The sequence below is a fragment of the Gymnogyps californianus genome, unplaced genomic scaffold (assembly GCF_018139145.2).
Source record: "Gymnogyps californianus isolate 813 unplaced genomic scaffold, ASM1813914v2 HiC_scaffold_54, whole genome shotgun sequence".
In the NCBI taxonomy this organism is placed as follows: Eukaryota; Metazoa; Chordata; class Aves; order Accipitriformes; family Cathartidae; genus Gymnogyps; species Gymnogyps californianus.
This window is the reverse complement of record NW_026114444.1, coordinates 45450-115436: the sequence shown is the minus strand read 5'-3', so window position 1 is coordinate 115436 and position 69987 is coordinate 45450. Positions and strand designations below refer to the sequence as shown.

Here is a 69987-nt window from a genome sequence, read left to right as displayed (position 1 = left end):
CAGCAGTGACAGGGAGCTCAGTGTGTTGCCCAAGAGTGGGTTAAACATGTATTGTAAGTGAGGAAAGGTCTGTGCCGGAAATCCTGTAAAGCCCATATGCTTAATGCGTGTATAACATCACCCATGCATGTCACATTAAACACCTGCAGAAGTGCTGAGAGGATCAGAGTCAAGTTATTTATGCACAGCTCGTCACTGTGTTATCTGTTCACTTTTGCTATGCCAGGGCTTTGCGTACTCTCTGCAGTCTACTGGAGACATCTTTGATCAAACAATGAGAAACAGTACTGCTCAGCCTGACTTACTGCACACTGACACTTTGGTAGTTGGTTGCTTGACTGCTGAAATTTCAAAGATGACAATTAAACAGATCATGACTACTCACCCTGGATGAGTGGATTGCTCCCTCCTGTGTGCTACTCAAATACACGGGGTTATGATTAATTTGAGTTGTAAACATCATTACAGAAGAGGAAGAGTGCAGAGCAAAAGGAAAACGTCTGAATACGTGGGTGTCTATTTTTGTAATAAAACCTGGTGTTTTGTGTATCACTTCCCATATCTGACAGGATTTTGCTTTTTTTTATTATTTTATTTTTATCATGATGCAGCTGTCAGCAGATTTACAAACCTCATCCTGTCGCCAGGGGTAGACAGTCAAAATCAGGCCGATGTCAAGAGCATCCTGGCAACTGAGGAAGAACCAAGTGCTGGGAAACAAGGAGCAGGTTTGCAAAATGCTGGTGGTGGCTGTGCAGTGGAGAGAACAACACTGCCACCTGATGCCACGAGCAAAGATGTGCAAAGAGGTACCACGAAAAGCAGCCGTGCCGAGGACAGTGCTGCCATCCCTGTCACTGATATTGATGACTTGCTCAGCCAAATGGGTGCTCCAGAGAGCAGGGCTTCGTGCACTCCATCGCGAGCAGAAAGCCTCCTCCAAGATGAGTACACCACGATGTGCTGCTGTGGGACTGACAAAGGCTGTCCCGGTTCTGAGCCACAGCCAGTGAAGGAGGAGCTGCTGGAAAAAACTATGAATTGTGCAGCGAATGCACAGGGGGTTTTGGGGCTGTCTGTGTTGGACTCCATTAACACAGGCAAACTTTTTACTGTGAATAAAAACTCTTTAAATAACTATTCTAGGAATTTTAGCAGTTTAAGTGAGGATTAGTTGCCTGCAGCAAACTCTCTGGAAGGTAAGAGAAGTGACCCGTTTCCAAAGTCTATGTATGGGGCTGCAGAGGATTCTCACTCGGACGCAGAGTCTGTCACGGAAACCTTTGGTAGTGCTAGTGATGTGTTGCTTGGGCTGTGTGATGCTGCTAATGCCCCTGCAGTCTGTACTGTAATGGAGTCAGATGAGGAGCAAATTGAGATCTGTTGCATGAACAATGAGCCACAAAAGCCCGCACATGAGCAGCATCTCACATCTGTGACAAGCTCATCCTCTCTGTCCCCACTGCACCCTTATGGCAGCAAAGTTTTGCAAACTGAGGGCTGTGCAATGTGTGGGTCACTGGAGACGAGCATCAACAAACTAGGCTTGGAAGATCATGGTGGTCCCACTCCATGTCTCTCACAGTGTTCAGATGTGTCCTCTGCATCCTTGTGTTCTCCTTCCTCAGTTTTCCTGCCAGAAAAAGACATCCTAAAGAATTCAGTCAGTATCCCCGAAGTTTACTCTTTCCGTAACAATGGTGCCTTAAGTACAGAAGAACAGATGGATTTGGGGAACAGTAATGGACATATGAAATGCTGTGAATCCATAGAAGAGGAAGGGTTTCTGCACTGCAAAAAGATAAGCTTTTGCTCTGCTAGAAATGTCAATGGCTTGGAGAACAACTTGCTTGAGAAAGAAGGATATCATGATGAAGAGAGATCCAAATCTGAAAGCGAAATGGTGGTTGATGAATGTAATCATGCTGTTAGTTATTGCTTAGTGAAGAAAGAAACCAACAGTTTGTCCAACTTGTCTAAAATAGACAGCAATCATGTGAATGCATTGTCACCAAGAGCAATATCACTCAGGTCTCCCTTTCCCACTAGATCTAAAGATCCAAAGGCTAATACAACTCATGACTTGCCAGGGAAAAATGAGAAAATTAACTCTGTGACTTCAGGAAGGACTTCAAATGGAAAAGTCCAAAGCTCAGGCACAAATCGCTGCAAAGGAGCTGCAGTACCGCACAGCCCATCTTCATAGAAAAAATCCTGTCAGGAGTCTAAGGGAATGGCACAAAAATGTATAATGGAAACTCTTTTAAATAACCAGAAGGCCAAAGCAGGACCAAAGCTAAAAGGCTTCACCATCAAAAGCAAAGCAAAGGCAAATTCAGATTCTTCTGGCATTAATCCTACCAAAGTCAGTGGGGCTGATCAGAAAAGGACTTCTGTTTCCCCGCAGCTGTCCCCCAACCTCCTGGGGAAGAAAACACCATTGTCCTGTAACTCACCTACAAACACAGATCCTGGCAAGAGCATTTCAGCAGCCTCAAGGACTCTGAAGTCAGAGCTAGAAAATAAACCATCTCTGGTCATTTCTGAAGATTCACTTCTGCCTCTCATGAATGGCACCGGCAGCCCGACGAGTGGTGAAATTAAATGTGGTGGTTGTGGGGAGCTAACGGACCTGCAGCAGACATGGGGAAAGCCAAAAGAAAAGCAAGTTTCCATGTAGCCTGCAGTGTGTCAGGGTAAGGGTGTTAAGGTAGATGGTTTCAGAGCCAGAGACAGTCAGTCCAAAGTCACTTCATCTCCTCAGGGGATACAAATAGTTGAATATGTGAAAGGGAGGACTGAGAACCCTGGAGCAGGCCTGAACGTGATCAAGAGCATCTATAGTGCAGATGACCTTAGGCAATTAGATCTGCAAAACGTAGGACCATCTGTTGGAGGCTCCTCTTCGTTGAGAACCCCTGCAATTCAGCAGGAGCAGCCGGAAGGGCAGGAGATTCAGCGCACTTTCATTGAGGTGAAGCTTTCCTCCTCCTCCTCTTCCTCCTCCTCCTCCTCTTCCTCTTCCTCACCAGCATTGTTTTTGCAGTTGCCATTGCTGGAGAAAACAGAAGAGGCGAACGCAGAAGTGCCTCAGCTGACTGAGGAGATGGGGACCACGCAGTATTTCTCGAAAGTGGGTACCGCCAGAGACAAAAATCTCTATGGCTTGTCGAAACCTGTGACGAGGAGTTACTCGATGCCAGCCCAGTTATCAGGTCACTTGAGGGAGGACTGCCATGTTGCAGAGGTTCATCCCGTGCAAGGCCCACAGGGCCATGCTGCAGAGGAGAAATACTCCCAGGCAGCAACGGGGATGTTAAAGATGGTCCATCTCAACCTGCCAAATGGCCAGAGCAGGAAGGAGCAGGCGTATGCCTCCAAAAGCAGCCAGAGGGTGCATGACACATCCCCCTCAGCCAGTGACATCAGCTGCCCCGCTGCCGATAAGCTGAGGAGCTTCAGGAGGAATTACTACTACTACGAGCTGAACTGGTCGCATGAACCTACCTTGTTCTTCTCCGTCAAACAAAGGATCAAATCCTTTGAAAACCTGGCAAATTTTGACTGGCCCATCGTGAAGGCCATTGATATACATTCGGCTGCGAGGTCCCCCCTCACCAGGAGGTCGTGTGGTGGGATGGCTGCCGCAGCCAGCCCTGCCGAGACGCTGCGGGCCTTGCAGCACAGCTTGAGCTCCTATGGCAGCAGCCCAAGCCCAGCTGACGACGTGGCCAAGTCGCCTGCCAGCACGGAGCTAACGCATGTGGCAGAGGGTGGCAAGGGGGAAGGAAAGCCCCAGAGGAGCGAGGAGGATGGTGCTGGGGCAGACCCATCTGCCTTTCCTCCCTCATCCTCGCAGGCACGCTGCAGCTGGGGCTTGGGGTGGCCGCCACTGTTCCGCTCCAGGCTGCGGGAGCTGAGGGTCCTCAGCATGCCCAACCTGGACAAGCTGTGCAGAGACAGCTTCTCAGGGCCGCTGCAGCCCGCGTGTTTCAAAACGGAGCTGGAAATCACACCCTGGAGAGCCCTTGGCTTGCCCTCCCAGAGTGATGTAGCCCCCCTGGCTCGCTGCAGCCCCACTGAGGTGGGTGGGATGGGGATGGATGCTGGCAGCCCTAAGGACAGTGGCTCAGGGACACCAGGGTCCACTTCAGACAATGATGTGCCCCATGGTGGCTCTCCAGATGGGGAGCGCTCAGAAAACAGCTGGTCTGTCAGGTTGGTGTTGGCTTTGCTACCACTGTTTCATTTTCATCCCCACAAGCCTCTCCTGAGGTGAAGCTTCCCCATTGCCCCAGGCCTGCGCCAAAGCGCATTTCAGCTTTGGCCCTGGCCCCCATTCCCCTCGTGATTTGGGGTGCTGTTCTTCGTGCTCTTTTGATCTCTCAGAACTGCTGCGCCACTGTCTGGTGGTGGCCACGCTTCAGTACGGGATGAAACACTTTATCCTGCCAGGACCAGGCTCTTTTTCTGTGTCCCCTCTAGCTGTTTTCAGTTGGGTTTTGGCCATGTTATGGCACAGCAGCTGCTGCCTCCTGTCTGCACCGGATGGGAGGCTGTGCAGTGCTGGCTGCCAGTGCAGCCTGCAGTGACAAACGAGCTTGTTGTCCTGCCAGAAGCAGTCCTCAGAAGTAGTTGTCTCCTTGGTTTTGTTAATGTCTGTTGCTAAAATCATTGGGAAAGGAGGAGGGGAATAGAACAGGGACTGATTTTCAGAGTTATTCTTAAATTGTCTTCTCTGCCCCTTCCCATTCTCCCAGCATATGCCGTTTCTTATCTGTTTTCAAAATTTCTTCTTGTTAATGAGCTGGCCCTTCATCGCTTACCCTAGTACAAATTATACTGTATACCTGAAATGTATCTCTACACAGTCTAGAAAGATAAAGCTGTCTTTTATATTTTTCTATTCATTTTAGCTTGGATCAGCTGCTTGTCTCAAGCCTGGACCAGCAAAAATTGCAATCTGTTTTGTCAGCAGTAGTACCAAAATGTGACGTTGCTGCTATGCTTCAAGAAGTCAAAGCACAAGCAAAAGTAAAACCCAGAAAATAAAACTAAATTATTGGTGGTATTTTTAAGGGTTTTCTTAATGGTGGATAAATTCTCTTCCAGACAATTTCAGAGCTCCTCCAGTAGTCCTGCGGTAGGTTACAGTTGATGGTAGTTTTACTTCTGCTGGTTTTTGAATGCCTGCTATAAACCCATAATATATTTGAGTGGCTTTTGTATAAGAAAGGGTATTGTTTGTCCAGTGCAAAAGCAGTTTTGAGCCACAATAAATAGACCTATTTTAAGTGGAGAAGTATGTCTCCATTTCAGTCATTTTTACAGCCGAGAAACTCCTGGGTTTGCCAATAATTACACATCAGAACTTAACTTTCCACCAACCATCTGGGTCAGATCCACTTTCTCCACCATGCAGGGGAAGCTCTGCTCCTCTCTGTGCCTGGAAGCACTCGCCTTTTGCTAGAAGCTGAGATCACAGAAATTGAATTTATCTTGTTTAATGCTGAACTGGTGGCTTGCAATGCCAGAAAGCAGCTGCTGGAGGGTTTGTAAAAGACTCCTGTGCCCTTTTTGCTCTCTTCTGTGGAAACTGGTTATTGCATTAAGATAACCTGCTGTATTGGGTCTGGCTGAGATGGAGTTAACTTTCCCCACAGCAGCCCTCATAGTGCTGTGCTCTGTATCGGCAGCTAGAACGGTGTGGATAACACACCAGGGTTTTGGCTACTGCTGAGCAGTGCTCCCACAGCATCAAGGCTCTCTCTCCAACATTCCCCCCCCCACCAGCAGGCTGGGGGTGGGCAAGATCTTGGGAGGGGACAGAGCCAGGACAGCTGACCCAAACTGACCAAAGGGGTATTCCATACCATATGACGTCTGCTCAGCAATAAAAGCTAGGGGGAGGAGGAGGAAGGGGGGCATTCGTTATTTATGTTTGTCTTCTGGAGTAACCGCTACACGTACTGAAGCCCTGCTTCCCGGGAAGTGGCCGGACATTGCCTGCTGATGGGAAGCAGAGAATAAAATCTTTTGGTTTCCTTTGCTTTCACGCACGACTTTTGCTTTATTAAACTGCCCTTATCTCGACCCACGAGCCTTTCGTTATATTTTCTCTCCCCTGTCCAGCTGAGGAGGGGAGTGAGGGAGCGGCTTTGGTGGGCACCTGGCAGCCAGCCAGGGTCAACCCACCACACCTGCTTAATTATTTAGGTGTTTAAAGAAGGCCACCAAAGTGAAATGATTGCCAGAACATTACTTCCCTGTTTGCAGTGTTTGTGTTTTTGGGATAAGTCCACACCCTTTTTAAATCAGAACAGAAGTTGGTAAAATAATGACAGCACTGGAGGGGAAACTGCCATCTGGTCTGCATAACTGCTGACTGAGCTGCATTTAGAGCATTCCTGAGTCTTATTCACAAAGGTTGCTATTTCAAATGTAGAATGGGCTGGGGGGAACAGGACCTCCCCAAAATACCCAACTTTACCTCCTTCCAGGGACAGCATAGCTAAAGCTTGCAAGTCCCAAGCTTCATGAGCCAAGAGGGTTTGGTAGGTTTACTGAAAAAATTAGGATTGGATTGTACTTTTGGCTGAAAGTAATTAAGTGTTCTTTAAAGTATTTTGCATGAGGTCTTGGAGAGATTAGTTATTTATGCCACTTTTCAAAGTCTGAGAACTCAAATATTTATAAATAACTCAATGCTTTTTGGAATCCACTCCTTGTCTGCATAGTTTCTTATCCATATTTAAGCCCAGTATGGCACGTAGGATGGAAAATTTTATGCTAGTCAAATGCTGGATTTAAATGTACAATAGGACAGTTCTTCATAGTTATGCAATTGCTGAAAAATGAGATGGACTGCCTGATTTGGATTGAGAGCTTCCCCGGGAAGAATTTGTCATCATCTTTTGCTCTGAACAGTGCTGAATTTAAGTGTTACTAATATAAAAAATAAATATACAGGCATTTTATTGTTTAAATCTCTATGACCAATGATCTTCAGCTAACAGGCTGAAGAGAGGTTAAAGATTTGAGCTCTTTCATGTTGTGTTTCTCATTTCTTCTAGGCAAGTTCCTTAGAAATTTTGAGATAATAACTTGCCTATGCACTGCAAGGAGTTAATTTGTATTAACCTGCCTCAAAGACATGTTATGCAGTTATTGTAGTGACATTTCTCAAAGCCCAGCAGATAGTCGTCATCACTGGAGGCCTTGTGTGTCCACTGTGTGGCCAAGTAAAGCAATAAGCATCCATAGCCAGGTGTCTGTGCTCCATAGTACATGTGCTGGCTGAGGAGAGCATTGAGAGCTGGGAAGGGAGGAAACGCACGACCTCAGCAATGGGAAGCCAGGGTTCAGACTGTGTTGCTGACTGGCCCAGGACGTGTGGTCCTCGCACAACCCTCTAACATCTGAGCCTCTGTTTTTTTTTTTTTTTTCTTCCCCAGTGTAAGAAAATTAAGTTGTGGTAGCAAGGGTTGGAAAGAACCTGACCTCTTAAACAAAAAGGGTTGCTTTAGTACCTAACGGTCAAAGATACAAGTATGTTTCTGTTACCCTCACTGTACTTTGAAGGTGGCTAGCCTAGATATTTAACTGACTTTATTATTTCTAGCCTAACATAAAGCTGTTCTCGCTTGAGTACAGGTGAGAAGGGTCTTGACAGCTACAAAAGACTGTGGCCTAAGATGTTCAACCCTGACTGCTCCTCTCTCCTTGACCACTGATGGATCAGTGATGTGGAGCAGAGTGGCATCAGTTTCTGATATTGGCTCTGTGCTTTGCAGGGATGCCTCGAATGCAAAAAATCTTCTAGGGCCACTATTTGGCAAAAACACACATAGAGAGGCCAAGAATTTGACTGTTTCACCAAACAGTGATAATAATCTGTGGTTCCCTGTGCCTTTTGAAATGAAATTAAAAGGCAAACGCTGAGTTAAAACGTTGAGTTTAGTGAACTAAATATGTTATTTAATGCTAAATAGATTAAGAGGTTGGTTTCTAATGATGTGCCATTAATTTTAGTGTTGGCAGTTTCTGGAAATGACTGATGTTGGATGGGATCCTGGGGAAAAGCTGAGACCTGCTTTCTACTCCCTGCTTCTGATGCTCTGCCCCACAGATGGTTACTATCCCCTTGCTCCACCAGATGCCTGCTTATAGTCCCCCTTACACCACAAAATGCGGTCTCTGTAACTGTGGTTTGTCCTAAGAACCGTTCAGAAGACGGCACCAAGCTTGCTGGACAGGACTGCTTCTCTCTCATGGCAAATTCTGTATTTTGGCAGCAGCACATCACTTCAAAGAAATCGGCTTTACACCTTCATTCTGTTCTGGAGCCAAGTTCAGCCCTGGTGCAGGCCTGTGCCAGTCCCTTTCCTGTGCTGAATGCTCCCATTTCCACAACAACACAGCTTAGTCCCATTTGGATTACTAACAGGCTCATTACTTTCATCTCCCAAGTGAAACAGTTTTTCCTGCTGTCCCATCTAACCTTCCCAAGCTTCAATTTGTAGTCACTGCCCCTTGCAAGATTGTCCAGCACTTCTGAGAAGAGGTTGATGTAACTGCCCTCCATTACATCTTTGTAACTGCCTTTCAAGAGGAAGGAGAAATGGGATAAAAAAAGTGTTAGCAATTCCCTGGAAAGTACAGTGCTTGGTCCAGAAAGGTGTATGGGAAGTATTCAGTTTTGACTGCAAAATGTCCAGCAACGCAAAGTTGATTACAGCCTGTGAAAATTAGGCTGCCCAAGGTTTAATATCCTTCAACTATCCTAATTTTGACTTTGCTTTCTAGCCTTGGACTGACTGAAGAAATCTTTGCTGTCACCTGAGTTCTCCTATACAGCTGCTACTCATCTGTAGCATGAACAGAAATGCATTTTACGTCTCAGTTTTAATTCCTTGAGTTGTGTTTTTTCACCTGCCATAATCTGAGGGTACTGGGAATTTGTCATTTTTGCGGGAACTTGGTCTTGATCTTTGGTTTTGTTTTTCTCCTCCTTCCCCTTCTCTTCCACCCCCATTTTTCTGCTAGAGCAAAGAAGATGCATGCTTTGTAGTCTTGTGCAAAGAAGGAGGAGCTGGCCTGGGATTTAGTGTTGCTGGAGGAATAGATCTGGAACAGAAATCAGTCACAGTAAGTGATGGCTGCAAGTCTTTTTTTTTTTTTTTTTTTTTTTTTTTTTGCAAAGCTCACTTTTAAGCAGGCTGGTGATTAGATCAAGTGCTTGTTTATCAAGACTCACTGCAAGTCATTCACAGTCATAAAACAGTGTCTCTTAGAGGCAACTGCATACCATCTGCCACTGAAATCAAAGGGTGTCTGGGAAGTGTAATTTTTATTGGAGATGGATGCCAATTATGTTTTCAATCTTTAAAAGTCTGTTACTGGATGGGATCAGCTAGGTCTAAATCCATGTGAATAAAATTATGCATGCAGTTGCAGTACATGCAGCCTTTTAGGGGAGATTTTCATTTGCAGCCTTTGAAAGTGAACTCTGTGCAGCAAAAACTCTTCAAGTTTTTGAAGGTTTTTTGCAAATCCTGAGGGACTGTTTCAGACCTCAGCAAACATTCTGGATTTCACTTCACAAATTTGTTTTGGTGTTAAGACCTGTTGGTTGTCAGTAAATGAGGGTTGGTTTTTTATTAAAAAAAAAAAGCCTTATACAGTATTCTGAACCAAAGATATTGTGTTCCATTAAGTGATGTCGGTGTGTAAAAAGAGATACCAAGCAATTGAAATACTGTTCAAAAACAGATCAGTGAGAAAAATCCAAGACAACTGGTGTCCCGTGTGACAGTTTTACACAAGACATGCATTTAAATTCTGCTCTGAGAGAGATCCATTAAATGCTGAGATTAGAAGAAGGGTATTTCCTCAGTCTTTGGGGCCTGCAGTGGCCCTTGCAGGGATGTTCTGGTTTTTGGTCTTAGACAAGACCAGTATAAGTAAATGTATTTTACATTAAGCAGTCATTGAGTTGTTAGAACACGGTGTCGTGGTTTAGGCCCACGCAGCCACTTGCTCACTCCTCCCCCCTGGCGGGATGGGGAGGAGAAAATACAAAAAAAGGCTCCTGGGTTGAGACAAGGCCAGGGAGGGATCACTCACCAATTGTGGTCACAGGCAAAAAACAGACTCGATTTGGGGAAAAAATAAATCAATATTTAATTTGTTACCAATCAAATCGGAGTAGGATGATGGGAAATAGAACCATATCTTAAAAACACACCTTCCCCCCACCCCTCCCTTCTTCCCGGGCTCAACTTCACTCCTGATTTCTCTACCTCCTCCGCTCGAGCAGCGCAGGGGGATGGGGAATGGGGGTTGCGGTCAGTTCATCACACATTGTCTCTGCCACTCCTTCCTCCTCAGGGGGAGGACTCCTCACACTCTTCCCCTGCTCCAGCGTGGGGTCCCTCTCACAGGGGTCAGCCCTCCATGAGCTTCTCCAACGTGAGTCCTTCCCACGGGCTGCAGTCCTCCACAAACTGCTCCAGTGTGGGCTCCACCACAGAGTCACAGCCTTCTCCGGGCCCAGCCACCTGCTCTGGCATGGGGGCTTCCACAGGCTGCAGGGGAATCTTTGCTCCACCATTAACCCTTCATGGGCTGCAGGGGAATCTCTGCTCCACCATTAACCCTTCATGGGCTGCAGGGGAATCTCTGCTCCACCATTAACCCTCCATGGGCTGCAGGGGACAGCCTGCCCTCTCACCATGGGCTGCAGGGGAATCTCTGCTCCGGCGCACCTCCTCCCTCTCCTTCCTCACTGACCTCAGGGTCTGCAGGGTTGTTTCCCTTCCCTTCCCTTCCCATCCCATCCCATCCCATCCCATCCCATCCCATCCCATCCCATCCCATCCCACTCCTCTCTTTACTGCAGCTCTTCTACCCTTTTAGCAGTCTTTTCCCCTTCTTAAATACGCTATCCCAGAGGCGCTACCACCATCGCTGATTGGCTCGGCCTTGGCCAGGGGCGGGTCTGACTTGGAGCCAGGGAAGCTTCTAGCAGCTTCTCCCCATTGCTGATTGGCCCGGCCTTGGCCAGAGGTGGGTCTGAGTTGGAGCCAGGGAAGCTTCTAGAAGCTTCTCCCCGTTGCTGATTGGCTCAGCCTTGGCCAGAGGTGGGCCTGAGTTGGAGCCAGGGAAGCTTCTAGCAGCTTCTCCCCGTTGCTGATTGGCTCGGCTTTGGCCAGAGGTGGGCCTGAGTTGGAGCCAGGGAAGCTTCTAGAAGCTTCTCCCCGTTGCTGATTGGCTCGGCCTTGGCCAGAGGCGGGTCTGAGTTGGAGCCGGGGAAGCTTCTAGCAGCTTCTCACAGGAGCCACCCCTGTAGCCCCTCCCCCGCTACACAAACCCAACACACACGGTCACAGTCTAGGGGCCAGATTCCACTTCTCTCGCTACAAAGGTTGTGTTCCCTGTCTCTGGCCCAAACACTCGCAGTGTCAGCTGTGAGCAAGGGGAAGGCTCAAGAGTGTCCCACCCCAGAGAGCTCCTCACCTGAAGACTGGCACACTACCTAAAAATATGATCTTGAGTGCTCTCAAGCTGAGTAGCTAATGAAGTCTTTCTCCTGAATGCTATTAGCCATGAGACCAAAAGAGCATCAGCTCTTGCTCTTTCCAGGTCCTCTTTGTTCAGTGTGTGTAAAGCATGCTCCTCAGGTGGGCCTCTTGGGGAACATTTTAATGTCCTTGACCTACTGGGTTTCTGGGTCCTAGCTGGATTTAGGGTTGGCATTTGGTGCTGAGCTGCTTAGATGGGCTGTTCTGCCCACACTTGGGTGCAGAAATAGAAATGCCTAGTGAGCTTCAAGGTACTGAGGAGTTGGGCATGTGAGGGAAGGCAGCAGATGTTTTGGACATGATCCCTGTATTCCAATTACCTCTTGCATTTGGGTGTCTACATCTGTCATTGAAGCTGTTATTCCAGCTTTGAATGCCTGCTTAGACTGGCTGGAAATTTATCGTCTTGGACCTGTAGGGTTGTGGCAGGTGCCCATCTCAGCATGGCCCTGCAATGAGAGGGAACAGGAGCCAAAAGGCTTCTGATTCCTCGCTGTTGGTCTGGGTATTAGGAAAAATTCCTAGAGAAAATACCATGCAGAACTGTGTCCACAGATTTGTTGCCTTGAACCTTTGTCCAGTGGACCTAGAACTGTGTTCATGGGAAACCATATTCTGGCTGCTAAAATTACAGTGCCTGATAGGCAAGTCTTTAAATATCGGGTCTTGACTCTTTTGGTCAGTTCCTTTCTGTAAATGGCACCGATATAAATCTCAGCTACACTCGCTGGAGTTTACTCAAAGTTTAATCCACTCTGAATAGAGTGGTTTTTTTTCTCTAGAAAAGATGCATTTCAAGCCACTAAATCATCCTTTTGCATCTATTCACATGGTATTTGATCAGTCAAATTGAGATGGACAATTAAATACTTGTACAGTTGCAGTCAGAGCCTTTCTGTGCACATATGCTGTGCACTGCTTAGAAGTGTGTGTTTTAAAACAGCACAGGATGCATATCCCAGTCAGTGGGAATTTGGGGAGCAAATATCGCACACCACAATGTTGTTCTTGGTGACTTTGCTGTAGCATGGAAGTGAAGTTAACCTTTGTGTCATTTGAAGTATGTTAACTGAAGACCTTTGAGGAGTTCAGTGAAAGCATAAGTGATTTGTGATACTACATTCTCTAGCTGGTTTTGATTGTCTTTGGCTTTAGAAATGACCATGCAATAATAGCATCTTTTCCTCTGCTTTCTCACCCCCATCCCTAACTGCAGTTCTTGTCCAGTCACTTAGGGCTTAGTATTTGAGGGTGTTTGTTGGAGCAAATGTTGCATGCTTGATATCCAGGCAGTGAGCACTGATTGCAAACTTTGGTAGGGACTTCATGTTCACCTTGGCCCGCAGAGCATTATGTGTGGTCATGAAGCTAAAGCATCCCTAAGTTGCAGTCTTTCTTGTAGGTCCACAGAGTGTTTTCAAAGGGAGTGGCATCTCAAGAAGGGACTATTCATCAAGGAGATCTTGTTCTGTCAATCAATGGCAAGTCTCTTGCGAGCTTGGTCCATGGGGATGTCCTGAATGTTCTCCATCAGGCAAGACTATACAAATACGCAGTCATTGTCATCCAGAAGGAAAAAGACAAAGCAAACACTTTCTCCAGACTTGAGATATCAGCTACTGGCAGAAAATGTGTGGGGTCTGGAAAGGATGTTTCCATGGAAATAGGAACAGGTATGATCTTTGTCCAAGAACAGTTGGAAGGATTCCCTTGCGGAGCAGACTGAAGGGAAAAATGTCCATGTGTTTTAGATTAAAAGCATCTGTGCCTTATGTGATTGAAGGGAGCAAATGAAATTACCTTTAAATTTTATTTGTTCTCTTTGGAGCCTAAACGCAGTTTGGGTTTTTTTTTAAAATATCATAACTAGGCAGAAACTTAGAAGGACATTTAGGGCCTAATCCAATTTCTGCTAAAGTTAGTGATTCCACATATTCTTCCAATCCAGGATAAACTCCTTTAAAGTAATAATAGTAGTCAGTGCAAGAAAACGACCAACCAAAACAGAAAAAAGACCCCACCAAACTCAAAGAAAACCCCAAGCCCTGTGGTTTGTTATTCATAGGGACTGAACTTGGTCTTTGTAATAGCAGATTTCATACTGTTTCTACTAAAAACATAGAAAAAATTCTTTTGATATTACAGTAAATGGAGCTAAGTCAAATTCAAGTCAGCCATCCTATAGGAAACTAGGGATAAATGGTTTAAGTGGAAATGTATCAGTGGAATGGTAAGTTCCTGTTTGGGAACAAGGCAGCATTTCAGTGTGAAGGCTGCACTCGGGGTGTTACAAACAGATCTCTCAAATTTTTTTGTAGAATTAAGACACAAAACCCTTTAGTACTTGTCTGACTGTATGCCACTGCTTAGGGAGCAGGAGGGTGACCTGCTTCAGTCCTGCACTGCTGCAGTGTTCCTGGGAGGGAGTAGGCAGTGGTTACAGCTTATTGCTGAGAGATTTGGTAATTCGGCTTCCCCTGCCTTCCTGGGCAATACCAGGCACTCAGCTCAGAGCACCTCAAAACCAGGACATGGAGCTGCCACTTACAATTTTTAACCCGTTGGCCATAGTCATTTCTGGGTGGTTTTTTTCTGTAGCAATTTTCATTGTCTTATGCTTTCACTGGGTTTTATAGTACAGCTTTGTAATACAGCTTAAAAGAAATAGGAAGCACTCTGTAAATGAATGGATTGGCCTTTCTGCAATTGCTCCCATGGATGTAATATATGTAATTACTTCAGAATCCCTTTCTACCCTGAACTCCCTGTGTCCTGCATGTTGGCAAATGCAGAATATCTGCTGGCTGCAGGCACTAGGGAGCAACATTATCTCATAAACAACATAGTATTGGGTTATTAAGAATGTGTCTCCATCTTGCAAGGCAAAGCTCATCTTCAAATGTTTTAGATAACATTTGAAGTTGTTTGAGATAACAGTAGCAGTAATTTGTGATAATGAGGACTGCATAATTTTTACATTCATGCAGAGCAAAGAGGGTCCTGTTTTCCAAAATTGTAGATTTACTTCCTCCTAAGCAAAATCATATTTTTTGTCAGCTACAGCAATATTGCATTCTAAGAACATTTGATACATAGGAGGCAGCATGCACCTACAGGTAATTATGGTTATTTCCATAGATATGAGACCAGAAACAATTATTCACACTAGTGAGTGATTACAAACTCTTCCTTAAGAGGATGGAACATGTTTGTTTAATGTAACATTTCATTCATTACTGTTATTTAAAAAGATGTGTCTCATTGAATAAGCAAGTGGGAACAAATGAAAGAAAGAGATGCTCTCCACTCACTAATTTTGTAATTTTTCAGTTACTTTGTTGATGTTTAGATAGAGTCTTTGCTAAGTTTGCTAAGCTTTAATTTTGCCAACAAAAATGCCTTGGCAGGTTTTTGTTGAACATGCAAAATGAAAATGTCTCTGTGCGTAAATGCATTTTGTACTGTCTCCCCTTCACAGCTGCAATAATACACATTCACTTCTGAGAAACTGGGTGACAACATGTTCTAGTTTGAATATGAACTGAACTCTGAATTGCTTTGTCACTGCAGCAAAACCAAAACCAACCAAACACAACTTGCCATTTACTGTTAACTGCATAACAAGATGCTGTGTATATTCTGTCACAGATCCAAACCTGGATATGAATGATGTCATCTGTGTTGAATTATTGAAAACCTCTGCTGGCTTGGGATTCAGTCTTGATGATGGAAAAGCTTCCATTGCTGGAGACAGGCCCTTGCTTGTAAAAAGAATATTTAAAGGTACTACAAGCATGCAAATGCAGTGGATATTATCCCAGTTTTCCTTTTGTGCATTGTACAGACATTTTAATTCTTGGACTCAATGTTTTTTGAAGCAAGGGTGTTTTTTGTGTCCCTCATTTATTACCACTTATTAGCCAAAGTGGTCATTAAAAAAAGAAACACTCCTGGGAATGGCTAGGGATTGCATCTGCTAGTAAATGTTTGTGGAGCAATCTGATTTACTAAATATGATGCAGTTCCTTCCTGGGCTTGTCCACTATTCTAGACCTTAAATTATATCAGCAATATCATATATAACAGTTTGAGAAGTTCATGCCTTATCCGATTCTCTTTTCTGAGAGAAGCACAGTGCAGATAATCAGTGTGGTTTCAAAGCACCATCCTGCATTATACTCAATTATTAATTTTATGGGTTTTTTTCTGTCTTTGTTAATTTTTTGTTAGATATCAGTATTAGCTTTCACCAAGAATATGTGATGTTCATATTCAAAAACTGCCACTCTTGGATGCTTTGTTTGTCAGCAGGTAGTTAAACTTATATGAACCGTGTATAGAAAGGAAACCAATCCCAGAACTATGGTGTGATTTTAATATGTCTTAGTCTGGGATTCAGTTTAGTAAAAAATATAGCACTTTCTAAAGGAAGATGAAACTCTCAATGAAGCTGCAGGTGCTTAGCATTTTTACAGGATTACTTTTCAGTGGTATATTTCTCATCAAGGAAAAAAAATCAAACTGATATTTCCTGAATTGCTTATCAATTTCTCTGTGTGTGTTTGTTTTCTCCTCTTTAGAAAGTGATTCTGAGGGTAAAGGGCATGTTTAATTTTTAAGCTCATTAATTTATATCCTTAGATACAGTCCTTTTCCCCTCCCCATGATGGCTAATGTCAGTTAAATTATCATTACAGAAAACATACTTTCATCAGCAGTGAAGGGTGTGCCCCTCTCTAGGAGCTGTTTCTGTGTCTGGTGTGCTTGTCCTAAGTTTGCCACCCATGTTTGGTTTGTTCATCCCTGTTATCCGGGTTTTACAATCATCTACTGCATTATCTACTTATTACCATGTTAAAATTCTGTTTGAGAAAATACATCCATGCCACATACGACCTGTATGTTTACTTTATCAACCAGGTTTTCTTACAGCTACAGAGGTAACGTACAGCATCTTTCATGCACTCATGCTGCTTCCTTCAAAAACAGACGTTTTTTCTGAGAACAAGGATTTATCTTGGTTAACATTTTCTGTGAGATGCAGCATGGGGTAGATTGTTAGAGTGGAGCTGAACATAAAAGACTTGTACTGAAATTGCCACTGTTGGAAGAATGGTTTATTTGCTATTCATCATCACAGTGGAAAGCAAATTTTCGTGGGTTTGGTTTTTGTTTTTTTTTTTACACTGACTTTTTCCCCCTTTTGCTCCTAGGTGGTGCTGCAGAGCAATCTGGAAACATAGAAAGTGGAGATGAAATTCTTGCTGTTAGTGGAAAATCAGTACTTGGCCTCATGCATTACGATGCCTGGAACATTATTAAATCTGTGCCAGAGGGCCCTGTTCAGTTACTAATCAGAAAACACAGAACTTCAGTATGATGGAAGCACTACATCTAATCACACTTGCTAAGACAAAACATTTAAAACTGGCTAGAAGCTGTCTTTGTTTCTAAAGTCACACAGAAGTGTCTTAATGCTCTACAGAGAGGTGCTAAGAGCCTTGGAGAACCACTGAGCAAGCATGTGATGAGCATCATAAAATCTCACCTAATTATCAAGGATGAAGGAAGCCAAATGCTAGAGACATTTTTGTAATATGTGGCAGTTTTAATGGAACTTCAAGATCTTTACTGGGTTTGGTTTAAAGTATTTTGACTGACATAAATAACACTGTGCCTGTCCCTGATATTTTTAGTATCTGCAGAACATTAGGAGTATAACTTGTTGGTTGCCATCCTGTTGACAAGGATGGGTATTTAGACTGTACTATATCACAACTGTAATATGACTTCAGAACACTTACTTAGGGTCTGGTACTTTTTTGTTATAATAAGAGAATGTCTGGAACAATCTCACTTTATTCTTCTAAGTGCAGTTTTGCTAAAAATGCATGACAAAAGGAGATCATTTTGCACAGCTTTTATGCCTAAAACATGAGCATTTTATTGCAAAGCTGAAAAATCCTCTTAAAAATTATGAACTAACTCAGCATCCACCACAATTGAATCTGCTCTTAGTGGCAACTTGTATCTGAAAGCACTCGGCATTAATGCGATAGAAATCTGTGAGCAAGAAAATTGTGTCCAAATAATAGGTGATTGTCCACCAAGGTGTAGACTGAGTTGTTAGTTGTGATTAAAATGGGAGCGATAAAAATTGGGGTCTGAATTTTCAAATTTAGGCTTCTAATGTTAGGCACCTTTAAAATATATATGTTTTTAAAAGAGGGATAATTTCAGGTGCTGAGCACTTGCAGATCCCGCAGACTTCATCAATCACTAAGTACGTCTGAAAGCTGGGCTGCTTTTATTTGACTGCAAGAGGTTTAAGGCTGCCTGACTTGAAACACTCAAGCTGGAAAATGGTAGTCTAAGGATGTGGATTTTAACAGATTAAATCTGAACTGGCCATATTTGTGGTGGCTTTTAATCACTCTTTTTTGTCTTCTCCTGTCCAGTATTTATTTTTGCTTGTGTGGGAGTGGGTGAGTATGTGTGTGCAAGATATAAGTGCGCCCAGCTGTGTCAGGAATGGGCTGATGCTGAGGGTTCTGGATGGTGAAACTGAAAACTATTTGTGTAGATGGGAGAAACCATGGTGTTAGATACAGCAAAACTGAAAGGGTTGCAATGCCGCAGGTGCTTAGTTTGGATTTTCTCACCTCTACTCACAGTAGAGGTATCAGTAGCGGGCCATGCTGCTGAGTGTTATTTATAGTCTGCTGTGTTGGGAGGAGTGTATGGGTGCAAGAGATTGTTATTTCTCTTCCTACATCTGGGATAGCTAAACAACATAAAAGAGATACAAGAGGAAATGGGCCAGCATCCTTATCAGCTGAGAACAAGTTGTTTGTTCCAGAGTGCTCAGGTTGTTGCGTTAGGCTGGAGACCAGCATGCCCAGGGTGAAGAGGTCTCAGCCTGGAACTGGTCCAAATCTGAAGTGTTGCCTACATTTCTAGTGAGCCAAGACACTGCGTAGCTGTTACAAAAAGGTCTGAGCTTGTTGCTTGGCCCTACCCCAAGATCATGCTATAGTTCAGTTTATTTACATTTATTTAACAGTGCTTGGAGCAATTGCTTCCAGGTTAGTGGAGCACTTGGTTTGGTTCATTTCTGTGACAGCTTCATTAGACTGCAACTCGTGATGTGCAGAGGAAAATTCAGTTCTGCAAGGCAACCTGAGACCAGGTGAGCAGAAAATGTTTGCCTAAAAATGAATAGATTTAATTCTTTTTCAGTGACATGTATTAGCATGTGAATCCAGGGAGAGATGCAACTTTTGATTACAGGAAAGGCAGTGCTGTACGTAGTCCTACAGCTGCTTTGCCTGCAGGATTTCTATTGAAACTAATCCAGGTTCAATGCTGTGAAATGACTGTGGAGTTGAGTCCCTTGTGACCCTGAAGCTCAGCCGCTCTGTCAGGACCAGTCCTCACCTTCGGTCGCCTCAGTGGTGGGAGAGGTTTCAGGAGGATGCAGCACTTTGAGTCAGAGGACCACACTGAGGTTGCAGGCCTGTGCTGGGATAAAAGAGGTTACCCCTGCATGTTTGCTGAAAACCAGGGAGAAGACGTTTGGCAATGACAATTAAATGGCAAGGCCTTGTTCAGGAATGACCAAAATCTGATTGTAATAGTGTGTATAATAGATACATAAAATGCATGTGAAATTTAATGTAGCGTAGTGAATACATACCTGTATATGTACAATACGTACAAGTGCAGTACTGACTTTTTGCTACTTTAATGTGGTAAATCACAATTGTGTTTTAGGAAATGGTGCTTTTTTTCAGTCCACAGTTTAAAATTTTGGAGGTTCCAAGGCAGGGAGGCATATGGCTCCCTCACTCCTAAACCAGTGTGAGCTCAAAGGTAAAGTCTTCATTTTGTAAATTAAAATTAATTAGAGGTGTCTTAAAATGATATGTGTTGAATATTTTCAGACACTTATTTGCAGGTACTGTTCATTGTGAGTGATTTAGAAGGCTTTCACTTTTCAGTAATTGAATACTGTTGGATATTTTCTTTTACATGCACATAGATATGTGTCGGCTGAGTAACAGCAGAGAGGTGGGGATTTTTGTGTGTGATTCAGTAGTGGCTATAATTTAAAAGATACGTTTAATGTTTTAAGTCTGATAGTTACTATGGGTAGAATGATACATTTCTCTACTAACTTTACAGCAAGAAAAAGAATAGTATTTGACCCTGATTGTTTCTGTTCCTGAAAATACTTTTTCTTTTTTTTTCTTTTTTTTTTTTGTGAAGGAACAAGAAACAACTTTACTGATGCTACCAGTGTTGATATGATTACAGTAGCATTTCCTGATGTCTCTATTGGGGTGACATTCCCCATAAAAGCCCCAGGATTTATGGAATATGGGTCTGCTTTATTACAAACAGGATGGATAGACCAAACAGATGTAGTAAACCTTCAGTTATGCACCTGGCAAAGTAAATGTTCCTTTTCTGAGAGCCTGGTCACACCAAAATGACCAAAATATCCACCCCTTATTCTATACCATTTACGTTATGCCCAGATCCCACACTTTCCAATACATTTCCAATTAATCACCACCACTTTTCCTGTCTTCTAATATATACACACAGATATCATTCCCGCGGTCTATGGGCCATCTCTATCCAATGTCTGTTGAGTTCATTCAGTCCATGACTTTGGGCTCCATCTGTCATAACAGTCTGTCTGGGCAGGAGGGATGGTGCAAAGTCCGCTCAGTCGGCAGAGCAGGATCGGGCTTCGGTGTGGTGCGGCGGGCGGGTGACATTGGGCGCAGCAGGAGGATGGTGTGTGGTGTTGGATTGTTGCATGCTGCAGTCAGTCCTGGTTCCATCACTACTGCGCTTCGCTCGGTTTTATCAAAGTTCATCCTTCATTAATTTGGGTGATTCTTCCTGTAATACCATTGATATAGCAACTATAGCAGTGACGACACACGGTGGCAGGGTTATTTAGCAATCAACATCATACCATTTAATCTATTGGCTGTTCTCACCTAAAACCAAATCCCCTTGAGGCACACATCGGACTTCCCCATCCTTCCGCATCACCCACCAAGTGCACCCAGGCCCTTGAGCAAAAGCGATCCCACGAATGGGTTTGCCTTTGCCTGAGGCAGGAGTGACCCAGACTGTTTTCCCTAGCATATTTTTCATGTGCGCCACAGGGACGTTATCCCCTTCTACAGCCCGTAAAAGTTCTGATTGGGCGGGGCCAGCCCGATTGGCAGATCCTCTAGTGTTGACTAACCAGGGGGCCTTTGCTAGATGTGTGTCCCAATGTCTGAAGGTCCCAGCCCCCATTGCTCTCAATGTAGTCTTTAACAACCCATTGTATCGCTCGATTTTCCCGGAGGCATGACAGGGGATGTGATATACCCACTCAGTGCCGTGCTCTTTGGCCCAGGTGTCTATGAGGTGGTTTCGGAAATGAGTCCCCTTGTCTGACTCGATCCTTTCTGGGGTGCCATGTCGCCATAAGACTTGCTTCTCAAGGCCCAGGATAGCGTTCCGGGCGGTGGCATGGGGCACGGGATATGTTCCCAGCCAGCCGGTGGTTGCTTGTCATATAGGACTCCATACAGCCGCCTTCCACCTCCGATGCTTTCCCACAATGCGACAGGACCCATCAGTGAACAGGGCATATTGCCTCTCACTTTCTGGCAGTTTATTATACAGTGGGGCCTCTTCAGCACGCGTCACCTCCTCCTCTGGCGATATTCCAACATCTTTGCCTTCTGGCCAGTCCGTGATCACTTCCAAAATTCCCGGGCGCCTGGGGTTTCCTGGTCGACTTCGTTGTGTGATCAGTGCAACCCACTTACTCCAGGTGGCATCAGTTGCATGATGTGTAGAAGGGAACCTTCCCTTTGAACACCCAGCCCAGCACCGGCAGTCGGGGTGCTAACAGGAGCTGTGCTTCAGTACCAACCGCTTCCGAGGCAGCTCGAACTCCTTCATATGCTGCCAGTATCTCCTTTTCAGTTGGAGTATAGCGGGCCTCAGATCCCCGATATCCCCGACTCCAAAACCCTAGGGGTCGGCCTCGGGTCTCCCCGGGTGCTTTCTGCCAGAGACTCCAGGTAGGGCCATTCTCCCCGGCTGCGGTGTAGAGCACATTTTTCTCATCTGGTCCTGCCCGGACCGGCCCAAGGGCTACTGCATGAACTGTCTCCCGTTTAATCTGTTCAAAGGCTTGTTGTTGCTCAGGGCCCCATTTGAAATCGTTCCTCTTCCGGGTCACTTGATAGAGAGGGCTTACAATCAGACTGTAATTTGGAATGTGCATTCTCCAAAAACCCACAACCCCTAAGAAAGCTTGCGTTTCCTGTTTACTAGTCGGTGGAGACGTAGCTGCTATTTTGTTGATCACATCCATTGGGATGTGACGACGTCCATCTTGCCATTTCATTCCTAAAAACTGGATCTCCTGTGCGGGTCCCTTCACCTTACTCTGTTTTATGGCAAAACCGGCTTTCAGAAGGATTTGGATTATTTTCTCCCCTTTCTCAAAAACTTCTTCTGCTGTGTTGCCCCACACGATGATGTCATCAATGTCTTGCAGGTGTTCTGGAGCTTCACCCTGTTCCAGTGCATTTTGGATCAGGCCATGGCAAATGGTGGGGCTGTGTTTCCACCCCTGGGGCAGTCGATTCCAGGTGTACTGGACGCCCCTCCAAGCGAAAGCAAACTGCGGCCGGCACTCTGCTGCCAAAGGGATTGAGAAAAATGCATTAGCGATATCAGTTGTGGCGTACCACTTGGCTGCCTTTGACTCCAGTTCGTATTGAAGTTCCAGCATGCCTGGCACGGCCGCACTCAGCGGCGGCGTGACTTCATTCAGGCCACGATAGCCTACTGTTAGTCTCCGCTCTCCGTTAGACTTTCGCACTGGCCAAATGGGGCTGTTAAAGGGTGAGCGAGTCCTGCTGATCACCCCTTGGCTCTCCAGTCGACGAATCAGCGTATGGATGGGAATCAGGGAGTCTCGGCTGGTGCGATATTGCTGCCGGTGCACCGCTGTGGTAGCGATCGGCACCCGTTGTTCTTCGACCCTCAGCAACCCCACAACCGAAGGGTCCTCCGAGAGACCGGGCAAGGTGGACAACTGTTCAATTCCCTCCGTCTCCAAGGCAGCCATACCAAAGGCCCGCCGGTACCCCGTTGGGTCCTTGAAATACCCTCTCCGGAGATAACCTATGCCAAGGATGCATGGGGCCTCTGGGCCAGTCACAATGGGGTGTTTCTGCCACTCATTCCCAGTTAGGCTCACTTCAGCCTCCAATACAGTGAGCTGTTGGGATCCCCCTGTCACCCCAGAAATACAGATGGGTTCTGCCCCTTTATAGCTTGATGGCATTAGAGTACACTGTGCCCCGGTGTCCACTAGAGCCTTGTACTCCTGTGGGTCTGATGTGCCAGGCCATCGGATCCACACAGTCCAGTAAACCCGGTTGTCCCCTTCCTCCGCCTGGCTGGAGGCAGGGCCCCTCTAGTCCTGGTCAGAGTGTTCGTTACTCACTTCTTGTAAAAATGACTTAGAGGTCCCTTCAAGAGGGTCAGAAGCTCTTCTACTCTGTCTGGGGAACTGCCCGCTGGAAACTGGAGTGGCATCTTTCCTGGAAGAATCCCCTTTTGTGGGTGTTTTTCCTTTCAGTTCACATACCCGTGCATCTAGGGTCAACGTAGGTTTTCCATCCCACTTCCTCATGTCCTCTCCGTGGTCACGCAGGTAAAACCACAGGGTACCCCGTGGTGTGTACCTTCTGTATTCTCTCTCTTGAGCAGAGGAACGCTCACTCCTAATAGCTGCGATACTGGTCCGTACAGGTGGGGAGTAGGACTTTTTGATCAGTTCCATCAGTTTTTCGGACTTTTTGGACAGTTTTTCCACAGCCGAGATGCAGGCTCGTAGGGAGGAAGAGAGACTTCCTTCATATTGCCGGAGTTGGCGAGCCATTTCATCCACCATCAGTGCCTCTTCGTCTTTCCAGGTCAGTACCGCCAATGGGTCGGCATACGACGATGGCGCGCTCCGTACAAACTTCCGCCACATGGGTCGTGTGCAGTGGACTTTGTCTGGATCTCTGGGTAATTGTGCACCGTCCGGGTCATAATAAATCATCTCTAGCACGGCTAATTCCCTCAGGTACTGAATACCTCTCTCCATGGAGGTCCACTTGCCTGGGTGACATATAACGTCTTCCTTGAAGGGGTACCTTTCCTTCACACCTGACAGGAGTCGCCTCCAGAGGCTGAGGGCTTGTGTCCCTTTTCCAATCGCCTTGTCAATGCCCCCTTCCCTAGAAAGGGATCCCAGCTGCTTGGCTTCCCTACCCTCTAATTCCAGGCTACTAGCCCCATTGTCCCAGCAGCGGAGCAGCCAGGTGAGAATGTGCTCGCCTGGACGACGGCTGAAGCCTTTTCGCATATCCCGCAGCTCACTCAGGGATAGGGATCGGGTGATTACCTCTGGTTCTGCCTCTTCCTCCTGTTCTCGTGATGGCCCTGGTTCATCTTCATCCCTCACTAAGCGAACTGATTTTTTTGTGTATTTCTTCTTCTGTACAGAGGCGACTGATACCGGCACAGGTTGGTTCTCTGGTTCAGCCGCAGTGCCTGTCGCAGGGGTCGGAGTAGCCGCAGTTGTGGGGGTTGGAGTAGCCACAGTGTCTGTCATTGCGGTTTGAGTAGCCACACTTCCGGGGGTTGGAGTAGCTGCAGTGCTTGTCGCGGGAGCTGATCTCTGGGTGGTATTTTGAAATAGTTGTTTAACCCTAAACAAGACCTGAACCACATTCAGGATCAGGCTGATTCCTAGCAATAGGACCATGCTGAGTTCAACATCCCAAGGAGATTCATAATTTACAAACTCCTCCAATGCTATTGCAATTAACCTGGCAGAGAAAGGGAAGATGTGGGAAGATGTCTCCCCAATAGGTTGGCTCCCCGAGGAGAAAAGGTAGAAAGTGCAAGCTGAGGCACAGATGAACTTCCCTCTTAATCCTATCCTTTCTTATATACATTAAACAGGCCACAGAGCTTTCTGAACTCTTCTAATAATTTTCAATATTCTTTAAAGTGTCTGGATCTCAGACCTGACACAATATCCAAAGACAGTCATATCAACACATATCAGCTCCTATCAAAGCGATCCCATCTTGGCTCCTATTCAGAGTTGCCCTGGCCGATGGGTGAGAACAGTCTCCTCCAGGAAGCATCATTTTTTCCTGGAGTACTGTCTGTACCAGTTCCCATCCAGGAGATGCAAAGATGAACCCTAGTACCTGACAAGCAGATCTCATTGCATTAATGAAAAAGAAATGGGAGAGAACTAAGATTGCAAAACCTGGACCTAGCAGTCTGTGTCACAAAAACAACCAAGTACCCAGAACCTTTACATGCATAAAAAGTGTGCCTACTCTTTCTCCTGCAAGAAGAGACTCAGACCAGTCAGCTTCCAGCTATCTCCACAGCCTTTCAGTGGGGTCTGCCCTCCCCACTGAAACATGGCAGAAGTACCTGTAAAGGACACTGCTTTTCCTCACCTGCTGCAGCACCACCTGGCTGTTCACCACACTTGGCTCCTTCTGGCTGTTGGGCTTTATACAGCACACAAAGTGGGGGTTGGCAGAATACATCCTCTCCATGAGCACCATCAGGGAATGCTGGTGAGGGCAGAGAAAGATCAACAGTCCAGCAAGCCAAAACACTGCCAGAGCCCAGCGTGCAATATCCTGCAGTAAGAACTGTTTTCCCACCCCACAGCAACTTCCCAGGCTTTGACAACAACTGGGTCACTCCCACCATGATCAGCTGTGCTTGGCACCCAGAAAAACCCCTGTCTACATGCTGGATGCTTTAACTATACTTAGCAGGCTGAAAGCTCTCATGAAAATATCACTGCACTCATCTCAAGGGGCGCTGCAGGGCAGCAATACTTTACCTGGAACTGAGCTCAGACAGACTGCTTTTGTGTGCTGTTGAACTTGTCGTCTGCTCCTGGTATGACCTGAAACCAGACCCAAACAAAAGGATTACTCCTGGAAGGAGAGCTTGATTGCCATCCAAAGAGCTCTGCTGGAAAGCAGATGGCAAAAAGGAGAGAGAATGGATTTCAGGGGAGGGAAGAAAAGTTAAACATATCAGTAGAGTGTGACTGGTACACCCTGCTCCCAACTCCTGGTAATATGGTTAGCATAACTAACGCCATTTTATAAGGCAAATGGCCATTCTCTGTGACCGAGTGGGTCACGTATTCATTCCCTTTCCCCTCATTCTCAGGCCCTGAAGGTCCTGTGAACCAAGTAGACAAACCAAACAGATTTCTTCTTCCCCTCCTTACCAGTCTCAAGATTCCTGGGCGCCAGGCCAACTACTCCCCTTCTTACCGGCCTTGAAGGTCCCAGGCACCCGGCCAACCAGGTGGTGGTGATGACCCCGTCACAGAACAGGGAAGCATAACAGCACACAGGGCACTGTCTATAAAATCAAGCAGTTACAAGTCCTAAGTGGGGAATGTGGACCAGAACTGCTGCTGGACAGTGAGACCCATGACCCCCTGGTGGCCAGGGATGCCTCCACTGTTGTCTGCTTCCTCCGAGGACTGAGTGACTTGTATTCTTTTATATGATTTTCGAGTCTAGATTAGGATTGTTATGCTGATACAGCAAACCAAATATTAAGATTTGACCCGATCTGCAGAGGGTCCAGGTGATTAGAAACCATAAGCTAAGCGGTGCTATAAAATTCTGTACTACGCTACTTATAAAATTGTACTACGCTGATTCTGCTTATAGAAATCCTGTGCTATTCTGATTATAAATTCTGTGCTATGCTAATCATAAAATCCTGTTAAGAAAATAAAGCTTTAATTGTAACTACAACTTAGTGCTGTCATCATTCTGCCAAGGTTCCCTAAAAGAACCTGTCTGTCCCCTTAGTGTCAGGTGACAGTAGAGGCAAGCAGAAAACCCTGTAAAAAAACAAAGGAGAAATCGTTGCAAGCAGATTGCTGTCTGCTCTTATTTTCAACTAATTCCTGTCTGTTCTCATTTTCAGCCAGTTTCTCAAATAATAAATATCAGGTAACTATGCCATCATTTATCGATTGTCATGTGGACCTGAAGTGCAATACCTTGGCTTTCACATGAGGCATCAGTGTCCCCATCCTGGAGATAGTGGCTGGAAGAACAGAGACAATAGTTAATTTTGTACCTTTGCTCACAATCAACCACATCTAAACATTCAAACTTCACTTCACACACAAGTTTCCCTACAAATACTGAATCACAGACAGGACTTTAGGTTTCACCATCTGGAAATACAAGGAAAGAGCTAAAGAAAGGGAGAAGAAAATGCAAATATACGAAGCATACAATCCAGGCAATATTATTTTCTGCCACTGAGAAGACAAGGCAATCAGGTTATTGAACAACCCTAAATGACCTTCAAAAAAAATATCATCAACAATAGGCATCTAACAATGCAGAAAAAAAAGTATAGATAGCAAATGGGAAGCTCACCTACAGCAGTCAACGTGGGAGATTATATAAAATCAGATAACTTAAAACTCATTCAGTGACAAGATGAAAAATTCGGGGAAGTTGAATTTACTGAAGGATGTAATGACAGTCTTGCACACCCTTGATGCAATGGTCTTATGTGAATCATAGAAACACAGAATGGTTGAGGTTAGAAGAGACCTCTGGAGGTCATCTGAGCTCTGGCAGATGACCCTTTGCTCAGCAGGGCCACCTACAGCCAGTTGCCCAGGACTGGACAACCAATCTGCACTGAGAACAGGTTATCTCTGCTGTTTATGAACTTTCAAAGAGTTGGAACTAGACTAAGTATCTTCAGTAACAGTGAGGAAGTGGTAAAAAAGAAAGATATTCCTGAGCAGAAGAGCTGAAAAACACAGCAGAGAATAGAAATGAAATTCATCAGTTACTTGTAAATCCCAGGAAGTGGCTTGGACTGAACAGAACAACAACAACAACAAAAAATTCTGCACCAGAAGCACTGTGTTCAGCCAGAGAAATTCCAAGGAAGTATCCACCTGACTTTTCTTTAAACGTTTACTTTCATAGAAGCTTTGGAGACTCTGAAGGTTTATCAATAACTGGAAAAAGGGAGTGTAGCGGTGGGAGAGAAATAATGCACGACCTCAGAGTTTTTTTAACAAGTTGTACCTGAAAAACAAAATGTGTTCAAAAAGGATCATCTCTACACTCATGTGCTTGCTCTACAGCACTCTATTTTCAGTGTGAACAGTTAGGAGCTATGGCTTTGTCCACCTTCATTTCTAGACAAGAACAGAACATATGGAAAGGGCCAGTAGAGACAGTCCTGCACTGGCCCTGGAGAAGATGGGCTATCTGATCTGAGGGAAGACATCTGAGCAGTAGCTAATTCTCTGGAAGAGGATACAACCTGCCTTGCTTTCCAGCCATGGTCAAACCAAAAGATGCTGGCTAGAAAATCTACTGGGTAGATCCCAGGAGGTCTTTCTGATGGGAAAACTCACATCCTGCTTCAGCAAAAAGACAGCAATTAACCAAAAACTGATCCCTGGAAAGAGCAGGCTCTGCTGTAACTAGCATCTGTAAAGAAGGTCAAGCTTGTGGTCAGAACTATGCCTATGCAGTGGCCCTTCAATTCCACAGGAAGAACATCTCTGAAGGCTATTCCTGCTATCGTGCCTAGGTACCAAGGGGAACAAACAGCTCCGACAGCTCGGTATATGCCAGCAGCCCCACTCCAGGCTGCAGCCTTCCCAGAGTCTCCCCGAGGCTGCCAGCTGTGAAACACATTCGTAGTACATGAGCCTCATCCCCACACTTAGCTCTTGCCAAGGTGGGCCCTGATTCATATGGGATATCTTATTGTAACAGAGGGACTTGCCTGTGAACAGCACACTGAGCAAGGGGGTGATGCTGTTGATGAAGAGGCCATGAACATTGGCTGGCAAGGTGTCTCCCTTCTTCTCTAGAAAGCCCCCAGCAGTATATTGTACCTAGGGGAAAGAGCAGCAAGTCACTAAGGCCAGCAGTGCTCACAGGCTTGCTGCGAAAGCCACCTCCACAGCTTGCCAGGAGCAACTGTTAAACTGAATGTACACTGGCTTGCAAGTGAATTCTGTAAATGCATATGCACCCCATTCAGATGCAAATCCTGAGGAACAAAACCCAGAGGATGGCACTGAGGCATTAGAACCACAGAAGTGCAGCACAACACTGAGACATTCACCCTTTCTTGTTCTGCTTTCCTTGATTATGAAGTTTCATTTACTTTTGGTTTATGCTTCACTCTTTTCCTTGCTCTCCCCCTCTTCCCTTTGAATAGGCTTCCCTCCTGTTGTCATGCATCCCCTTGTTTCTCTTGCTCCCTTTCTCATCTCCAGTCTGCCATTCTCCTTTTGTCCTGGTTTCGGCTGGGACAGAGTTAACTCTCTTCTTAGTAGCTGGTACAGTGCTGGGTTTTGGATTTAGGGTGAGAACGATGTTGATAACACGCTGATGGTTTAGTTGTTGCTAAGGAGCGCTTATCTTAAGCCAAGGACTTTCCAGTTTCCCATGCTCTGCCAGCAAGCAGGTGTGCAAGAAGCTGGGAGGGAGCATGGCCAGGGCAGCTGACCCCAACTAGCCAAAGGGCTATTCCATGCCATGGAACCTCATGCCCAGTATATAAACTGGGGGGAGTTGGCCGGGAGGCGCAGATCACGGCTCGGGCATCGGTCAGCGGGTGGTGAGCAATTGCATTGTGCATCACTGGGGTTTTTTCCTTCCCCCCCCCTTCTTTTTTTGTTATATTCCTTTTCATTACTATTATTATTATTATGATTATATTTCATTATTATTATTATTGTTAGTATTATATTTTACTTCAGTTATTAAATTGTTCTTATCTCAACCCATGAGTTCTGCCTTCTTTCCCGATTCTCCTCCCCATCCCACTGGGAGCGGGGGGGGGATGGGGAGTGAGGGAGCGGCTGTGTGGTGCTTGGCTGCTGACTGGGGTTAAACCACGACACCTTTCTATGTTAGGTGTTAATTTTTGTAATAATGTCACAATATTATAATAATGCCACAGTAGTCAACAATTGTGGGATTAGATTACTAAATTACATATTACAATGACCTGATTTTCATCTCTGCTACTGCACCAAAAATTTTCTCCAATCAATTCAACGTATTTGGGCCATTTCTTTCAAAATTGGTAGCAGTAAGGTTACATGCAATAGTCCTAGAACCCAAGCTGCTTAGTTACCATTTGAATGTATAAATGAGTGCCTCCATTTTCAAAACATTAATTACCTGGCTGCTCTCAATGTGTTCGTCAGTGCTTGCAATAAAATAATGACTGCTATACTCTGGACCCCAATAGGTAAAGGTAAAGCCATTAGACTGTCCTTTGGTGCTGCACAGTGGATGCAGGGCTTTTATTTTATAAAGGACTATTTTAAGACTAGAGCTCTAATAGAGTGATGATGAGTACAGCAGATTCTTGTAATACCCTATGCTTCCCAGAGGAAGCCCCGCTTTCCTCAGGGGTCCTCTCTTCCTATACCTTCTACAGAGCTCCCAGGGAACCCTAGGAAGCAACTCCCTGGGAACACATTATTTCTGTTATATCATCTCCTTAACTTCAAAGCCTTATTTGTCAAGCAACACATTTCCCCCCTCCTACATACATTGCAACAGCATTCTTCCTGCAAACAGTACATAACCTTCCCAGCATAGTGAATGATGCTGAAGCCCAAAACACGGCCTCAGCCTGGTTGGAAGTGTAAATTCCCTTTAAAGCTGCTGTTTAGTTTATCCACAAACATCTTATCAGTTGCCTGCAAGAAAGCAGATTTTGTAATCAAACTATAAGGCTGCAACAGAGACCTGATCAGGGCACGTGGAAGCAAGACAAAGGGTTGGAAGTGGCCTTGGCTGTGCAAGTTTCGTACTGTACTCTCTCTCTGACTCTCCACAGGGATGCCGGTATCATTAGACTGTCCCTGATCTGGCTGTCCTGTCTCATCAGTCACACATAGGGACAACTCTGCTCATCCTGCTCTTTATAGTCACACTCCAACATAAGAGCTCTCTCTGCAGCCCAGATATTTATTGCTACATTCCCCACACCATTTTCTCTGCCCTCTCTCTCATGCATACCTGAGGGAATGCACTCTGTTCATCCAGAAGAGACAGCAGCCCAAGTGGCTTGGCCAGGAGCAGATTCTGCAGGGAAAGGAGAGACATTACACATACCTAAAGCAGTACAGGGCATCCACTCTCACCTACACCACCCTTTGAAGAGGTTCTTCCCAGGTGCATCTCCTCCCCATGATAGAAAGAGCAAGAGTCCTCTCTTGGCTGGATGGAGCACCTCTCTTCTGTCAGTCCTCTTATTGCTCACCAGAATAGGTTCATTATTGTTGAATGTGATAGTCTCCCAAGGCAGCCCTTCTTCCCTATAGGCAGCCTGCTCCAGTTGGAAAATGTGCTGAGACAGAAAAAACAGAGGTTGGAGCACCCAGCAGACTTGGTTAGACAACCCCAAACATCTTCCTTCCCACCCTGAGCAGAGGACAGAGGTGTGGCTCTCACCCATGGCATCAGAGGCCCAAGATGAAACTGCTGTTCTGCATGCTCTTCCATAAGTTTGTCACTCACTGATGCTGGTGCATAAAGCAGGAACACTTCTCAGAGTCTAAGTGTCCCTGCTCTGCCAACTTTGGTCATTGCTTGACCCTTCTACTTCTTCCTTCCCTGCACCAGTGGCTCCTCTGCCACAGCAGAGAAGGTTGCTGCTCTCTACCCTGCTTCACTAATCACCATTTCTGCCCTTCCAGACAATAGACCTGTTTTTCCCCAAGCTCTCCTTCATATGCCAGGTAGATCAGTGCTCTGCTTTCCCTGCCATGCAAGGTGAGATCACCCACAGCAGACTTACATGGTTGAAGAACTGCTGCAGCTGCTCATTGGCCAAATTTATGCAAAGCTGTTCAAAACGATTCACTGCAAAGTTTTCAAACCCAAAAATATCCAAGATACCTAAAAGAGGGAAGATGAGTGCACCATGGAGCCTGCAGACCATCCCTGCAGATAGCTGCATACCCCAACACACAACTAAATCTCCCATCACCCAGCTCTTGTGGCACATGGAACTCCCAGCCAAGTCACCAGTGGCACCTCTCCCATAACTCCCCTTGGAGAACTAGTTAGGAGAAATCCCACTCTAACCCCCAGCTCCTCTGCAAAGCCAGAGTGCCCCAGAACTACAGTCTCACAGTTGCTTTAGACCAACCAACTGCCCAGAGTTGGCTGAGGCCCTACAGACTTCATGCTGCTGACTAGTATCTCCAACGATCACATTTTTGAAAATGGAGCCCTGCACGCAATCTCTGTGAAACCTCATATTGTGCCTTTCCTTCATCATGGCTGAGGGATGCACATTTGAGGACAGAACAGGAGCAAGGCAGGCAGAACTCACCTATCTCCCTCAGCTCCACCTCAGGATCCACATTCTCAGCCAGCAGCTCATTGATCTTGCAAACGATCCAGCCAAATACTCGGCCATATGCCACCTTTGCAATGGAGTCCTGAGCATCTGCACAGAGAGAATGACAGTGGCTCAACTGAAGGGCTCCGAGGAGAGTAGGGAACACAGCACGCAAGCTGGCTCAACACATTCACCTCTAGCGACAATGTTTAGTGGTTTATGAAGCTATTTTAAAGATCAGATAAACATTAGATATCTGTCTGATCGTCCCTGCCCTCTGCAAGCTCACACAGAGCTCTTTCATTCAGAAATCTTCATTCAGACATCTTCACAATCTTTCTACAAGATCAGATATGGCATACTAGGGCACTTGTGAGACCATCTAAAATGGAAAATTTCATTTCCAAAAAAGTCCAGCCATTTTTTAGAATATCCAGAGACTTGCTTTCCCCTCTGCAGGTCTACTGAATATGGATCCCCTCACAGCTAAACCAAGCGAGAAGCTCCAAGTTGTACTTGGAAAATTGAATGGTTCTGTTCCACCTGGCCCACAGCTGCAAAGTGTTTAAACACTGTGGGCAAGAAGAGGATGCAATTGATGGAAAACTTGCTGACATTCTAAGAAGAAGGAGACCAAATCAACATGACCTACTGCATGATGCACCTACTGATGGGAGATGTTTATTTTATTGTCTAGAGAAATGCAAGAGAAGACATTTGGGTAAGCGGAACTAGATAATTTGCCGTTTGCACTTTTTTCTTCCATTTGTTTTAAGCAATAATCTAGGAATCCTGGGATTTCATGCTTTTTTTTAAAAAAAAAACACTTTTATTTTAACTGAACCTTTTTGTGCAGATTATCTTGGATTATTTTCTTTTCTTATTGAAAGGGAAAATAACACCTTGCGCTTGTTACTTTAACATACTTCCCTTTCATCTCACTCCTTCCCTGATACTGTGCTATATCTCACTGATTCTCTCAGTTATTTCTCCATCTACTACCTAGAGCTCTGCACACTGCCAGCACTCTGCTACAGGAGCCTTCCCCTCTTTTGTACAAATACCTACAGTTTTCTTCTAGGCTGGATTGAGGGAGAAAGCAAGGATAATTCCTTGGTTTCTCATTTAATCTCTGCAGTCTCCTGGAGATAAAACAAAAGCAGCATTCATGGTCCTACATGTCAGTAAGAGACTAAGCAGACAAACACTGATATACTTGCCTCTGTGCAAGACGAATGAGGAAGTGGCACAGACATCTTTGTTCCCAAGAAGTTGCACATGTGTGGGAATACCCTTCCATCAAATATGGGTCAGTCTTTCTAGCCAGCACATCTGCAATTCATTATGTTTCTTACCTTCTGCCTGCTGCTGGGCGTGAAAACGCTGAATCTGCTCACCACGGGTCACCGACATTGTACAAGTGAGGCATTTTAACAGTTCGTCTTCTTGGACTCCAAACTGACCCTGGGAGAGAGGAAATAGATGAGGACAGTAAATACTAAACCCTTATTCTACATGTGAGAATTGTATCTCCTTGTGTCTGTGTGACACCCAGTGTAATGGGGCCATGATTCAGATTAAGGCCTTTGAGCTCCGCTGTAAAATAAGTATTACTGATAACATCTTGCAGCACTGGAGTCAGATGCACACTCTGAGATCTGCATTATCCCATGCAGTGACCAAGCTCACTCTTGCGCGCTCTCTGAAATACTTTCCGTTTTGCTCTCCCAGTGCTGCCACCTTTCATCATCTTTGGGAGCCTCACCAGTCCCTGCTGAATGGTTTAATGACTTATTGAACAGCACCACACCGAGGTGACTGTGCAAGTGCTGAGGTGTCAGCTTCAGCAGACAGTCACACAAACCCACAAGAGACAGGAAACAAAGGGAACTCAGATGCAACTGAACTCCTCAGTGATTGCTTTAACAGGAATCCCCCTCCCGTGGGCAAAAACCAAGGAACAGATTTTAAGAAAACAAAAAGAAGTTGGCTGCTGAACAGATGTAGGTGGTTGTTTCAGGTATGGTGTAGGAGGGAAACAGGCAAAGAGATGGGAGTGAAACCAAAAACCAAGGGTGCTAGGATTTCAAACAGGTCAAAATAAAAAGATATAGAAAAGGCAGAAATAGGTTACATTTTTCTGTTCTGTGTTGTTAACAAAGCAGGATAATGTATCCATCCTATATAATAAAAATGGGATGGTCCTGGGGAATATATACTTCTTAATCTGTGATAATTTCATGTGAAATAGTAGAAAGTTTAATTCAGGATTACCAACAAAAACTGATAGCAGTTAAGGTGGTATCCTTGGACAAGATCTGTCTAAACCACAAAACTAGTGTTCAGATACTGCACACCTGAATTTCTCCAAGGCATCACACTTAGTAACATATAACATTTGATTTTAAAAAGCTTGCATTATATGAAGTCAACAAACAATGCATGTGTAGTATCGCCATATGCAAGACACTGGTCCTAGATACACAAGAAATAGAAGCTGGGAAGTGTCTCTTTGGGCATCAACAGCAGTGAACACAAAGGTAGTCATGGGGTCATACTGTGCATTTCTGGAAAAACTCCTTGTTCCTCAGGAGTATCCATACTCTGAGGCAGAAACGTCCCCTGCCATCTCTGGCAGGAGCAGCTCCTGCAGTCACACTGCCAGTGGGAACCAAAATCACATCCATAAGGTTTCTGTCAACTCTTCTTGCAACTCACCGCTGCAGCCTTCAGCCATCCCCCGGGAGGCTTCACTCACTTTTACAGACCTGTTCCTCTCCTGAGGCTCAAAGGTCACGTTGCCCAGAGACAACACACCAGCCAAGATTGCCTGCGTGTCCACTTGCTCCTAAAACACACAAGAAGGGCGACTGAAAACCTATCAGCATGTAACATATACAACATGGAGGCCCCAGAAGGTGGAGAGGTGAGGGAAAGGCACAGGCAGCCTGTGTGAAAAGGCTCTACACAAAGTCTGACAGATTCAGGTGATTTGGAAGCAACATGGAAAATCCAGAAGGGAGAGAAATAGGACTGATCTTCAAAACAGCAGCCAGAAAGAAACCCTATGCCTGCAGGAAGCACAGATGGAAATGAAACGACCCTAGAACTGACCTGTTCTTGGAAGCCCACCATGTCAAGAGCATTGCACACCTCTTGGTATTTGTGCTTCCAGCGCTGAGCTACATCCTGTGTACGAAATCGTACTTATGTACCTGAGAAAGTGTATATCCCATACAAAATCGTCACACAATCAGCACAGCAAGTCAATCCTACCCCAAAGGAACAAGGCAGATCAGAAGCAGTGAAGACATGAAAGGGTGAAAGAAACTTTTCCAAGGTAATGCAACAGAGACTCCAGACCTCCCAGCTTCCATGATGATCCACAAGATCTCTTCATGTAGCTCCATTCAGATCCCACTCCAGCTTCCCTTCATTTGTTTACCTATGCCAGGCTCTACAGGTAGAGCCATAGGGCAGAGGCATAGGCTCCATTATGTTGCTTCCCCCTCCACCCCCCATCATGAAGACTAAACTAGGGTCTGCCTTTGAAGTACCTGTAGAGTGAAGGATCGAATAGCCCATACATCTCTTTCTCCTCTGAAGAGAGTCCAGCAAACATGTAGTAGAGGATATGGAAATTCCTCTCCCCAGTATCTTGTTGCACTACCCGTGACTTCTCTAACAGGTACTCACTCAGCTTTGCACCTCACACTGCACACAAGAAGGTGACAGGGTAAACTTTGCACTTGGGGACGTGAAGCTGACTGAGCTGTCCCGCATCTCTTATTTGTGACAGGAGCATGGAGTTGTCTAAACTTTCATAGAATCATAGAACAGTTTGGGTTGGAAGGGACCTTTAAAGGTCATCTAGTCCAACCCTCCCTGCAATGAGCAGGGACATCTTCCACTAGATCAGGTTGCTCAGAGCCCTGTCCAACCTGACCTTGAATGTTTCCAGGGATGGGGCATCTCCCACCTCTCTGGGCAACCTGTGCCAGTGTTTCACCACCCTCACAGTAAAGAATTTCTTCCTTATATCTAGTCTAAATCTACCCTCTTTTAGTTTAAAACCATTGCCCCTTGTCCTATTGCTACAGGCCCTACTAAAAAGTCTGTCCCTATCTTTCTTAGAAGCCCCCTTTAAATATTGAAAGGCAGCAATGAGGTCTCCCCAGAGCCTTCTCTTCTCCAGGCTGAACAACCCCAACTCTCTCAGCCTTTCCTCATAGGGGAGGTGTTCCATCCTTCTGATCATTTTTGTGGCCCTCCTCTGGACCTGCTCCAACAGGTCCATGTCTTTCCTGTGCTGAGGACTCCAGAGCTGGATGCAGTACTCCAGGTGGGGTCTCACGAGAGCGGAATAGAGGGAGGGGCAGAATCTCCTCCCTCGACCTGCTGGTTACGCTTCTTTTGATGCAGCCCAGGATACAGTTGGCTTTCTGGGTTGCAAGCGCACATTGCTGGATCATGTCCAGCTTTTCATCCACCAGTACCCCCAAGTCCTTCTCCACAGGGCTGCTCTCAATCCCTTCATCCCCCAGCCTGTATTGATACCAGGGGTTGCCCCAACCCAGGTGCAGGACCTTGCACTCGGCCTTGTTGAACCTCATGAGGTTCACATGGGCCCACTTCTCGAGCTTGTCCAGGTCCCTCTGGATGGCATTCCTGTCCCTCAGGCATGTCAACTGCACCCACTCAGCTTGGTGTCATCTGCAAACTTGCTGAGGGTGCACTCGATCCCACTGTCTATGTCATTGATGAAGTTATTAAACAGTACTGGTCCCAATACGGACCCCTGAGGGACACCACTTGTCACCGATCTCCATCTGGATGTTGAGCCGTTGACCACTACCTTCTGGATGTGACCATCCAGCCAATTCCCCATCCACCGAACAGTCCGTCCATCAAATCCCTATCTCTCCAATTTAGAGAGAAGGATGTTGTGGGGGACCATGTCAAAGGCCTTACAGAAGTCCAGATAGACAACATCCGTAGCTCTTCCCTTGGCCACTGATGCAGTCACTCCATCATAGAAGGCCACTAGGTTGGTCAGGCAAGACTTGCCCTTGGTGAAGCCATGCTGGCTGTCTTGAATCACCTCCCTGTCCTCCATGTACCTTATCATAGCTTCTAGGAGGATCTGTTCCATGATCTTCCCAGGCACAGAGGTGAGGCTGACAGGTCAGTAGTTCCCAGGGTCCTCCTTTCTACCCTTTTTTAAAATGGGTGCAATGTTTCCCTTTTTTCCAGTCACCGGGGACTTCACCTGACTGCCGTGACTTTTCAAATATCATGGAGAGTGGCTTGGCAACTCCATCAGCCAATTCCCTCAGGACTCTGGGATGCATCTCATCAGGTCCCATAGACTTCTGTATGTTCAGGTTCCTCAGGTGGTCACAAACCTGATCTTCTCTTACAGTGGGAGGGACTTTGCTCCCCCAGTCCCTGCCTTGAGGTCCATCCACTCGAGAGGTGTGGGAAGAGACGTTGCCAGTGAAGACTGAGGCAAAAAAGTTGTTGAGTACCTCAGCCTTCTCCTCGTCTGTTGTTACCAGTTTGCCAGTCGTGTTCATCAGGGGGAGTACACTTTCTTTGACCTTCCTTTTCTGGCTGACATACCTGTAGAAGCCCTTCTTATTATTCTTTGCATCCCTTGTCAAGTTCAGCTCCAGCCGCACCTTGGCCTTCCTGACCCCATCCCTACACAACCGGGCAGCGTCCCTATACTCTTCCCAGGATACCTGTCCCTGCTTCCACTGCCCATGCATTTCCTTCTTGCCTTTTAGTTTGACCAGCAGGTCTTGACTCATCTATGCCAGTCTCTTGCCTTCCTTTCCTGATTTCTTACACCTGGGGATCGAGAGCTCTTGCGCTCTATGGAAAGCGTCCTTAAAGATCTGCCAGCTCTGTTCTGCTCCCTTGTCCCTGAGGGCAGTTTCCCAGGGGGTCCCGTTGTCTAACTCCTTGAACAGCTGGAAGTTTGCTTTCCTAAAATTCGGGGTCCTGACTTTACTCTTCGCCTGACCCATATCCCTCAGGACTGCGAACTCCACCAGTGCATGATCACTGCAGCCCAGGCTGCTTCCAATCAATGTCACCGATTAGCTCACTTGCGTTGGTGACCATCAGGTCCAGTATCGCATCCCCTCTGGTAGGGCTGTCTTAAGAAGTTATCCTCAATGCACTCCAGGAGTCTCCTGGATTGACTACAGCTGGCTGTGCTACTTTTCCAGCAGATGTCAGGGTGGTTGAAGTCCCCCAGCAGGACGAGAGCCTGCGAGTGCGATGCCTCCTGTAGCTGGAGTAAGAAGGCTTCATCAATAGGCTCCCCTTGATCCGGTGGCCTGTAGTGAACACCAACCACAAGGTTCCCTTTGTTGCCTCAGTCTCTAATTCTTACCCATAAGCTTTCAACCTGCTCGTGGCTATTCTTCAGAGACAGCTCTTCACAATCTATCCATTTCTTGACAAAGAGGGCAACCCCTCCGCCCTCCTTCCTCGCCCGTCCCTTCTGAACAGCTTCTAGCCATCGATAGCTGCACTCTAGTCATGGGATTCGTCCCGCCAAGTTTCAGTAATGGCAACCAGGTCTGTCCTGGTTTCAGCTGGGACAGAGTTAATTTTCTTCCCAGTAGCTGGTATAGTGCAGTGTTTTGGATTTAGGGTGAGAATACTGTTGATTGATAACACCCTGATGTTTTCAGTTGTTGCTAAGTAGTGTTTATCCTAAGTCAAGGATTTTTCAGCTTCTCCTGCCCAGCCAGCAAGAAGGCTGGAGGGGCACAAGAAGCTGGGAGGGGACACCGCCAGGACAGCTGACCCAAACTGGCCAAAGGGCTGTTCCATACCATATGGCATCCTGCCCAGTATATAAACTGGGGGGAGTTGGCCGGGAGGGGTGGATCGCTGCTGGGGCATCGGTCAGCGGGTGGTGAGCAATTGCCTTGTGCATCACTGGTTTTGTATAGTCTAATTCTTTTAGTAGTATTATTGTCATTTTGTTATTATTATTATCATCATCATTATTTTCCTTCCTTTCTGTCCTATTAAACTGTCTTTATCTCAACCCACGAGGTGTCTTGGGTTTGGTTTTTTTTTTTTCGATTCTCTCCCCCATCCCACTGGGTGGGGGGAGTGAGCGAGTGGCTGCGTGGTGCTTAGTTGCCAGCTGGGGTGAAACCATGACAGTCCTTTTTGGCACCCAACGTGGGGCTCGAAGGGTTCGAGATAACGACAGATCTGACTGGAATGTGTTAGAACAAATTTGTTATAAGCATTCATTATATTAGTTCAATAGTTGCTGGTCACAATGTTGATGTATTTGCTCTCAAGGTTGGCGTGCTTGTTCTTAAAGGTGCGTTATGTGATACCTTACTTGCAGTATATGCTCCCTGCTGTGCTGTTTATCACCCGTGGGAACTGGGCCAGAGTTATCATGTTGTACTTTGTAACACTGGCTTATGATACGATAGAATTGCTGGTCGTGGAACTAATCAGGTGTTTGTACTCAGCATTGCCGTCACCTCCGTACTTCGGGAGCCATCTATCAGAAACTATTAATAATTACACCTTGTACCTTTTCTCCTCAGAGAGCCAGTCCACGGGGGAGACACCTTTCTTCAGCTTCCCCTTCTCCTCCAGGCAAATTACAGTAGCTCTTGAGAATTTTGAATATCCTTGGGATGTTCAAACCAGCATGTTCCTATTGCTATGTCTCCTGAATGTGTTCCAGGTCTTGTTTAGGGTTAAACAGCTATTTAAGAATACCACCCAGAGATCTGCCCCGAGGCTGGATAGCCATGGGTGGCATGGCATGTGGGAGAACATGGGCAGGTATCTAGAGAACTTCTCACCTCCAATGGTTTGGAACTTCACTCCCGAACAACTACAGGACCCTGATGAAGTGATAGAATATTTGAAAGGAAAATGCTGTGGCTATTCCAAAGAGGCACAACTTATCGCACTGTGCTGGGCCCTGGCCAGTATCTACCAAACACTGCTCGATACTGTGCAGCATCCTCAGGGGGAAGGGAGGGAAAACAGACCGACAGATACTGCGGCTACTCCAACCCCTGCAACAGACACAGCGGCTACTCCAATTCCGGCGACAGGCAAAGCGGCTACTCCAACCCCCACAACAGACATGGTGGCTACTCTGACCTCTGCAACAGACACGGTGGCTACTCCAACCCCTGCGACAGGCACTGCGGCTACTCCGACCCCTGCGACAGGCACTGCGGCTGAACCAGAGAACCACCCTGTGCCGGTATCAGTCGCCTCTGTACAGAAGAAGAAATACACAAAAAAATCAGTTCGCTTAGTGAGGGATGAAGATGAACCAGGGCCATCACGAGAACAGGAGGAAGAGGCAGAACCAGAGGTAATCACCCGATCCCTATCCCTGAGTGAGCTGCGGGATATGCGAAAAGGCTTCAGCCGTCGTCCAGGCGAGCACATTCTCACCTGGCTGCTCCGCTGCTGGGACAATGGGGCTAGTAGCCTGGAATTAGAGGGTAGGGAAGCCAAGCAGCTGGGATCCCTTTCTAGGGAAGGGGGCATTGACAAGGCGATTGGAAAAGGGACACAAGCCCTCAGCCTCTGGAGGCGACTCCTGTCAGGTGTGAAGGAAAGGTACCCCTTCAAGGAAGACGTTATATGTCACCCAGGCAAGTGGACCTCCATGGAAAGAGGTATTCAGTACCTGAGGGAATTAGCCGTGCTAGAGATGATTTATTATGACCCGGACGGTGCACAATTACCCAGAGATCCAGACAAAGTCCACTGCACACGACCCATGTGGCGGAAGTTTGTACGGAGCGCGCCATCGTCGTATGCTGACCCATTGGCAGTACTGACCTGGAAAGACGAAGAGGCACTGATGGTGGATGAAATGGCTCGCCAACTCCGGCAATATGAAGGAAGTCTCTCTTCCTCCCTACGAGCCTGCGTCTCGGCTGTGGAAAAACTGTCCAAAAAGTCCGAAAAACTGATGGAACTGATCAAAAAGTCCTACTCCCCACCTGTACGGACCAATATCGCAGCTATTAGGAGTGAGCGTTCCTCTGCTCAAGAGAGAGAATACAGAAGGTACACACCACGGGGTACCCTGTGGTTTTACCTGCGTGACCACGGAGAGGACATGAGGAAGTGGGATGGAAAACCTACGTTGACCCTAGATGCACGGGTATGTGAACTGAAAGGAAAAACACCACAAAAGGGGATTCTTCCAGGAAAGATGCCACTCCAGTTTCCAGCGGCAGTTTCCCAGACAGAGTAGAAGAGCTTCTGACCCTCTTGAAGGGACCTCTAAGTCATTTTTACAAGAAGTGAGTAACGAACACTCTGACCAGGACTAGAGGGGCCCTGCCTCCAGCCAGGCGGAGGAAGGGGACAACCGGGTTTACTGGACTGTGTGGATCCGATGGCCTGGCACATCAGACCCACAGGAGTACAAGGCTCTAGTGGACACCGGGGCACAGTGTACTCTAATGCCATCAAGCTATAAAGGGGCAGAACCCATCTGTATTTCTGGGGTGACAGGGGGATCCCAACAGCTCACTGTATTGGAGGCTGAAGTGAGCCTAACTGGGAATGAGTGGCAGAAACACCCCATTGTGACTGGCCCAGAGGCCCCATGCATCCTTGGCATAGGTTATCTCCGGAGAGGGTATTTCAAGGACCCAACGGGGTACCGGCGGGCCTTTGGTATGGCTGCCTTGGAGACGGAGGGAATTGAACAGTTGTCCACCTTGCCCGGTCTCTCGGAGGACCCTTCGGTTGTGGGGTTGCTGAGGGTCAAAGAACAACGGGTGCCGATCGCTACCACAGCGGTGCACCGGCGGCAATATCGCACCAGCCGAGACTCCCTGATTCCCATCCATACGCTGATTCGTCGACTGGAGAGCCAAGGGGTGATCAGCAGGACTCGCTCACCCTTTAACAGCCCCATTTGGCCAGTGCGAAAGTCTAACGGAGAGCGGAGACTAACAGTAGGCTATCGTGGCCTGAATGAAGTCACGCCGCCGCTGAGTGCGGCCGTGCCAGGCATGCTGGAACTTCAATACGAACTGGAGTCAAAGGCAGCCAAGTGGTACGCCACAACTGATATCGCTAATGCATTTTTCTCAATCCCTTTGGCAGCAGAGTGCCGGCCGCAGTTTGCTTTCGCTTGGAGGGGCGTCCAGTACACCTGGAATCGACTGCCCCAGGGGTGGAAACACAGCCCCACCATTTGCCATGGCCTGATCCAAAATGCACTGGAACAGGGTGAAGCTCCAGAACACCTGCAAGACATTGATGACATCATCGTATGGGGCAACACAGCAGAAGAAGTTTTTGAGAAAGGGGAGAAAATAATCCAAATCCTTCTGAAAGCCGGTTTTGCCATAAAACAGAGTAAGGTGAAGGGACCCGCACAGGAGATCCAGTTTTTAGGAATGAAATGGCAAGATGGACGTCGTCACATCCCAATGGATGTGATCAACAAAATAGCAGCTACGTCTCCACCGACTAGTAAACAGGAAACGCAAGCTTTCTTAGGGGTTGTGGGTTTTTGGAGAATGCACATTCCAAATTACAGTCTGATTGTAAGCCCTCTCTATCAAGTGACCCGGAAGAGGAACGATTTCAAATGGGGCCCTGAGCAACAACAAGCCTTTGAACAGATTAAACGGGAGACAGTTCATGCAGTAGCCCTTGGGCCGGTCCGGGCAGGACCAGATGAGAAAAATGTGCTCTACACCGCAGCCGGGGAGAATGGCCCTACCTGGAGTCTCTGGCAGAAAGCACCCGGGGAGACCCGAGGCCGACCCCTAGGGTTTTGGAGTCGGGGATATCGGGGATCTGAGGCCCGCTATACTCCAACTGAAAAGGAGATACTGGCAGCATATGAAGGAGTTCGAGCTGCCTCGGAAGCGGTTGGTACTGAAGCACAGCTCCTGTTAGCACCCCGACTGCCGGTGCTGGGCTGGGTGTTCAAAGGGAAGGTTCCCTTCTACACATCATGCAACTGATGCCACCTGGAGTAAGTGGGTTGCACTGATCACACAACGAAGTCGACCAGGAAACCCCAGGCGCCCGGGAATTTTGGAAGTGATCACGGACTGGCCAGAAGGCAAAGATGTTGGAATATCGCCAGAGGAGGAGGTGACGCGTGCTGAAGAGGCCCCACTGTATAATAAACTGCCAGAAAGTGAGAGGCAATATGCCCTGTTCACTGATGGGTCCTGTCGCATTGTGGGAAAGCATCGGAGGTGGAAGGCGGCTGTATGGAGTCCTATATGACAAGCAACCACCGGCTGGCTGGGAACATATCCCGTGCCCCATGCCACCGCCCGGAACGCTATCCTGGGCCTTGAGAAGCAAGTCTTATGGCGACATGGCACCCCAGAAAGGATCGAGTCAGACAAGGGGACTCATTTCCGAAACCACCTCATAGACACCTGGGCCAAAGAGCACGGCACTGAGTGGGTATATCACATCCCCTGTCATGCCTCCGGGAAAATCGAGCGATACAATGGGTTGTTAAAGACTACATTGAGAGCAATGGGGGCTGGGACCTTCAGACATTGGGACACACATCTAGCAAAGGCCCCCTGGTTAGTCAACACTAGAGGATCTGCCAATCGGGCTGGCCCCGCCCAATCAGAACTTTTACGGGCTGTAGAAGGGGATAACGTCCCTGTGGCGCACATGAAAAATATGCTAGGGAAAACAGTCTGGGTCACTCCTGCCTCAGGCAAAGGCAAACCCATTCGTGGGATCGCTTTTGCTCAAGGGCCTGGGTGCACTTGGTGGGTGATGCGGAAGGATGGGGAAGTCCGATGTGTGCCTCAAGGGGATTTGGTTTTAGGTGAGAACAGCCAATAGATTAAATGGTATGATGTTGATTGCTAAATAACCCTGCCACCGTGTGTCGTCACTGCTATAGTTGCTATATCAATGGTATTACAGGAAGAATCACCCAAATTAATGAAGGATGAACTTTGATAAAACCGAGCGAAGCGCAGTAGTGATGGAACCAGGACTGACTGCAGCATGCAACAATCCAACACCACACACCATCCTCCTGCTGCGCCCAATGTCACCCGCCCGCCGCACCACACCGAAGCCCGATCCTGCTCTGCCGACTGAGCGGACTTTGCACCATCCCTCCTGCCCAGACAGACTGTTATGACAGATGGAGCCCAAAGTCATGGACTGAATGAACTCAACAGACATTTTAAAGGGACATTTAAATGGACATTTTAAAGGCCTGTAGATTAAGGGAATGATATCTGTGTGTATATGTATCAAAAGACAGGAAAAGTGGTGGTGATTAATTGAAAATGTATCAGAAAGTGTGGGACCTGGACATGATGTAGTGTCGTGGTTTAACCCCAGCCAGCAGCCAAGCACCATGCAGCTTCTCCTTCAGTCCCTGTCCCGCCCCCCCTGCTCCTGGTGGAATGGGAAGGAGAATCGGGAAAAAAGGTAAAAGTCATGGATTGAGATAAGAGCGGTTTAATAACTAAAGTAAATTATAATACTAACAATAATAATAATGAAATATAAGAATAGTAGTAATGAAAAGGAATATAAAAAAAAGAAAAGGAGAGGGAAAAAAAACACCAAAAAAAACCCCCCACTGATGCACAAGGCAATTGCTCACCACCCGCTGACTGATCCCCGAGCAGCAATCCACCCCTCCCGGCCAACTCCCCCCAGTTTATATACTGGGCATGAGGTTCCATGGCATGGAATAGCCCTTTGGCTAGTTGGGGTCAGCTGCCCTGGCCATGCTCCCTCCCAGCTTCTTGCACACCTGCTTGCTGGCAGAGCATGGGAAACTGAAAAGTCCTTGGCTTGAGATAAGCGCTCCTTAGCAACAACTAAACCATCAGCGTGTTATCAACATCATTCTCACACTAAATCCAAAACCCAGCACTGTACCAGCTACTAAGAAGAGAGTTAACTCTGTCCCAGCCGAAACCAGGACAAGTCAATGGTATAGAATAAGGGGTGGATACTGTCCTGGTTTCGGCTAGGACAGAGTTAATTTTCTTCCTAGTAGCTGGTATAGTGCTGGGTTTTGGATTTAGGGTGAGAATACTGTTGATTGATAACACCCTGATGTTTTCAGTTGTTGCTAAGTAGTGTTTATACTAAGTCAAGGATTTTCCAGCTTCTCCTGCCCAGCCAGCAAGAAGGCTGGAGGGGCACAAGAAGCTGGGAGGGGACACCGCCAGGACAGCTGACCCAAACTGGCCAAAGGGCTGTTCCATACCATGGAACGTCATGCCCAGTATATAAACTGGGGGGAGTTGGCTGGGAGGGGCGGATCGCGGCTCGGGAACTAACTGGGCATCGGTCGGCGAGTGGTGAGCAATTGCCTTGTGTATCACTTGCTTTGTATAGTTTAATTCTTTTAGTATTATTATTGTATTATTATTATTATCATCATCATCATTATTTTCCTTCCTTTCTGTCCTATTAAACTGTCTTTATCTCAGCCCATGAGGTTGGTTTTTTTTTTGATTCTGTCCCCCATCCCACTGGGTGGGGGGAGTGAGCGAGCAGCTGCGTGGTGCTTAGTGGCCGGCTGGGGTTAAACCACGACAGGAACTATGTCCCAGATGTCGAAGGGTCACAATAAATGGCCCCCATTGCTGTCCCCTCGTCCCCAGCCCAGTGCTCCCATGGCAGCAGGCAGGCAGGTCAGGCAGGTGCCACTTGCCCTTGGTAAATCCCACTGGGCTCCCCCCAGCCACCACCATGTCTTTCCTGGGCCTGGAGCACCATGTGCCCAGGTCGTGCCCCATCTCTTTACTGGGGATTGGGTGGAAGCTGCTCAACCTTTAGCTTTCCAAACCTCCTTCTTGCCCTCTTTGAAGTTGGCCATGATTTTTGCCTTTCTCCTGTCATAAAGTACTTCTACTCTTGTAGAGATGATGGAGAGTGGTCTTTCAATGCTGTACTCCACCAGCACCCCTGCACACCTCCAGTCCTGTCCCAGGAACTGGCTGTGTCCATCTGTGTCCATCTGGTCCCCAGCTCAGTGCCCCTCTCCGAAACGTGCCTTTCTCTGGATGTGGTTCAGTAGACGCCTCTGAGATGCTGAGGGGCTGGAGGTTGGGACCAAGGAGGAGATGCTGTGAGTGCTGGGGTTGTGGTCTGGGGAAGGGAAGGCAAAGTGGGTGTCATTGCTCTCTGCAACTCTCTGGTGGGGGGTTGGAGTGATGCCAGAGCCAAGGTCTTCTAGGAGGGGACCAGGGAGAGGATGAGAGGCAGCGGCACAAGCTACATCATGGGGAAATTCCCATTCCCAGAGGCTGGGAGGGGAAATCTGCATCCACAGAGACCTTCAGCCCTCCACGGGGCTGGCCCCAGGGCAATGTGCTCCTGTGTCCAGGCTGGCCCTGCTCTCCTCCAGCTCTCCCCTGGCCCGGGATTTGGGTCCGTCCTTGCTCTGCCAGTGCCCTGACCTCAGGCTGCGCTGCCCTGGCCCTGCCGCATGCCCGGGGGGACCATGAGCACTTTCAGGGCGTGGGAGAGGAGGGACTGGAGGTGCTGGGACCAATGAGAGGGTGCTGGTCCCCACAGCCATGCATTGCTGGTCCCATCTGCTACAGCTCAGAGCAAACTTCTGCTTCTGCAGATGTCAGCTGCACTTCTCCTTTGCACCCCGAGAGACGGTGCAATCACTGGGGAGCAGGACCATCCCTGAAAGGCATCCCAAAGGCAGGGTGGGAGCCAGCAGGGTGAGAGCCAGCAGGGCTTAGGGCTTGCCCAGTGCTTGCCCACATGGCTCAGAGCATGGTTTATGCTGACCTGAGGTTTGCCAAAGTGATGGGGGGCCTGAGCATGGCCAGCCAGGTGCTGGAGGCAGGTGAGAGCCCATGGGAACACCCCTGATGCCCCCGCCATGCCCAGCCTCATGGACTCAGCCACTCTCCCCTGCCTTCCTCCAACAGCCCTCAGCATGGACGAGGCAGAGAGTCCCTACGAGAATGTGCAGCTGGCGCCAGTGGGACAGGATGGGGACGGGGCCCGGCCCAGCCCAGCCCAGGTGAGTGCCCAGCTGGAGTCCAGGGGACCTGGGGAGGTCCTAGTGCGAGTAGTGGGTGGTGTTTCAGAGTGCTCCCACTCCCGTCCTTGAAGAGAGGAAGCACCCACACTGTGCCACCTGTGCCATCATGCTGCCATTCTGCTGCCTGCAGGCAGGAAGTCTGGGGACTGCCAGGGGTTTCCTGGTTCCCAGTTGGAGGTGGCAGCAGGTGATGCCCGTGGTCGGTTGTGTCTTGCAGGGCGCTGGTCCTGGTGGTGGTGCATCCCTGTGGGGCTGCTGGCAACCTGCCTGCTGCTGCTGGTGGCCACCGCAACCCTGGGGGCTTGCTGTGAGTCAAGGGGGTGGGCACTGTCGGGACTGGGGTGGCTGGGCAGCACAGGGAGGGGGAGGCAGCTGGGCTGGGGTGTGTGTTGCAGGTGAATAAGTGGGTGAATAGAGGGATGCCCACACATGTTGCTTGGGGCTAGGTCCCTCTGCCCCATCTGCCCACGCTGTCCTGTATCCCTTGCATGTCATGGGTGCCTCCCTTGCCTCCCATCACCCATCTTCCACACCTTGTTCTCCCTTTCTGCTTCTTTCCCTTCCCTTCCAGGCCTTGCCCAGCCTTGTATTGCTGCACTCTCCCTGTCCCTGCCATGCTCTGTCTGCTCCTACACCCTGTCCTGCCTTTCCCTGCTCTCTCCTGCCAGGTCCTGCCCAGCTCCTGACCATACACTTCCCTGCCGTTTCTTTCCCATCCTTTCCCATCCAGCATGGACACCTCCCTGCCTTGTCCTGCCCTGCCTGACCCAGCCATGCCCACATTACCCCCTGAGCAGGGTCAGTCCCATGTCCCCCTGCCCAGGCTGTCCCATCCCCATGCCCCAGCTCACCCAGCCTGTCCCCAGACTGGCAGGTCACCCGCAGCCTGCGGGATGCCTCCCGTGAGCACGTGGCCGAGTGGAGCCGCCTCTCGCAGGAGGTGAGCATGCGGGAGCAGAGCCTGGAGCAGACGTGGCTGGAGCTGGCATGGGCCAGAGCGGAGCTACAGCGAGCGTGGCGGGAGGGCAACAGCAGCCAGCTGGAGCTGGGGAGCCTGAACGCTGAGCTGGCGCACGTCATGGGTGTCCTGGGGAAGACGGAGAAGGAGATGCAGGAGGTGCAGGGGAAGCTCAACAACAGCGAGAGCACTGTGGCCATCCTGCGCTCCTGCATGGCTATAGGTAGGGCAATGGTGGACCAGGGATGGGGTGCCCCAGGGGACCCCAGCACCCCTCAGCAGATGCAGTGCCGAGGGACAGGCACTAGCTTTTTGGCCACATGGTGGGATGGGATGGTCCAAAGGCTGAAGCTATGCCTGGCGCAGAGGCTGAGCCTGTGATGTCTGCTGGGAGATGTGGGGGCTGTTCCCAGTCCAGGCTGGGCCCCCTCGGGCATCTGTGGCTGAGCAAGCACCTGAACTGTGCCCCTGCCCCCAGACTGCTGCCCCTCAGACTGGCTGCTGTACAGGGTCAAATGCCTCTTCATCTCATCGGAGAAGAAGACATGGGAGGACAGCAGAGACGAGTGCAAGAAGAAATTTTCTCAGCTCCTGGTCACCAAATCCTGGAGTCGCTGGACTGTGCTGGTAGGGTGCTGGGGGAGCTGAGGGCAGGAGCTGGTGCATCCAGCCCTGGGCTCCCCAGATGGGCCAGCACGGCTCTGGGGGCCCCTACCCTGCCAAACATTGGAGGGTGCAAGGTCAATCACTGGAGCACATGGCTGGTGGTAGATGTGGGTGGAGAGGCTCTGGCACCCCTGGATGCTGCCCAGGCTGGAGCAGGGCACCAGGGCTGCTCAGCTGTCCTGCCTCATGGAGCTCTGGCCCCAGGGCTCCTTGGGGAGACAGCCACCCCCACAGACACCACAGTCCATAGACGCTGTGGAAAAGCCACGAAAAGGCCCTTTTTCCCCTTCCCCAGACCTTCCTGAAGAATGCAGACATCCCGTACTGGATTGGGCTGCAGAAGAGCAGCTTCCCCTGGTACGACTATGGCTGGCTGGAGGAAGGGGACCTGGACGGCGAGGGGGTCTCGGACGCCTGGTTCTGGGTGGATGGTTCCCTTTACGAAAGGTACCTGGTGGCACAGCCTCTTGCCAAAACCCCCTCTCCTCCAGCACAGCTTTAGGAAGCATTTTAAATCCCAATGGTACCCAGCTCCAGGCACAAGCACTGGGCAACAAAGAGCATCAAAGCAGCTGAGACCAAGGGGAGGCAGGTGCAGTGGTGTGATGAGATGCTCGAAGGCCGTGCAAAGGGACAGTCAAGCCTTGGGGGGCACGTGCAGGGCTTGCGTGAGCAGGAGGCAGCGAGAGGGGACAAAAGAAACTGCAAGTTTTATTTGGGGTCTAGACAAAGCATTCAAGCACCACCTCTATCACCCACGTGCCTCCCAGTCCTCCTCGAGGGGAAATCAAGCCTTCCCACCTGCAGAGAGTCCTGGGCTCCTCCCCGCCATGTGCACCCCTCCCTGGCTCACCACCGCTTCCTCTTGCGGTGTCTGAGAGCAGTGGGGAGGAACAGACCTGTCTGGCCTGGGTGCTGGGTACCCAGCCCCTGCTCGCTGCCTGCCCCTCCATCCTCAGCCCACATCTCAGGGCAGTGCTGCAGCTGCCAGATGGGCAGCTCCTCCAGCTATCCATGTGCCCTCGGGGAGGACCGGGCTCTCCCCATCACTGGGCACTGCAGGATGAAATATCCCCCAGCTGCGAGGCTGAGATTCAAGCAGCGGGGGAGGCTAAAGGGAGTCACAAGTAATGCAAACCTCAGGATGAGGCTTCAGCCTGTGAAATCAGTAGGGGAGGACTGGGGGATCCCCCTTTGGCTGCAGCATTCAACCCCTCCCAGCGAGCATGCAAGAGGGAACTTGTCAGCGGCCCCGGCTGCCTGCAGCCTCAGCAGGGGATGGTGGATAGGGCGGTGGCAGCCCCCTGATGTGCCATTTCCCCATCCAGGCCATGGCAGTCAAAGTTGAACGGGTCCTGTGCCATAATAAGCTGCGGGAACATCAAACCCACCCAGTGTGCTGGTCCTGATGACCTGCACCTCTGGATCTGCGAGACGGCAGCAGGGCTGAGCTCCCCTTTCATATGACAATGGTCGCTGGCTCTGGCACCACTGTGGTGAGTGTGCTCATGCCAGGCTCTGCCATGCCCCGGGGTGCGTGGAGCCCATGGGGTGTGCGTGGAGGAAAGTGGGGAGCCTGAGCCTCTGCGTGGGGCATGTTGACCCCTGGCTTGGCAGGAAAGAGAGAGGGATGTAGGTACATCCCCATGCAGTCCCTGGTCTGCGTAGCTCAAGAGACCCCCCTCAAGCTGTGGGGCAGCAAAGGGGCAAGATGGGGAAACCCCTTTGCAAGCTGCCTTCCCAGTCTCACTGCATGCTGGGAGGCTGTGCAGCACCTCACCCTCATCCTCTGCCTTCCCTTGCAGCACCTGCGCCCCACGCCGCCTCTGCTTCAGCCTCGCTGCACCCCTGCCTGGATGTCCCTTCCACGCAAGCAACCCCCTTCCCTCTTGCAGACCCCTGCCCAGGGCCACCTAGGTCCTTCCCGCCTGCTCTTCTGGCCACAGTGATGCTTGGGCATCACGCAGGCTGGGGGAAGCAGTGGCAGTGACTGTTTCCCCCCAGCCGACATGCTTCAACAGAGTGGTATGGGCCCCACAGCTCAGCCCCACACCTGCACAGGGTATACTGGGTCTTCCTGAGCACAGGGGCTGGCACACCATGGGGAGCCCAGACCCGGCCACAGAGTGGAGCAAGCCCTGATGCTCAGTGCTGCAGCCGTGCAACAGTCCCAGCATGGAGCGAGCTGTGGTGTGGGATGCAAGGATGCGGGAGCAGGGGACAGCACAGCCCCACACCCGGCCAGGTCCCCTCCCCACGGCAGGGACTTTCTGCCTGGCCCCATCCCGGGAGCAGCTTGGCCCTGGCTTTCAGGCAACCCAGCAAGCAACAGCCTTGGCAAAGGAAAGAAGCTGCACCTGAACTGGCTGGCGCCTGGGCTGGCAGTTGGGGTTTTTTTGCTAATTAGGAAGTACAGCAGTGACCTTTAGGATTGTACTATGTGATGGTGCCTTTCAAAAGCAAAAGCAACTCCGGCACTTGCAGCAGACTGATGCTTTGCGAGACAAATCATCAGGACTTTAAATAGTTACTACACACGTGCACATGTGAAGATTAAGCAAAATAGCCCTGATGTAACACTGCAGCCAGGCAAGAGCAGAGGAAGTCATGTTCAACCAGGCGAAGACGCTGTCAGTTTATTATGGGGTTATGTGTGCCATATATAGTTGATTAATTGCTAGTTGCTATTAATTGCTATTAATAGCTTGCTTGAAGAGCAAAAGGGTGTTAAAGGCAGGCGTTTTGGAGGTGCCACGTGTCACTGTCTTGTCCGCTGGCTGAACCCACTTTGTAGCAATAGACACAGCTTGTCTGCTCTTTGCTTTCTTGTGTACCACCACAAACACGGACTTGAGGGCACGAACCCAATGAACCTAAATAATAAATGGGAATTTGACTGAAGTATTTCAACTGAAATGGTCACTTTGGGAACATTAAGACCTGGGGCTGAGCCAGGCTGGCTCATGGTCCCCGAGGGGGGACCCCAGAAGTCCTGGGCAAGTCCGTGCCACTCTCTGGGGCGGGCTTCCCTCCCCGTCCAACATGCATCTGAGAGACAGAAGCGGCAGCCCAGGTTGCTGGGACATTCAGTTTTTATTGAACACTTTAAATAAGCTGGGTATATATTACTAGCAATTATTATTAATAATAAAAAAAAAAAACCACAAGAGTTTTGCATTCACCAGTGCATTGTGCGGGAGGGAGGAAAGCCAGCTCCCACCCTTTCCAGGGGCTGGGCAGCCTGGCCACGCTGTCCACCGGTCCCTTCCCTCCCAGCTGCCTGGAGGCTCTGGGTGGGACACCGGGCAGGATGGCACCCTGGCCCCTCTGCCAGCACCCCGCTCCTGACCCCATGTGCCGGGGGGACACAGGGTGCCATGCTGGCTCAGCACCCAGCCCCGTCATTGGGCGGGCAGGGGGCAACCCCAGCGCTGGCAATTCTCCCTGGCACTGCCCCATGGGCATTGCCCCTCTCCCAGCCCCCTGCACGCCTCTCCCCATGTCAGGGACTGAGTGTACTCCCTGCGCTTGTGAGGAAGCATGGGGACACCCACCAGCCCCACAGGGTTCCCCAACACACACATATACACACTGACCCCTCTGCCCCCAGCCCAGTCCCACTCACCCCATGGCCTGGGGGCCATGGGGGGCTCCCAGCTCATTGCACACCCCTTGATGAGAGCCCGTGGAGGGGTGAGCCTTTGGGAAGGGGGTCCCACATCCAGGGCTTGAGCCCCAGGGGCCCTGTGGGGTACCAGCCCTGCTGCCCGGGGCAGCACTGGAGCGTGCCCGGGGCAGGGGTGTTATTGCACTTCAGTCCCTGGCAGGGACCCATCCTGCCCCTGAGGCTCCCCGCAGACCCTGGAGGCTGATCCTGGCGGGACAGGTGCCTGAGCAGCACCATGGTGGCTACGGCACGGGGCACTGTGGCCACCAGTGGCCACCAAGCACCGAGCGAGTGAGGACAGATTGCGGGGACGCGTCGGGCTCCTGCATCTGCCCAGTGCTGCGGCCACAGGGGGGTCCAAGGGGCGGCTGGACGCAGCCCCACTCCCCAGGGGTCCCCGGCACTAGGACTGCGCCTCCGGCAGCTTCAGGCTGGGCTCTGCCAGCACTGGCCCCAGGGCTTTCTGGTGGCAGCCCCGGTTGTGGCAGAGGAGGCTCTTGGCCTCACAGTTGAGGTTCTGGTAGCGGGGTGGGCTGGGTGCCGGCCGGTGGCAGACGGAGGCGAAGCCGAAGGGACCTAGGCAGCAGCCAGGGCAGGGCAGCACCTCATCCTGCTCCAGCACGGTGCCAGAGCCATGCCCGGGCAGCATGGCTGTGCACTCCGTCCGCTCCAGCACTGCCGCACAGGGGATGCTGAGCTCGGAGAAGCCGCACTCCAGCCCACTGCCCCAAGCCAGGGGTTTGCTCACCACCACGTGGTTGTTGTTGAAGAGGAGCCCATTGCGGGCTCGCGGCTCTGGCTGCCAGGTTCGGGCGCCCAAGGTTGCTGTGTGGATGAAGTTGCTGTTGAGGGGTGGCAGGGGGGGCTGCGGCAGCTCGAGGCTGTCAGGGCTGCAGTCCATCCACTCCTCCGCCCTGGGGCTGGGGGGGAGGCTTTTCCCCAAGCCAGGGGGAGGAGGAGGGCAGGGGGCTGGGGTTGGCGGTGGGATGGGGGGACCCTACGCCCAGCCCCAGGCCCCCTCGGCGGGGCAACTCAGGGGAGGCAGGCAGCGAGTGGCACTTGCGGGGGGTGGCAGCGGGGGCCAAGAAGTCACACTGCACCTCCACAGCGGGCTCGGGCGTCACGAGGGTGCTGAGCTGGAGCAGGGCGGGGGGTGGCAGGTCGAAGGTGAGCGAGATGACTGACTTGCTCGGTGTGTCGAAGAGCTTGATCTTCCCTCCCTTCAGGTCCTCACGCTGGGAGAAGGGGTTGACGCGGGGCAGCAGCTCCTTGGTCCTGGCCCCGCCGTAAGGCTCCAGCGGCCGCAGTAGAGCAGGTGATTTGGGGGGGAACATGTCAGACTGGCTGTGGGACAGGCGCTGGTCCAGCTGCAGGTGCTGCGTCCCCAGCTTGCGCAGGGGCAACTGCTCAGCATGGCCGGCTGCCCTCCCGGCTGCCCCTGGGCACAGGCACAGGAGCAGGTCACCAGCTGCCAGCAGCTACTGGCACAGGGTGCCACGGGGTGCCGGGCATTCAACAATCCAGGGGCGCACCCCGGGGGGGAACCACCGATCAGCTCCATCCTGCAGACCTCATGCAACCCCTGTCTCCTTCCCTGATGGCTGCTGGTGTAGGATGGGACATCCCACAGCCCCCTCCTTGCACACCCCTATGGCCTGTCCTCAGGGTGCCCACGTACCATTGAGCGCGGCTGCTGTCCCAGGCGCGGGCAGGCTCTCCCTGCTGCCAAAGAGGGTGGCCTCAGTGCCCTTGGTGCCCAGCTGGTGTTGCAGGATGCCCTCCAGGCACTGCGTGATTTCCAGGAACGAGGGGCGGGAGGTGGGCTCCATCTGCGGGCAGGAGGGTTCCCCATGAGGTCTGCAGCCCCCCCAGCACCACAGGGCACCCTGCCCAGCAAAGGCAGCTCCCTGCCTCTCCCCCTGTGCAGGCAAGGCTGCTTGTCCTGCCTGGCTGCCCTGGCAGCAGAGATGGGAGGCTCACACTGCAGCAGTGGAAAGCGAGCTGGAGGAAGGCTGTAGGGCAGTCAGTTCCCACCATGGTATGGAAAGTGGTGATGTCCAGGCCAAAATCCTGCACCAGGGAAAGGAGGAAGAGTGAGGCCAGGTCCCCGGGGCACCACATAGCCCAGGGGACCAGGGTGGCCTGGCCTCCTCCACCCGCTGCACTGACTGCATGTCACCCAGGGCTGCAGACCTGGCAGCACCCCAAGTTGGGTCAAGGCTGGGGGGATGCTGGGACACAGATCCCTCCTGCTCTCTGCCTGAATCCAACCGTCCCCTTCTCCCACTTGGGCTGACTCTGGGCTCTGAGGACAATTTATCATCAGAGAGCATCCCTCCCCAGGCAGCAGCACCTGCTGCCAGGAGACATTTGGGACACAGCACCCCTGCCCAAGATGTGGGGCAACTCCTGCACATGGGGCTCTGCCCCGCACAGGAGGATGGTCCCCCTAGTTTGGTGAAGCGGCCCCAGCCGCGTGCTGCTGCTGCTGCCCTCCCTCCCTGTCCCTGTCCCAGGGAGTCACCTCGGTGCGGGGCAGGTAGTCGGGGTCAGCAGGGACACGAGCAATGGTCTCGCACAGGATGATGCCGTACGCGAACACATCGGCCTGCAGAGAGCAGGGAGTCACTGGGAGGGGGCCCTGCAGCCCCAAGGCGACATGCCCACCCTTCTGTAAACCCACAGCCCCCCTCCTCCCCACGGAGCCACACCGGAGCCCTGCCACCTTGCTCCTGAGGGATGCCCAGTTCCTTCCCTCCGTGTGCCCAACCACCCCAGGGCTGCAAATCCTGCAAACCGCCAGCGGTGCAAGCCTGGATAAAGCCCCGCACGCAGCAGCCACGGCGCATCACCTTCTCATTGTAGATCTCCCCTCGCAGCACCTCAGGCGCCATCCAGTATGGGGAGCCCACCACGGCCAGCGGCTCCTTCTTGCTGCCCTCACTGGGGGACATGGTGGGATGTCAGGGGCCGCCTGCAGGCCCTGTCTCCATCCCACCTCCCATCCTCCTGCTGGGGCAGCCCAAATCGCCATCTCCATCTCCCTTCCTGGGCCAACCCTCCTCCATGCACCCCAAGAACTCATGTCTCCCCACCCACACCATCCCCTTCTCCATCCCTCCTAGCCAGCCCCAAATGTGTCCATCTGTCCAATGAGTCCCCACCAATGGGGACCACGCCCACTATCCCCCATCCCTGCCCTTCTAGCTGCACCCCAAATGTCCATCCCTCCCAGCTCCTGCTCCAAGTGGGCTATAAACCCCCCACTCCAAAGATGGGGATGGACAGGTGGACACTGCCCACACACCTGTAGGTGGGGATCTTCTCCGCCAAGCCGAAGTCACCCACCACAGCCGTGTAGCCGTTGGCCTCACAGCGCACCAAGCAGTTCTGGGGGCACAGGAGGACTCCTGTCACACTGCCATGCCAGCCCTGCCTTGCCAGCCACTGCTCCCAGGAAGTCCCAGGCACAGTGCAGCCTCCTGCTCCCTGGCCAGCTGTGCTCGGGCAGCAACGTGGGTATGGGACAATGAGGGCAGTGGAATGCCCCGTACCTTGGAGGTGAGGTCACGGTGGAAGATGCCCTTGGAGTGCAGGTAGTGCAGGCCACGGGCGATGTCGAGGGCCAGCTTGACACGCATGGACCAGGAGAGGGGCACAGGGCTGTCCAGCAGCTGCTCCAGGTTCCCACCGTTGATGTACTGATGGGAAGAGCTGGGCCATTGCATCACTGCACCCCCCCCCCCATAAAGCTGGATCCCCATCTCTCACCCCAGCGCATCCTCCAACCACCCCACGGCACAGCCCCCCAGCAGACCTTGCCCTGCACATGTGCCACTGGCCGAGAAAGTGTCCCCATAGCCATTGCCGTCCCCTCCCCAGGCCTGCCTGCAGGAACCCCGAGACTTGTGGCTGTCGTCCCACTCTCACCTCCGTCAGCGCGTGCAGCTGTCCCTGGTGCACGCACACCCCCATGAACCTGTGAGACAGAGGGGACCTGAGGATGGTTGTGGTGGGGACCAGCCCCAGGAGCTTGCCCAGCCCCGGTAGCAGCTCCGACTGGGGATGGCAGTGGGGGAGCAAGTCCTACCTGAGGATGTTGGGGTGCGAGAGGCGGTTCATCAGCTGCACCTCCCGCAGCATGTTGCTCCGGTTGCTGGTCAGCTTGTTCATCTTCAGCACCATGATCTGCCCAGACTGGCGGTGCTGCACCTGGACGGGGGTGCAGGGGTGGCTGAGCCCCACGTGTCTCCACAGCCCCCCCCAGATGCCAGCCTGCACCTGGTGCCCACCCCAGCCCTAGAGGTTGGGGCTAAGCACCCCACACACCCGAGGCATGGGGCACCTTAGGGACTGCTAGGGTTAGGGGGGCTCTCCCAGCACAGCAGCACCCCAAGGACCCCCAATGCCAATGATGCACAACCCCATCCTCCCCGAGGCATCCTGCTTGTCGTGCTCCCCCACCACGCTACACTGCCCAGCCCTCCCAGAGAAGCAATGGCAGCTCCTGCAAGCCGTGACCCCAACCCCACTGCAAGGACAGGCAGGTGCAGGATTGGGGCACACCAGGGAGAGCTTTTTCAGGTCAGTATCACCCAGCCAGACCCACCAGCATGGAATGGAGGACAGAGGGGGCACATCGCCCCCGAACCAGGCCCGGGGGTGGCCAAAGCTGCCCTGGCGCATGACCCTAGCCCGTGAGGCATGGCGCTTGGACGAGGCTGTATATTTAGCCATCCCCAGCCTGACACCGTCATGTGAGCTGGGGGCCTGGCCCCCGCCAGGAACAGCAGCTGGGAACACGGCCAAGCATGGACACCCCTGTCCTCCAGCAGCCCCCGGCGTGTGTGGGGCGAGGGACGGACACAAGATCCCCTGCCCCAGCACCGTGCCAGGGGGATGAGCTGGTGCTGGGGGTCCCCTCCTGAGCGGGCGCTGGTGGTGGGATGGGACCCCCTGAAGCAGCAGCCGGGGGGGAAGACACCGTGGCGGGTCCCAGCTGCCCCCCGGCACACACCGAGCCACGCACAGAGGTGCAGGCATTCCTTGGCACTGCCGTCAGCTCCCCGCTCTTCTCCTTTTTAGTTGATGCTGGTTAAAGCTGCTGTGCCAGTACCAGCCCCTGGCCCACCCCACACCCCCACGCCCCAGGGATCGTCTCCCCAGGCAAAACACAGGGGGCTGGCTGGAGGCAGGGTCCCCAGTGCCCCCCATCCTGCTCTCAGTTTGGCCCCTGTCCCCATCACAGGGAGGGGAGGCTGATGTGCTGGGCCCTCTGGGGCTCTCTTCCCACCCATGGCAGGCATCACTTCAGGGAGCATCCTGGGGTGCACACCGAGATGGGGACCTGTCCAGTGCCCAATACCCAGGGGATGGACAACAGCTCCCCACCACCAAAGGGCCTGGGGGGAAATTAGGTCTTTATGAAGATCCCTCTTCACGTCTGGGTGCACCAAGGCCAAACCAGCCCCAGGCAGAGTGGAAGCGAGAGGCAATAGCCCGGTCAACCCCTTCGTGCCACCACCAGCTCATTGAATTCATGAAGAGGCTCTGAATAATTTAGCAGCCACCTGCTTGCAGGCACCCTGCTCTGGTTACACCTGCGTCATCTCCTGGCCAGCTCCAGCCAGCCTGCTGGGACCCCCGGCCTGCCTCCTCCTCACTAAGCACCGGACAAAGCGCCTGGACAAAGCACCTGGGCTCAGAGAGAGCCTGCCCCAGGGCGACAGCGCAGTCCCTGCTGCGGGGAGCACACTCCTCCAGCCCTGTGTGCACCCAGGGTGCCCCATCTAATGGCACCCCAGGTCCTCCCCATGCCCACCACCCAGCTCACCCCACCCCATCACTTGCAGTGCCTGGCACTGCTGTCAGTCCCATCTCCGTGCCTGGGGCTCCCTGCCCACACCTGCACCAGTGGGCAGGGCAAGGGGCACCCCCACACCATCTCCACCATCCCTGCTTTCCTTCCACCCCATCCTCGCATGTGGGGCAGCTGGAGGCAGCACCAGTCACAGAAACGGGGCTCCCAGCCTGCCCCAGTGGCTGTGCACGCTTTAAGGAGGGGACCTGCCTGGCCAAAGCAGGGTGAGCAGGATCTCCCTTGGCCCCTCCAGCTCCCCACAGAGCCCAGCCCAGGCCAGAACTTGCCCAGGAGCACCCCACTGCTGACCCCATGGACAAAGCCAGTGGGATCCCCCAGCCCTGCCAAGCCCCCAGTGCTGGGTGCTGCCCAGCAAAGCTCAGCACTCCCGACCAGGCTCGCCCAGTGGCAGCACTGCCTTCCCATGCCGCGTGGGGCTGGCAGGACTGGCTCGGTTGGTTTGGCTGTCAACAGCAGCTGCCAGGCGCCAGGACCTGGCTCGATGGTGCAGGCAGGCTCAGCCCCACCAGGATGGCTGTGGGCGGTGAGGCTCCGGTGCCACGTACCCATGATGGGAATGCCGGGTGGCACGCACAGTGCTGGCACTCGGTGGCCATGCACCGTGAGGCTGGCTGGGTCCCGCCAGCAGCAGTGTCCCTGCATCAGGGAACAGCCCCCGGCGGGCACCGGCTCAGCCCCACATAGCCGGGACGTGCCCATGGCTTAATTCCTTGTTAATAAGCCTCCTGCCACTGCAATAGGCTGGGTCAGGTCCAAGTGCAGCCATACGATGTCTAACGCCTTAATCCTGGAAGAGAGGCAGCCTGGGGGAGGGAAGGTCCGGTGAAAGCCCCTTCCCTGGGATTTCTCCCAGGGACCCCAGGAGCCCCTGGCTGGCACAGTGGTGCCCTGCTCCAGGACTCCATCCCCAGGGGCAGGGAGGGCTCCAGGGGCTCCCAGGACAGCCCCAGCCCCACGCACACGGGGCACGGCCTCCTCGAGGGCGTCCAGTGCCCTGAGCTCGTTTGTGAGGCCCCATCCTACCATCTCGCCTGCATGCTCTGTGGCTCAAGGCCAGCCCCTGCCCGGGCTGGCAGGGAAGGGGTTACACTTCCCTGGGCTCCCTGCGGCCTCCCACATGTGCTGGCCAGTTTACCCAGCTGGCCAGTTTACCCAGTTTGGCCAGGTGCTAGCACCAGCCCAGCGCCCCGGCCACCCTCCTCCAGAAGCAGACGTAGCAGAGGAGGGAGCAAGCCATGACCCCAGGTGGGACACAGCCCTGTGCTAAGGGGGTTTCCTTCCCTGCCGCCGTCTGGGAAGGGAACGGGCAGCAGAGCCTCCCCGGGCAGGACCATGTTCCCCATTGCCTCTCCATGCTCTGGCATGGTGCCCAGGAATCCCAGTGCATTCCCCGGAGCTGAGTTCAGCCGGCAGCCGAGCCGGGGTGTGGGGGGGGACGACAAGCTGCCGGCCCCCACCCAGGAGCCAGGCGAGCCCTCGCCCCTCGCCGATGCCCCCCAGCACCCTGCACAGCCCCTCCATCGGGTGCCTCATGGGGGTACCGCAGCGGAGCCAGGGTGTCGCGGCATGTCGGTCTCCATCCCATCTGTTGCCAGCATGTGGGGCTGGGAGATAGGACGGGGCTGGCTGCAGCCTCAGCCTGGGCAGAAGGGATCTGAGCTCTTTTAACAGTGGAAATTAGAGTCTTATTTAAAGAGCATGCTAATCAGAGTGAGCAGACTGCCTGCTCCCTCCCCGCAGCCCACGCTCCGGTCTAGACACAGGGCAAAGCCCCCGCCTGCCACCCCTCCATCTGGGGTCTCAGCAGCCAGCCCCCCATCACCCCACACCAGGGCCAGGTTCACATATCGCCCCACTCAGTGCATGGCCCCTTGCCCCAGCTCAGTGCAGGCAAGGCACAGTCACGCAGGGACATCGTCTTGCACCCCTCACCCTGGGGAGCCCAGTGGGGAAAGACAGGAGGGCAGGTAAGGGAGCTAGCAATGCCACTGGTAATCCCATAGCCACCCATGACAGCTGTGTCTGAGCTCATGGGAATCCCAGTAGTGCAACAGGTCTTTTACTAGGCAGGACTGGAAAACCTGCTCATCACACAGAAAAAGCAGAATCGGTCAAGACAGACTTCCTCCGGGGAAGCGAAAGGAGCAGGGCATGCAGCACCTGCTCCCAACAAATGCTTGAGCATCAGCAGCCCTCACCTCCCGTGCTCTCAGGAGCGGCACCGCAGGCACAGTGGGAGCCAGGGCAGTGCTGGCGTCGCACCACAGTGGCGGGGCATCGCCAGCCCTCACCGGCAAGCCCAGAGCACACCTCGTGACAGCACAGGAGAGGTGCCGGTGGGTCCCGGGCTAGTCAGCACAATGTGTTTCCAGCGCCCAGGACTCCCGAGTGGCAGCAGTGGAGCCAGGGCTGCTCCCGGCCTCACTGCAGCTGGCTGACCTTGGCAAATTCACTTCCTCCCACCTGCCTTAGTTTCCCCATTCATGCTGTCTGTGTCACGCTGCTCCACTCTCCTTTGTAAAACAAGGCAAGGTCCACTGATGAAGGGCAGCATATAAGAGGGAGGGAGTTGTGTCATTAGTTGCACTGATAAATTGGGAGTAAATGCAAAATCTCAAAGGTTGGCGAGGAAGCAAGCAGAGACAGGTGGGCAGCAGCACAGGGAGCTGCTAATCCCACCCCGGCACCATGGAAATGGGGTGCTGCCCTGGGAAGCAGCATCTCTGGAAGGATGTCCGACAGCGGGGCATAAGGGCAGAGCTGGATAAGCGAAGACCTCTGGATACAGCCCCTGGGAGAGTGAAGCCAGGATACTGCTTGCTGCCCCCGCGTCTGCTGCAGACCACACACGGGAAAGTAAGAGAGGGATTTGGGGAAGAGATGCAACAGCAGTTTAAGGGCTAGAGAAAATGTCTAGCACAAACACACCTGGCTCAATCTGCTCAGTCTATTGGAGATGGAGAGGCAGCTCGCTGCAATGTCCGTGTACCCAAGAGAAAACGGGTGGGCCTGGTGCCTCTGAAATTGTGCAGGGAAAGACAATGGGAACCAGCTGCTCCAGAGGGAAACAGCCCAGCTCTACAGCACAGAGGGGGATTGGCAGGGAACAATCCCTGTGGAAAAGGGCAGCTTTCCATCACCGGTGTCTCCGTCCACTCCGGACAGCCTTCCCAAGAGAAGTGCTTGGCTGGAGCGGGCTAAGGCTCAACCCAGGGGCAAACTTGGGATGCCAGGGCTCAGACACTGAGCCCTTTGGCTTTAACACTGGGAAAACAGTCAGATGCCCATGCTGGTACCCCAGCATCCCGCCTGGCCCTGGCTCAGCTGTGCACCAGAGCTGAGCTACCTGGGTAGCGACACAGATGTCCAGGTCCCCTTCCCGTCCCCCACACCCACCAAGGCTGGAATGAGGCAGGACCCAGCAGCCACATGGAGGAGGGAGCCACGAGTGCCCATGGCCATAGAAAGCACAGCAGGAACAAGGGAGGTGGGAGGAAAATGGGTCCTGCACTGCCCTGCCAAGCTACATCCTCCTCGCAAGCTTAGGCAGCCGAACCCCAGCTCAAATCCCAGGCCTGCCCCACCATCCTGCTGAGATCTAGGACTCAACCCACCACATGAGCACAAAGCCCCATCTGGCCCCCTCCTGCCCCTGCCTCCTCTCCAGCATGCACACACATCGGCTCCTGCTGCCTGATCCTGCTCCCACCCCCCAAACTCTGCCGCTCCCCCAAATCCTACATGCAAGTGGCCCTGCAAGAACATGAACAATAGGTGGGAGAAGGAGCATTTTGTGGCTCCCACAGGGCCTGGGGAAGCAGAAACAGTGAGGCAAGGAGAGACCATGGCCTGGCTAAGACATGGGAGCATCCATTATTAAAGAGCTGTATCCACACCTGACATTAAATGCCTCCCTCTGCTCTGAGGTGCTGCCATGCGCTCCAAGCCAGAGATCAATAGCAGGAACCCAGCCAGCAGAGAGGCCATGGCTCCACAGGGGCAGGAGGGAGCACAGAGGAGAGGGACTCCTCTGCATGCCCGCCACGGCCCCTCGCAGGACACCTCTCCCACAGCTGCAGAGGAGTTGGGTCTCGGGGTCTCCTTGCTGAGTGGGGAATGGCACCAGGGCTGGGAAGGGACTCCAGGTTCCTGCTGGGATACGGCCGCCCAGCCATGCTGCATGTGGGAGCATGGTCCCACGCAGGGGACACAGCACAGCGCTGCCTGGGACCTCAGCGACTGTGGTGGGAGGTGGTGGGGGTCCTGCCCAGCCCAAAGCTGCTCTTTGAGGGGGATGAAGCCACTAGAAGCACAGCTTAAGAGCAATACTTGCCCGATGGCTTGTGGTGCCTTGAGTGATGCCAAGGACGAAAACAACACGTGCACATACCTCCCCTCAGACAGGGAGAGGTGGCTGTGGCAGCAGGGCAGGGCACAGCCCCTTGTGCCCCAACAGTAGCACATGGGCTGGCAGGGTACCATCACCACGCACCTCTGCTGCACTGTCAGGACCCCAAGCTCCCCACCAGCACCCATGCACCCCTAACCAGGGTGTGGGCCACACATGGGCATCCCTGCTCTGGCAGTCCCAGAGAGGACAGGGGACAAAGGCACCTCCGGGGTCCCAGCTGGGGGCCAGCCCCCGTGCTGCTCTACAGCATCACACCTCTTTCCCAGACCCGGTCACCTTCGGGAGGCTCCCGTGAGGCACCCCACACATCTACCTGCCCAGCGCAGGCTGGAGCAGGCCCAGCAACGCTGGAAACCATCTCGGACCGGCTGCAAACGCTGCCTGCATTCCCTGCCACAGGCACACCCTGGGCCTGGCGGGGTCGGGCTCCAGGCTTTTGACAGGGGTCCCCGGGGCTGGGCTGCTCGCCACCCCACCGGCGCCCCGGCCCCCACGCGGCCCCGCTGCGACCCACGCCGCAGCGCTTCGGAGCACTCAGCCTTCCCGGGCTGTAAACAGAGCTGGCGCTCCCCTCCCCCTGCACGGAGGGATGGAGGAACAACACCCCCAGCGGGGACGGGGCTCCCCGCCACCCCAGGTCCCCGCCGCACGGCACCGCCTCGCCCCCCCCCCCCCCGACCTCGCCCAGCTGCCGGAGCTGGGGGCCCAGACCCCCCCCGCACCCCACCGAGGGCCTGGCCAGGGCTGCGTGGGAGCCGCGGCCCTCGGGGGATGCCCAAACCCGCTGGGAATCCTCGGGGACCGCCATCCCCGCTCCCGCCCCGCACACCTTGAAGACCTCGGAGAAGAAGCCAGCCCCGATCTTCTCGCAGTAGAAGTCGTCAATGCGCGCCAGGGTGGAGACAGCGCTGCGCAGCGCCCGGTACGAGGAGGGCCGCAGCCGCCCGCAGCCCTGCCAGGGCCCCGCCACCTCCCCCTCGCCCTCCCCGGGCCGCCGCGGCAGCTTCTCCCACTCCATGTCGGTCCCGCCGAGCACACCCAGCACCATTCACATCCGCGGCCGGGGCGCCGCCGCCCCCCCCGGGCGTTGCTAGCGGCAGCGGCGGCGGCGCGGGGCGGACGGTTCGGCGGGGCGCACGGCACTCATGGCCCGGCAGCAGCGCGGAGGCGCCCCGACCTCCGCCAGGGCTCGGCGCTGCGCCTCCGCCGCTCGGAGTGCTGGCATCGGCGGGGCGGAGCCGAGGCGGGGACAGCCCTTAACTCCTTGGGACCCGCCACTGCCGAGCCCTGCCGGAGCCCCCCCGCACCGGCGGGCAGCGGGAACCCCGCACGCCCTGATGTCCGCATGCACCAGCTCGGATCTCTCCTCACAACCATCACCAGGCTGGATGGATGCTGTGGATGTGGGGCTCTGCTTCTCCCTGTGCACCCACCCCTGCCTGGACGGTGTCCCTGGGGGCTGTGGGGATCTGTCCTCCAGAGGAGCAGGGAAGTGCAGTCAGTGACAGTACACCCAGTGCCTCCTGTACCCCTTCGTGTTTCTCCCTTTCCTGGGATCTCCCACTTCTCCCCAGTTTCCTTCTGCTTCCCGCTCCCCCCCAGGACTTTTCCCTGCTCCGAGGCTGATCTGTCCCGTCCTTCCTGCCCAGGGACTCCCTGCAGCTGGATCTGCCCTTGCTCCATCCCACACATTTCGCTGCTGCTCTCCTTGGCATCCACCTGCCTGTGCCGGCCCAGCCCTGCCCCAGATGCCTCCCTGGGCGCTGCCACAACCCTCATGCGCTGCCCTGCTGCCGCAGCCGCCCTGCAACTGCTTTGCTCCAGCTGTTTCCCTGTGCAGTACGGCTGGCTCCACATGCCCTGTATTGCTCTAGCTGCTTTCCCTGCTGGGAAAAGCAGCCACATGGAGTGTGTCCTGGCATGGCATTTTTTGGCCAGTGTTTGGCTCCAGGTGCCACCAAACACAGTGTAGACACCAGGGACCAGGAGCCCTGGGTTTTCTTCCTTGTCCCAGGAGGGGAGAATAACCCTGTGGGCTAGAGCAGGGGAACTGAGCCTCTGTTTTCTTTATAGTGGGAGCAGCTCCCTGCCCCCCTAGAAATGCCTGGTATTTCTGCTCTTCCAGGTCCACAGAAGAGAGTGGGTCTGTGCAGGGCAAGGTTCCTGCATGTGGGGAGGCAGAGCCTGGGGACAGGGCTCTGCCAGTCCCTATCTCACAGGGTCTGAGCCATCCCTTTCCTTGCCAGTGCTGCTCCAGCCCGGTGCCTCTGTCTGCCAGGGTGATTGATGGCATGTGCCAGGGAGGCTGCTGCAGCTGTGGGGAACCATGCTCTGCAATAGGCCACATTCCCGGGCTTCCCGGACCTCACACGTCTGTCCCGCTGACAATGGCCTGACAGAATGACAGGAGCAGCTTCACGGGCCTCCTGTGATGGGAACGGAGAGGAGAGACCAGCATTTGCATGTGGGGACGGGAGGCTGCAGGCTCTGCCCTTCCACCACAATGGCCAGCTGCAGCTGCTCAGATGGCAGTGGGTGCCTTCCCTGCCTGCCTGGGCTCAGCCCTGGTACCCGAGATCTGAGCACCTTGCTGTGCCCACATCCTGGTGACCTCCAGCTCCTCAGTGGTATAGGAAACCGCTCAGAGGAGCAAAGCCAGCTCAGCTGGGACCAGAAGGAGAGCAAACGTTGCCTCTCCCTTTCCCTTGAGTGCACGTGAGCAGCGGCACCCTGAGGGTCAAGGCACCTCAGCAGAGATGGGGAGTCCTGGCGAGGCATCTTGCAGAGAGAAGCTCAGGACCACTGCCTGTTCAGGGCTCCTGCTGCTTGCAAGTGACTGAGTTTACATCGAATTAAGTTGTAATGGATAAATTAAAGCCCTGGAGACAGCCCTGACTGTGGAAATTGCTGCTGCAGGATTTACCGTCCCTTCTCTCATCGGTGCTAGTAACTCTACTGTGCTATTTCCACCCTGCTCTGTTCCTGCCTGGCACAGCAGCGTTGAGCTGAGACATGGCTAAAGGTCCCTAGTGCCCCAAATCCCTCCCGTGGTGCAGGCAGGTATGCTCTGGGCAGCTGGGTGCAAAGCCAGGCTGGGCTAAGCCTGCAGCAAACCCTGAATTAAGCTCCTCAAGCCCTGGTGAGGAAGAGCAGGAAGGAGGTCTCCCTGGCTGTGCTCTGCTCCTGTGGAGCCGTAGGGGGGAGAGGAGGGGGTCTGTGTCCTCTTTGCCCTTCTCTGTCTGGGCTCTGCACCCTCCCCCTCTCATGGGGAGAAGGTTCAGGGATTAACAAACATCTCCCTGCCTGCTGGGGCTGATGTATCACCTGGGCAGAGCAGGGGCAAGAGCCTTCAAACAGCCCAGAGAGGCTGGTGCTGGAAAGGTGCAGGGGCTGGGGGTGTCCTGTAAGGAGCAGGGCGCACCATGGCCATGGGGTGGCCAGGCTGCATGCAGGGCAGCAAGGGGCACAGGGGGGCTTCCACACAGAAAGCCTGGTGCTCGCTGCACCCCCACCTCTATTCCACACCAGCACCTGCGGCACCGGGTCCTTGCATCACAGCTCTGGTTGGGATCAGCCATCGGTAACCCACCCTGACCAAAGGCTTGCCCTGCTTAGAGCCCCAGAGCCAGACCTGCAGCAGTCCCCTCCTCTGCACACATGTGCAAGAGCCCATCCGTACCTGAGGCTTCTCTGCAAACACTCAGGAACATCAATGGCTGCTGCTGAGGGGGATCCAGGGATGGCTGCAGGGAGCTAGTGTGTGAAGCTGTGCCAGAGCAGGCACAAGGCTTCGTTGCAAGACAGTTTTCCAGCCTGCAGGGGCTGTGCAGACCCAGAGGTGAGCAGGACAGGGGAGCATTGACTGACTCAAATGACTCCCTTTGGTGCTCTCTCCCAGAATGTGAGTGCAGCCTCTTGGTCCCAGGTGTCCTCTTGCCTCCTGTCCCCTGACAACCTCTGCTCTTTTCCCACATTACCACACATCACCCAGCAGATCCCTGCACCTGTCCTGCATGTTTCCCAGCTCCCTGCTTATGAGGTCTCTGACAAACCTCTCCCTCTTCTGCCCCATAGGAAACAGGAGATAGGGGGCTGTTACGACCCGGACCGGACAGACCAGAGGGCCGTAGAGGTTCTGAGATCCCCCCGGGCTAAATTAAGGTGAAACGACACCAAACGATCACTTTGAACGCTTTATTCGAACAATCCAAACTGCGGAAGGCATAACGGTGGGCAGCGTGGGTTGCAGCAAAACGTTCACAAGAAGAAAGAAAAGAGAGGAAGAAGGAAAAAAAAAGAAAGAGGGGGAAAAGAAAAGAGATAGTCACCACCCTTGGATCCCGCGGCGTCGGCGACGAGCGCGGCAATCTTCCCGTGATGTCGGCGACGAGCGTGGGAATCCTCCGGTGATGGGCGCGCGCCGTGGCTCTTTGCAGTTGTGTCTTTTATAGTCTAAATCTCCGTCCATAGTCACGTCTCTTGAAGACAGTTCTCAACAGATATGGTAGGTGCGATTTATCGGGGTGGTGGTCTTAGGGACTTGCTAGGGAGCTACAAGCCGCCGCCTCAGATAAGCTTTGTGCGGCCTCTGGCCATATGTGGTGGGTTCCCAGGCTGGTTCTGCCAGAACCCAGGGCTGCACACCCTCCGGCACACCCCCTGTGTCCAGGCCAGCCAACTTCTTGCTAACGGCCCTCTTTGTTATGCAGACCGCACCTTGGTTGCTACAATGTTTGAGACATTGACAGACGTTAACTCTTCCAGTCCCTCACAGGGGCACAGCAGGGTCTGTTGCAATCTGCTAGGAGGCCTGGTCAGTGCAAGGAGCCCAGAGTACATGGGAAAAGGTCCCAGCCCCAGTGGTTCATGTGCAGCCTGTTTATACTCAACAGCACACAGTACAGGTGATGCAGCAGGACTACATTTCCCAGTGCGCTGTGTGTTGCTGAGCTCAGCGAGTGCAGGGCCGTGCATGCTCAGTGCCCAGCACCATGGCTGCAAGCTGCATCAGCCCTTGTCCAGCTGCGAGCAGGGGCTGGTAAGGTCCCTGCTGTGCAGGCATGTTGCTGCCCCCCTCCTCGTTCCCTCCCTGGCACTCCAACTGCAAGGCCAATGCGGGGCTGTCTGTAGCGGGAGGGCTGCAAATATTTGTTGTGTCATTAATTTTCTACGAGCAGAGTCAGCACAGCACCTGGCAGCATTTGCTCACTGCCTCCTGTTAGCTCCTGTGGATGCTTCTCACGCCTGGGTGCTGGTACTGTGACATCTGTGGAGGCAGCATCCACATCCCATCCCTATTTCTTAGTGGTGGGCAGTGATTTCAGCTCCCTGCTCTGCTTCTCCTCAAACAAGCCCCAGTGCCCCTGCCAGGGTGCACAACAGGGTGGCAGGGGACTGAGCAGCCAATGCCTGAGCCCAGATGAGTGCATCCCTGCTGGAAGCTCTGTGGGCTGTGAATTTAAAAACATTGAGAACACTGATAAAAAAACCCAACCACCATCTCTGAAAAGGAGGGACAGGCAGCTCTGGCCATGCCTGCACCACCTATGACCCATGGTGACATGACATGCAGCCATGTATTGGGTTTGCGTGGCAAGGTTTTGGTAGCAGGGGGGCTACAGGGGTGGCTTCTGTGAGAAGATGCCAGAAGCTTCCCCTATGTCTGATGGAGCCAATGCCAGCCGGCTCCAAGTCGGACCTGCCGCTGGCCAAGGCCGAGCCCATCAGCGACAGTGGTAGCGCCTCTGGGATAACAGATTTAAGAAAGGGAAAAAGTTACTGTGCAGCAGCAATTGCAGCGGGAGAGCGGAGTGAGAAGATGTGAGAGAAACAACTCTGCAGACACCAAGGTCAGGGAAGAAGGAGGGGGAGGAGGTGCTCCAGGCGCCGGAGCAGAGATTCCCCTGCAGCCTGTGGGGAAGACCATGGTGAGGCAGGCTGTCCCCCTGCAGCCCATGGAGGTCCATGGTGGAGCAGAGTCCTGGTTTCGGCTGGGATAGAGTTAATTTTCTTCTTAGTAGCTGGTACAGTGCTGGGTTTTGGATTTAGTGTGAGAATGATGTTGATAACACGCTGATGGTTTAGTTGTTGCTAAGGAGCGCTTATCTCAAGCCAAGGACTTTCCAGTTTCCCATGCTCTGCCAGCAAGCAGGTGTGCAAGAAGCTGGGAGGGAGCATGGCCGGGGCAGCTGACCCCAACTAGCCAAAGGGCTATTCCATACCATGGAACCTCATGCCCAGTATATAAACTGGGGGGAGTTGGCCAGGAGGGGCGGATTGTGGCTCAGGCATCGGTCAGCGGGTGGTGAGCAATTGCATTGTGCATCACTTGTCTTTTCTTGGGTGTTATTTCTTTTCTTTTGTTATATTCCTTTTCATTACAATTATTGTGGGAATCCGTAGGGAGTTTTGCGAGCAGCCTTGAACAATTAGACATAGCCTTGAAAGACATAGAATGAGGGAGTAAATAAGTGATAAAGCAGGTGCGCAGAAAAGAAGCTGAAGACTGAAACAACTTGGAACACAGATACGAAACCAAAGCCAGAAGACGTGTGTCTTGCTCGACAGCACCAATCAGAAGCTTAGCCACGGCACGTGAACAGAAAGTATTAACTAATCATGGAACAAGCTTGAGCGCGTGGACAGCTAATGAATCTATATAAGCACAAATTTGTAAACAATAAAGGTCTTTGGTTTTACCCGCACCAGAGTCCGTGAACCATCCCTACAAATGGCGCCCAACGTGGGGCACGAAACTACAGCATGGAACGTACATCGGTAGGGACTCCAGTTGGATGAATACATCAGTGGAGGAGCTGAACGACCCAGGTCTCAATCACCAAATAAAGGTGAGCAACTGGAGCATTTTATTTATTTTTAAAATGGGGGCGCATATGTCTGTAGAAGAAGCGTCCATTTTGCAGCTGTTATTGCAATTGTTAGCTAAGCGGGGAATCAAATACGAGGAACAGACTATGAAAACGTTGTTAGTGTGGCTTAAAGCGCACGGGACCCCCACACAGTTGCATGAAGTATTTGATGTAGATAATTGGGAGAAAGCCGGCACGCTAATCTGGGAAGCAGCCTCACGAGGTGACCTTACGGCAGCTCAAATTATGACCACTTGGCGTGTAGTGACAGATAATTTACAGCAGATTAAGGCAGATAAAAAAGCTGCCGCTGCTGCCGCGAGTGCTATAGCTCCCCAGACCCCCCCGAAGAAACGACAGCGAGCGTAG

General features: G+C 51.7%; 4 protein-coding genes across 4 annotated transcripts in view; 2 read left to right on the top strand and 2 right to left on the bottom strand.

The window, feature by feature from the left end:
- Positions 1-16986, top strand: part of LOC127028982 (PDZ domain-containing protein 2-like) — a 36724-nt gene extending 19738 nt beyond the window's left edge. The window contains 6 exon segments of the mRNA XM_050914663.1: positions 612-4218; positions 4917-5034; positions 9046-9147; positions 12985-13255; positions 15231-15365; positions 16796-16986. Of these exon segments, the coding sequence (XP_050770620.1) occupies positions 612-4218; positions 4917-5034; positions 9046-9147; positions 12985-13255; positions 15231-15365; positions 16796-16962 (4400 nt within the window). The 3' untranslated portion in view covers positions 16963-16986.
- Positions 16987-25017: 8031 nt separating this feature from the next.
- Positions 25018-46119, bottom strand: LOC127028981 (unconventional myosin-VIIa-like). The gene is given in 13 exon segments (XM_050914662.1): positions 25018-25029; positions 25148-25267; positions 30767-30832; positions 31011-31097; positions 31548-31648; positions 32088-32204; positions 33452-33560; positions 34815-34835; positions 34837-34944; positions 35211-35285; positions 35460-35466; positions 35633-35804; positions 45933-46119. Coding segments are annotated over 13 exon segments (1182 nt in total).
- A 761-nt stretch (positions 46120-46880) lies between these two features.
- On the top strand, positions 46881-50257 carry LOC127028989 (B-cell differentiation antigen CD72-like). Its single transcript, XM_050914669.1, has 7 exons — positions 46881-46965; positions 47051-47149; positions 47384-47473; positions 48033-48347; positions 48603-48751; positions 49086-49237; positions 50119-50257. The coding sequence occupies exons 1-7, from the start codon at positions 46881-46883 to the stop codon at positions 50255-50257; spliced, it is 1029 nt and encodes a 342-aa protein (XP_050770626.1).
- A 1830-nt stretch (positions 50258-52087) lies between these two features.
- LOC127028986 (dual specificity testis-specific protein kinase 1-like) lies at positions 52088-63825 on the bottom strand. The gene is given in 12 exon segments (XM_050914667.1): positions 52088-53384; positions 53387-53437; positions 53440-53895; positions 54136-54286; positions 54438-54527; positions 54982-55065; positions 55310-55400; positions 55765-55847; positions 56012-56158; positions 56388-56436; positions 56548-56669; positions 63579-63825. Coding segments are annotated over 12 exon segments (2067 nt in total). The 5' UTR covers positions 63798-63825; the 3' UTR covers positions 52088-52860.
- Between the last annotated feature and the right edge of the window lie 6162 nt (positions 63826-69987).

What these genes read in the sequence shown, in the direction of transcription:
- LOC127028989 (XM_050914669.1), top strand. Translation starts at nt 46,881, where the DNA reads ATGGCTCAGAGCATGGTTTATGCTGACCTGAGGTTTGCCAAAGTGATG. An exon ending in GCGCTCCTGCATGGCTATAG is followed by an intron (nt 48,348 to 48,602) that starts GTAGGGCAATGG and finishes CCCTGCCCCCAG; the next exon opens with ACTGCTGCCCCTCAGACTGG. An exon ending in GATGGTTCCCTTTACGAAAG is followed by an intron (nt 49,238 to 50,118) that starts GTACCTGGTGGC and finishes TTCCCCATCCAG; the next exon opens with GCCATGGCAGTCAAAGTTGA.